At 50.5% G+C, this 69591-nt stretch overlaps 3 protein-coding genes, 1 long non-coding RNA gene and 3 pseudogenes across 4 annotated transcripts; 5 read left to right on the top strand and 2 right to left on the bottom strand.

The window, feature by feature from the left end:
• Positions 1–3192: 3192 nt before the first annotated feature.
• On the top strand, positions 3193–9946 carry LOC134055779 (olfactory receptor 14A16-like; annotated as a pseudogene).
• Positions 9947–30112: 20166 nt separating this feature from the next.
• Positions 30113–32520, top strand: LOC134055831 (zinc finger protein 239-like). The gene is made up of 3 exons (XM_062512302.1): positions 30113–30347; positions 31032–31110; positions 31297–32520. Exons 2-3 carry the CDS (start codon positions 31059–31061, stop codon positions 32127–32129), a joined length of 885 nt encoding a protein of 294 aa, XP_062368286.1. The 5' UTR covers positions 30113–30347; positions 31032–31058; the 3' UTR covers positions 32130–32520.
• Positions 32521–34767: 2247 nt separating this feature from the next.
• On the bottom strand, positions 34768–38314 carry LOC134055778 (class II histocompatibility antigen, B-L beta chain-like). The gene is made up of 7 exons (XM_062512242.1): positions 38310–38314; positions 38036–38136; positions 37240–37509; positions 36471–36752; positions 35779–35885; positions 35634–35676; positions 34768–34904 (listed from the first exon to the last, which is right to left on the bottom strand). Exons 1-7 carry the CDS (start codon positions 38312–38314, stop codon positions 34768–34770), a joined length of 945 nt encoding a protein of 314 aa, XP_062368226.1.
• A 2337-nt stretch (positions 38315–40651) lies between these two features.
• On the top strand, positions 40652–43797 carry LOC134055777 (class II histocompatibility antigen, B-L beta chain-like). The gene is made up of 6 exons (XM_062512241.1): positions 40652–40751; positions 41054–41323; positions 41811–42092; positions 42679–42785; positions 42888–42930; positions 43661–43797. Exons 1-6 carry the CDS (start codon positions 40667–40669, stop codon positions 43795–43797), a joined length of 924 nt encoding a protein of 307 aa, XP_062368225.1. The 5' UTR covers positions 40652–40666.
• LOC134055776 (zinc finger protein 665-like) lies at positions 43778–53654 on the bottom strand (annotated as a pseudogene).
• Positions 48684–51424, top strand: LOC134055842 (uncharacterized). The gene is made up of 2 exons (XR_009934113.1): positions 48684–50037; positions 50451–51424. It is a non-coding gene; the product is annotated as an uncharacterized LOC134055842 (long non-coding RNA).
• A 3510-nt stretch (positions 53655–57164) lies between the features above and the next one.
• LOC134055775 (olfactory receptor 14C36-like) lies at positions 57165–58350 on the top strand (annotated as a pseudogene).
• Positions 58351–69591: the final 11241 nt, after the last annotated feature.

Here is a 69591-nt window from a genome sequence, read left to right as displayed (position 1 = left end):
AAGACTGAGATAAAGAGATTTGCCTCCCCTCGTTGGTATGGAGGAGTGACATGAATCTCTACTTAATAACCGGTTTTGCTTTAATACAATTGCTTCAGTATTGCACTAAGAATAATGCACTGCATTATAATAGTTGTTATAGCTCCTATAATGTGTAGTAAATAATTCTGATTAAGATCTTTTGTGAAACCACTATATAATAATATATCTGGTTTGCCATACTTAATCTTGCAGCACGAAGTTATATAAAGGTTCAACTATACATATGTAATTCTTTACACATAAGCCATTGACAAAGTCTAGTGCTGAGATGGTTTTTAGCCACTCCTAAGCTCCTCTCCGTGAGAAGGGGTTTAGAAAGCTGGGGGAGGGGGCTTGTGGGTTTACGTGGGGTGTTGGGGGAACTTTCTTCACCTAGTTACGAGTGAGCTTCTCTAATGAACTCTGAATGAAGCTCCCACTCTGCCCACCACACTTCTCTCCAGGCTCCCCGTTTCAGCCTCCCGGGGCCCCCCTCTCTCCAGGCTTTCCACCCTCTCCAGGCTGCCGCGAGTCCCCAGCTCCTGTATCAGCCCTCTTGACCCCAGCTCTGGGGGTCCCGGAGTTTCCCCCCCACCTCGCTCTCCCATGTACCCGCCAAGAACCCCAAAGCCCATCCCATGAGGAGAGGAACCCGCATCCTCCCGCCCACCGCCGGGGCTCGGTGGGCATCTGCCGCAGAGAACCCCCCCTCTCCCCCAGAAAAACACCTCCCAGAGACCCCCCAGCGCCCTCCATAGGGCATTTGCGGCTCATCTTTGGAGTCCTTCAAGATCTAAGCATCCCCCACAAAGAAAACCCAAAACAACAAGGACCCCCCCAAAATATGTGGGGCGAGCTGCCCTTCTCTGGTCACCTGCAGAATGGCGGGCGGGGGGGACGATGTTACTCCCGCGGGCTAAGGGACTGAGGATACAAGAACAGACGGACCCGACTGCTTCTTCCTCTTTCTCCCTTTCCTGCTCCTCCTCCTGCTTTATCCCTCCTCTCCCTCTCGCTTCTCCTCGTGCTGCACCCGTCCTCGTCTTCCCTCTCGTCCTCTTCCTCTATCCCTTCTCCTCCTCTGTTTATCTTCCCCTCCTGCTCTTCCTGCATCTCTTCTTTCCTTGTCCTTTATTGCTCCGCCTCCTCCTTAATCCCAACCCCGTTCCCTTCTGCTTTCAGCTCTTCTCCTGCTCCTTCCTCATCCCTCCTCTGCCTCCATCCCTTCTACTCCTCCACCCAGGACCAGTGCCCACCTTTTGTCCAACCTTCCCTCCAAACTCATTACCAGGTCTCTGCTCAACAGGAATCACCCAGGCCATGGGTCTCCAGGTCTCTACCCATGTGTATTACCAGAAATGTGTTTCACCAGGTCTCTATCTGTCATACTTTAACACCAGCCAGCCTACAAGCGCCTCACAGCTGATCACTCACTCTCCCACCAGCAAGATTGAGGACATGATTGAAGGGAAAGGCCTTGGCCGTGGCTGAGCTCAGCAAGAACAAACCCATGTCTGTGTTCTCAGCCCTTTGCTCAGCACAGCCCCAAACACAGCTCCAGAGCCACAGCTTTGCAGACGATGAGCTCCAACCCCACCAGAACCAGCACAGACACAGGACTTCTCCCCCACGTGGATCCTACAATGGGAGAAAAGTCTGTGCTCTGGCCAAAGCTCTTCCCACAGGTGATCAGTCTCTTGCTATGATGAATCCTTAGGTGGGAGATGATACTAGAGCTGTCACTGAAGTTCCTCCAATGCTCAGGGCATGTGTAAAGTCACTCGTGGGTGGGTGATGGATCAGGCTATGCGAGGACTTGAAGAGCAGAGTTGCCCATCTCAAACACTGTAAAGGCCACAGAAGGACTTTGCCATGAGATAAGCACAGAAGGGAGTAGCAGGAAGGTGCTGACTCCAGGCCTGGCAGAGGCGAGGTCTGGGTGGCACTTGCTGGGAAATGCATGCCCACAAAACCTCCCATTGTGACAAAGTGTGTTAAGAAGCAACTGCTCACGTGCACATCACCGGTCAAACAAAGCTCACGCCAAGTTATGGACACATTGGCAGCTGCCACCACCAATGACCACTGGATCCTCCCTTCCCCCTCCCCTCCTGCCCTCCCCCTCCTTCTCCCCTGATATTCTGATATTCCTCCGTGGAAACCTGGCACTAGGACTGTAGCTAAGATGAAGGTAGGACAATTGTCCAGCTGTTATCTCAGGCCTAGGAGAGGTTAACAAAGATGGGGGAGGAGAATGGATCACTGAGAATGGACACAAAGAATGCAGAATTTATGGGCCACGGGGAAAGCCCAATGCAGCAGCTTCATGGAATCAGCTCTGACTGGGTCAAAGGGAATTCCAGTCAAAGGGAATTCAGGCAGAGGCAGATAGTGACCACTGATTCCCATCCACCAGCCCCAGAAACAACCAACCCAAAAGTAAAGACGGAGCATGCTGACTAACAAATCTACTCCTCTCAATTAATTCCTGCCATCAGTCTGCATGCTCATGAATATTCCTCCCCCTGCTTTCATCCAGGTGCCTCCAGGGAACCAGAAGAATGTGGGGGCCATCAGACAGCTATCTTCCTACCATGGTTTCCTAGGAACTGGGAACACCAGGTCTGTTGTCAAAGTGGGTCACCAAAAATGTTGGGCGATAGCTTTTAACCCTGGGTCTAAGAACTGAATTTGTTACCAACCAAATCAGAGTGGGATAATAAGAAATAAAATAAATCTTGAAAGAAGAACCATTGAAACATAGCTATACTGAAAGTGATTTACAGAGATTGGAAGCACACTAGTACTTTAGAAAGCCATCCAGTTGCCATTCTCCACTGGGCAGCTTTGAGCTCCTTGTTCCTCAGGCTGTGGATGAGGGGTTTCAGTGCTGGAGGCACCACTGACTACAGAGCAGCCACCACCAGATCCAAAGATGGGGAGATGATGGAGTAGGGCTTCAGGTAGGCAAATGTTACATATAAATGGTGAGAACGTGGCCAGGTGAGGGAGGCTCACAGAAAATGCTTTGTGCCACCCATGCTGAGAGGGTCCTCAGCATGGCCCTGAAGATCTGCACAGAGGAGAGAAGAATGAAAACAACAAAACGAACCCCTGAATGCAAGAAGCCTGACTACTCTGAGGAAGGAGTAAGATGAGGAAAGCTTGAGAATGTCAGCAATTTCACAGAAAAAATGGCCCACTTCCCTGTGGGACACCAGGGCCATCTCCTATCCAGGATGTGCTGCCCAGCTCTTTTTCCTTGTCTTCTTCATTTCAGCAGAGGTTTGTCTCCTCATTGTCATGTCCTACGACAGCTCTGCGTCCATCTGCAAACCCCTGCACTACGGTACCCTCCTGGGCAGCAGAGCTTGTGCCCACGTGGCAGCAGCTGCCTGGGCCAGTGCCTTTCTCCATGCTCTGCTGCACACGGCCAATACACTTTCCCTGCCCCTGTGCCAGGGCAATGCCCTGGGCCAGTTCTTCTGTGAAATCCCACAGATCCTCAAGCTCTCCTGCTCACGCTCCACATATCTCAGGGAACTTGTGCTTGTGATATTATATTCTTTGTTAGATTTTGGCTGTATTGTTTTCATTCTCACCTCTTTCATTCTCATGTGCAGATCATCAGGGCTGCCCTAAGGATCTCCTCTGAGAGGGATGGCAAAAAGCCTTTTCCATGTGCCTCCCTCACCGGTTCAGTCGGTCAAGGCTAATGAGCATTTCTCAAAGTGCAGTGGGGACAGGGTGCACCACCACAATCCACCACATTACTAAAGTCAACTTCTCTTGCTCCCCAGAGAAGCCATGCGGTCACCTCTTGCCTCTGTGCCCATAAACAGAGATTTATGTTTCAGACATAAACTGAAGTAAATATTTGATCAGATTACTTTTTTTTTTTAAGACTTTGTTAAACATGATGGAACAATATGATAGGAAGACTGTGTGACAGTGTTACCTTTCTAGATAGTATCCACACCCTGTGACACGGAACGATATTCAACAATAATCACAATGCCACAGAGATCAGCAAAAATACAATGCAGTACATTAGCTCTGGAATTCCAGCTCCTGGAGTTCTGGAGTCAGGGATACAAGGAATCCGAGGCTTGTTACACCCCAACTGAAAAAGAGATCCTGGCAGCTTATGAGGCGATTCAAGCTGCCTCAAAAGTGACTGTCACAGAGGCACAGCTGCTTCTGGCACCTCAGCTGCCAGTGCCGGGCTTGATGTTTAAAGGTCAAGTGCCTACAACACATCATGCCACGAATGCCACCTGCAGTAAGTGGACCACTCTGATCACACAGCAAGCTTCAACAGGAAATCCAAATCACCCTGGGACCTTGGAAGTCATCACAAAGTGGCCCAAAGGTGAAGGTGCTTTGGATTATCATCGGATGAGAAAGAAGAGCAGGTCACATGTGCTGAGGAGGCCCCATCATATAACCAGATCCTAGAGAGTGAGTGGCAACACGGTTCCTTCCCAGACAGATTGTGCTGGATTGTAGGGAGCAGCAGGAAGTGGGAAGAAGCCATATGGAGCCCTATATGGTGAGTCATGGAAGCTGTGAAGGGACATATGCTGCAAGACATAGGTCTGTAACCATACTGGGGGTAGCTGGGACCACACCGGGCATGGCGGGGACCATGGTGGGGTAACTGGGAGCATGCTGGAGGCAACTGAGAGCAATTAGGGGTGAGCAGGTCAACACTAGGAGTGACTGGGACCGTCCTATACCATAGGACTATACTGGATTCATAAGTGATGCTTGAGGTGCCAGGGTGGTCCACAATACATGGAATTTGCTGCAAGCTCCAGGACAATGCTGCGAGAGGGGGCAGCACCTGGGGCAACTCTTCTCTGTCTTGTATGTTCATGAGCCCTCATTCCACATTCCTGAATTGCAGGTACTGAAGTGGATTGAAGCGGCCTCAGGAGAAGCAGAAGTCAGCAGACAACCTCCAGGTGTCTGAGGGTGTTGGTGGTCCCCAGTGGGGCCATCGTGGGAGAGACCACAGAGGGGATAAGCAGATAAGGCTGCCATCCACTGGGGCTGGTGAAGCAAGAAGTCAGAGGCCACTGATTACATTATTCAGACATTACATGTCTGAAAATAAGGCATGGAGGTTCCTGTGAGAACACAGGTTATGTTTCAAGAAGCAGGATGTTCACATTCTGAAGCCCATCTCCAAGGAATGGGGACCCTTTTCCCCATGGGATGCTCAAGGCTCTTTCTGGGAGCTGGGAGGTATAAGGGCAAGGTGTGCTGACTGCACGACAGCAGTAAGACTCCTGCCAGGCTCTTTGAAGGGTGGGTGAGGACATAACAAAGTGCTGGGGCTATAAGGAGCCGATGTGTCCTCTCAGGCACTACAGCAGCCAGAGTTGATAGAAGGATTTCAATTCTGTTGCAAGGTCCAAGCCTTCAAAGAGTGACCATCTCCACCACTGCCCTACACTGTCCTGTGCCTGTGCCTCTATCTCTGCAGATTTTAACCACCAGCCTGCTCCCTCACCTTGCTGTGACCCCATGCTGTCTCAGGCATTACTGCTGACTTTTTGTCCACACTATTCCTTCAAACACAAAGGTCTGTTTTCTGAGGTCTTTCAAATACCTGAGCTCCCTATGACTTGTGCAGCTTCTTCCGAAGCCATGCTAATGCTCCTCAAGCACCCAAGATGCCCTAATGCACAAAGTCACTTGAATCCTCTGTGTAGCTCCATGTCCAAACACTGAACTGCACGTCCTCCTCTTTCTGCTGCACTAAAATCAAAACTCAACTCAACCAGCTTTGCCCATCCTCCAGGCTCACAAATACTTCCTGAGGCACAGGCAAGCACAGAGAGAGAAAGAGGGTGGGAGACCAAACACAGCTGATGGGGCATGACTGAGCGCAGCCACCCCAGCAGCAACACCCCCCATCTCCTAAGCCGAGTCACAGGTGCCAAAATCTGTTTCATTCTTGATTTGCACAGGAGGGGCCTTCCTTCCTGCCATCTGTATGGGACTGACATTCTCCTTGTATCCTCTGCCAGAAGACATTAACTGTTTACCATTTCTGGGTTCATACATAGTTTAAGACCATGCTTGCTTTTCACTAGCATCCCCTGATCTTCTCTCGCACACCCATGGCCAATCACTGCTACAATGACAAGTGAACAAAGAGAAGATCTTAATCAGAATTACTTACTACACAAGATAAAAGCTAAAGCCAGTAGTTGACCACAGCATAAAATGGTGCACTAATGGTGCACTATATTTGCACTATATGGTACAAAGTGCACTATATTAAAGCGATTATGTTAAAGCAATTATATAGCAAAGCTAGCAAAGGAACACTAAGTAGAGGTTGATCTATCTCACCACACCCTGTTTCACGGGGCACTTCTTCCTCTTCCTCTCAGTCCCTGGGAAGTAACAGGTAAAGAGGTGTCCAAACCCATGAAAGAAACTCCCTATACTCCAAGCATATGGAAGAATTGAACAGTATTGAAATGGACTGGATTTTTATAGTGTGAAGGACTTGGCTGTCTGACATACGCCTCCAGGTCAATTTAGCAGCCTGTCTGTCAAGTCTTACTTCAAAGGGACAGATTTGTGTTTGAAGACGGTGGGCCAGAGGGGCCTTTTAGCATATCCAACACCAAAAAATAACACTGACACATCCCGGTAACTCATCACAGATAGTTTGCACTGTTTGCATCTCCTGACCAGATTCCCAGCCAAGCAGACAAGCTTTATCAGGGCAAACCCTTCTGTCACCCTGCCTTCAGTGCTCATGGTGAGCCTTCTTGTCTGTAACAGGGCTTTGATGACAACAAGATATGAATCAGTTGCTTCTTTCTCTAGTCACAGCAAAGCAACAATGTGTTCAGAGAGATACCAAGTGAAGCACTGGTAAGAGCCTGATGAATAACCCCCATGGGTAGTGCTTCCTTGATAAGAAGTCTGTCCTGAGCAGGGGAGTCAGCCCTTCTGCTCTCTGGATTGGAAACCAGCAGTGTCCATGCCAGCTGGGAGCAAAAAAGGCCGCCTCCTGCCTCTGCAAGGCCACTCTTCATCTGAACTACTTTTGATGTTCAGCAGCAGATGTGGGGTCATGTCTTGACCTGTAAATGCTGATGCAACTGGCATTGCCCAGGCTGACTGGCACAGCAGCTGTTTAATCCTCCCTGGTTCCTCTAATAAGTGGAAAGCTCAGTGCAGATCACTATCTCTCACACCAACAGGTTGCTGCCCTGTATATTTGAGGGTATAGGGTCCAATTTCTGAATTTTTTTGGAGATAAGGTTTCAACAGCCTTATCAGGACCTTGGGAGGTGATGGAGGGAATCGGGAGGGCCTAAGTTAGTTTTTATTGTGCCAATATGCATCAGCCCAGTTAGGGCTGTGGATACATTATACCTCCACATGCTACTACTTCCCTTTCCCTATTTTGTTTCCATGTAATGCTCACAGAGCAGCTACTGGCTTTGTAACAGCTATTCTGTTTTACAAAATACATCAATTGGAAACTGGGTAAGTAAACTTCCCCTTCGTTGGTTGGAGGTTGTGTTTCACATCTTGTGGTTGTATTTCCTTCTGCCAAATTCACATTATTAGGTGGAGCTCCTAGATTTGCACAAGTAATGGTTGTTTCATCAGCAATTGTCATTGAAATGCATTCAGGCTCGAGTGTGGCTATAGTGACCACTACAGATAAGAAAAGTGAACCAAGAAAAGTCTCCAACCCATGAGTCACACTTAGTGATGTGTGTGCCCAGTCTGGTTCATTCTAGTGTTGATTCCTTCTGGGAGAAGAATAAGCAGTCCTTCCATGGAAAACTTAATCTTCAGTTGAGAAGTGCTGGCATCATTCCCAGCATCATTTTCTGTAAAAGTAAAATATAACAGGTCTCACTGGGGTTTGCCTGGACAGGGTACCCCATTAAAAAGAAGGAAAAATCCACTGTGCACTAATTCTATGTTTTGTACCATGTCTATCGGTAGCTTCCCATACTGCTGCTGGTGCTTACTCCACCTTTTCACAGGAATCTCTTCCACTTAGAATGTCATTTCGATACTGGTAGAGTTCCACCAATATGGGGGGGACTGACACCACCTGCAAAAATTCAGCATGCGCAGCATGAGCAATCGTGGGTGAATGTTTGTACCCCCGAAGGAAACTGTTAAAGCTCTATTGCCCTCCCTAATAGGGAAGTGACAGCTGAGCCTTTTCCTGTTCTGTTTAAAGGAATCACTTAAGACGTATCTTTTCCACCTCAGGTTGCCATCCACGAGTGTGCAGCTGCTTGTTGTGTAGATGCTACATTTGCACGACTGGGTACTGCAGCTGTCAGTGGGTCTGTGTTGGCATTTAAACACCAGTAATCAACTGTAAAACACCACTGCACTGTCAGCTTCTTTACTGAAAACACCAGTGAATTATAAGCCAAATTAGTCCTTTTAATGATGCCTCTTCTTAAGGAATCTGCCACCGCACCATCAGTCCCTAGAAGTGCTATTGCTGGCAGAGGACACTGCTTTACATCAGAAATTTTAGAAGAAGGCAGTGTTACTGATATGTCTAATAGATTGATAAACTTTTCAGAGCCTGAATTGTCCCACATTTTTTCAGATCCTACTTGTATCCTAAGCAAACCAGTGCCTCCCACTGAGAAACTCCATAAAGTTCCATCTGGGAGTTTCCAGGAGCACCCATAAAGTAAACCACGTTAAAAGTTTGCTAGGTGGCCCCCACAAACCCTTCAACCTTAGGTAACTGTAAGAGAGGATGGGATTTGCCTCTGTGCCAGAGGGAAGGGGAGGGAGACCCCCACAGTCCGTCCCCGCAGGACAGCGTCAGCAGCAGGGTTGTCCTGCAGCCAGGGGCGATGCTGGGCTGGGAGATGGAGCAGGAGAGAGGGGGAAAGGGGCAGCGACTTCCTCCTCACCTGCCTGGGTGCCTCTCTCTGGTGTCTCCATTTTGGTTTCCCTCTGTCCGACCTGCTGGGGGTCTCAGGTATACTGGGGATCCCCCATCTCCAGGCTTCCCCACTTTCAAGGCTGCTGGAGGTCCTGGGAATCCCTGGGTTCAGCCCTCTCCAGGATCTCTCCTCCCAGATTACCCCTCACTGAGCTTTGCCTCTCTCTGGGCTGTCAGGGGTCCCTCAGTTCCAGTACTGCCTCTCTCTGTTTTCCCCTCTCCAGGGGTCCTGGCCTTCCCCCAACCCTGCCTTTCCTGAGGAGCCCCCAGAAATGGTATTCCTGGCCCCCTTGCCCTGGTACTGGCTGATCACCCACCACATGGCTCCAGGGATTCCACATCCCCTGCCAACCACCAGGGCTCGGCTGGAAGCAGCCACCAGGAGACCCCAAAGAAACAGCATCTCTGGAATCTCCCCAATATCTTCCCCAGGGGTATTTGCAGATCACCTTTGGAGTACTATAAAATCCAGGTATAGCCTCATAAAAAACAAATACACCCTGCCCCGGATGTTTGAGGCAAGCTCCCCCTTCCTAGTCACCTGAGGGATGTGAGGGGGGATGATGCAGTGGTGGATGTTGAGGTACAGTGCTACGGATAAAGCCCTTCTGGCAGTCTGTGCAGCAGAAGGGCCTCTCCTCTTTGCATCTGCTGATGCTTGATAAGATCCAAGATGGTCCAGAACCTCTTCCCACACTTGGGACACTCATAGGGCCTCTCCTCTGTGTATGTCCACTGATGCTCAATGAGATGCAAGCAGCTCCAAAATGTTTTCCAACACTCAGGACGCTTATAGGGCCTCTCCCTAGCATGGACACGATGGTGGATGATGAGTTGCGGTTTAAGCCCTTCTCACAGTCAAGTCACCTGCAGAGCCATTCCTCCATGTGTAGGTGCCAGTGGGTGATGAAGGGGGTGTTGATGCTGAAGCTCATTCCACATTCCAAGCACTTGTAGAGCTTCTCCTTCGTGCTGGACCATGAGGCAAGAGCTCCACCTGGATCTCTGTCCGCCTTCCCAGCACAGGGTGGGTCTTTCCTCCTCGGAGCATCCATCATGGGCTGGGTTTGCAGCACCTCCTCGTGGGATATCTCTGCGGTTTTTCCTCCCTGTTAAATTCCTGCACCGTGGAGCCACTCGAAAAGGCCTCTTCAACAAGGTTCTGACACAGGGATTTGTCTTCCCTGGTCTCCAACTGCATCTCGTTGCCTGGGGGAGAAAGAGCAAGAAGAGGAAGGAATGAGACAAATTAAGAAGAGGACAGAACAAGAGAAAAAAGAACAACGAAAGGAAGTAAGAAAAAAGAAGGAATAAAGAGAGGAAACAAGGATAGGAAGTAGAAGGAGAGGAAGGAGGAGATGAAGGTAAAGGGAGAAGGAAAAAAACAAGGAATGTGAAGGAGATGAAAGAACACAAAGAAAAAAAGAGAAAGGATAGAAGAAAGGAGAGGAAGGAAGAAGGAGATGGAGCAAAAGGAGATTGAAGAAGGAAAAGGCAAGGAAGGAAGAAGGGGAAGAAGGACAGGAAAGGGATTTTCTTCCATAGGGAGGGGGAAGGAGATCCCCCCAAATCCATCCCTGGAAGGACAGCGTAGGTAGCAGGGTTGTCCTACAGGACTGGGAGATGGAGCAGAGGAGCGGGGGGAGAGGGGGGGGAAGGTGCAGTAACTTCCTCCTCATCTGCCTGGGGGTCCCAGAGCCTCTTCCTAACTGCCTCCTTCTCCATCCAGCCAAGGCTTAGTGGTAACAAATCTTGTTCTGGGGTTCCTCCTGCCCAAGTCCATCTCTAGAAGTGAAACCCAAGTAGTATGTAACAAAAGGTTAACCACAAGTAATATTGTAACAAGATGTGCAGGTAAAGCAATCAAGACAACAAAGAAAGCGAGATAACAAGTACAAGCAAGCAAGATAGCAATTTTTAAGGGACCTCACCAACAGTGAAATTAGCTAAAAACAAGTTAGACTGAAAAACAAGAAGCACCGAGCATGCATTGAAGACAGGGCTAAAAAGTTCAAAGGTGAGGAAGACTACAGAAGCCTTCATCAAAAGACCACCAGAAGAGTGATGACCACCACAGAAGGAACTGATGCATGTACGAAAGCAACAAACTGTTGTAAAGCCATGACACACTTTTATGTGACTATGAGTGTGCTAACGGCACGTTCTAAGTGTGACTTGCATAGAAGGTCTTTCAAAATGTAACTGAAGGCTGAAGAAGATTGAGTGAGTTTTGTGGCAGGGCAGCCAACTCACTCCCAGCACTAAATAAACAAATACCTGCTTTGCAGCCAAGTCAACTATAGAGCTTTGTTTTCTTGCCTGGTTTTGGGCATCAGAAGTCACCACACATCTTGTGTCCATGAAAACAACCAAAATACCAAAATTCCACTGAAAAAACCTCACAACACCACAACACAGCCCCCAAAACCCCAAACCATCAAGATTCGGACACAAAAACCTCCAAAATATGGAGATTCAACCTGTCAGGAAAATCCACAAATGCCAGGGGTTTATGTCAAAATGGAGACAGAGGAGTCTTATAACTATATGGGAATGAAGGAAGAGAGTCCACCAGGGCACATTCCCCTGGGCTTTGTCTCTCAGAGCTTTGGAGGGTGCAGCCTCCTTTTATCCTAAACTCCCGACCCTCTTCCTTTCCCCATTGCTCAGGTACTGGGAAGGTACAGCCTTCCCGACCCGCCCAACCCATATCCCCTGCGGGACCTGCCCCTGTTCAGCACCGCTAACTACAGTGCAGGGAGAGGGTGCCTGCAGCCAGAAAGGACTGGGACTGAGTTACTGCTCTGTTTGTGGCTAATTTCATAGCTATTGTTTTTTTGTTTGTCTTGTTAGATATATTAGTAAAGAACTGTTATTCCTATCCCTGTATCTTTGCCTGAGAGCTCCCTTAATTCCAAAATTATAATAATTTGTAGGGAGGAGGGATCACACTCTTCATTTCAGAGGGAGGCTTCTGCCTTTCTTAGCAAATACCTGTCTTTCAAACCAGGAGAGTATGTCAATGAACAGGGTGGCCAGAAGCATCCCAGCTGTTTCAGCAACTACAGGATCAGTTGTTAAAGTATTTCAGAACAAATAATTCCAAAATAAGGGATGGTGGAAGCAATGGACTCAGCTAGGGGAACTCATTTTACAGGAAAAATTTTTCAAGGAGTTATGACTGCTTTAGGGATACAATGGAATGTCCATACCCCCTGGCAGCCCCAGAGTTCAGGCTGGGTTGAGAGGATGAATCAAGAAATAAAGAAACACCTTCTGAGGCTGGTGGTAGAAACTAAGATGCCGTGGGTATGGCTCCTGCCCTTGGCTTTGGCAAAAATAACGGCCAGACCCAGGGGGATTCAATTATCTCCCTTTGAATCGATATTTGGAATTTCTTACCCTTGTAATTCTCAGCCTAGTGGCAGGGTAGAGATAAGTGATGTATATTTGAAACAGTATGTGGTTCAGATACTGTCTCTTGTGAAATCTCTCCCACAGGAAGCTGGGCTGGCACAGAGCCTGCCTTGGCACTTTGCTGCTCACGGCATCCAAGCGGGACATCGGCTCCTGCCTAAGGACTGCAAAGAAGCACCACTGGTGGCCAAGTGGCCCGGCCCATTCCAGGTGTCCCTGAGCACAGAAACAGCTGAACATGGGTGGACCCATCACACTCAGGTCAAGGTCTCTAAGGCCCCAGAGATTTGGACATCTCAGCAGGAGTAGAAGGATGGGAAGCCATGACTGACACTCCAGAGGAGTGCACTGGAGCAGCAGCCAGTGCGTCGACATGGATGGAAGCCTCATGTGCCTACCCACAGACTGTCTGCTGAAATGCTTTGTGCAGGCATCCCTCCTCTTGGATCTCTAGTCGTTGGGGGCCAACCCTTGCTGTCACTGTTTTATGTTAAGCTGGTTCTGTGCCTTCACTTGCCACAGGTGGTGCTGAAGAAAATGTGAAAGTGAAAATTAGGTTAGGAGATTAGATGACACCATTAGAATGTTTCTCTTAATAATCTTACCTTTATATTGTCAGTTAGGTTGGGACCAAAAATGGGAAAATAATTTTTTAACCTTAGGAGAAAAAGAACCTTAACCGGCTTTAACCTTAGCAATTGTTGGGTCTGTGGAGGGCCAGGGAGATCTGAAAACGGGCCATGGGTGGTCAGCCCAGTTGAACTTAAACAGTGGGTTAGCACCCTGAGTGAGGTCCATAATGGAACAGGATTTTGGGATGAAGAAGGAAGTCCATGGCAGCTTCATTCTTCTGAAAGAGGCACTTATTGTCTAAATAGAACAGGAAGCATATACATGGGGAAAAAGAGTTTGTGACTGGACTTTATCTTTGGGTTTAGATTGTTGGACATGCCCCCACCCCCCCCCCCCCAACTGCCTTCTTTATGATTGTTCCAGATATCAAGGCAGATAGATTCAAATGCATGTTAGGCTCACGAATGGTAGCTGGGTAAGGTGTTCCTTCCGTAATTACCAGAAGGATTTTGAAGGCTGTAAAGCAGTGGGGAAGGATAAGTTTTTGTGACCCCTTATTTTTAAGCTGCCCCCGAGATAATTCCACAAGTGGGACACATGTTGTCCGTGATTCTCATTGGAAGCAACAACACTGGAATGGAACTCAAACCGTTTTAAATAGGTTCTGGTCCAAATCTAACAAAACAGATCTGGGATGTAACTGCAGCTGGAAACCTCATGTGGGAGCTTGGAAATGCAAATACTATGACTCTTACGGTGGGGCAACTATTGTTGGGGGACCACTAGGCCCAGGAAGCAAGCTGTATTTTGACCCCTTAACTGATCATGAAAAGTAGGAAGGTCCCTTTGCGAATGGGACCTGGGCTTGAAAGGGGCTTTACTGGATTTGTGGACAAAATCCTTACTGCAGGTTACCCCCAAACTGGTCAGGGATATGTTCTTTCTGCTACCACAGGTTCAGGGAAAGCAGTTAGGAATGAAGGTATATGATGATCTAATTAGAGAAAAGCAGTCAACTGATGTATCCCTGGCTGGAGGGAGCACCCAAAAGTGGGGTGAAGACAAATGGCCACCTGAACGGATCACACAACACTATGGACCAGCCACTTGGAATCCTAATGAATTAATATCAGGTGTCAGAGAATCCATTTATAATTTAAATCGGATAATTAGCTCACAAGCTGTCTTTGAAATAATAAGTAACCAGACAGCGACAGCTCTTGACCTTGCTGACCAACCCACCCAGATGAGAAATGCAACATTTCAACACCGGATGGTGTCAGACTACTTATTATCAGAAGAAGGGGGAGTGTGTGGAAAATTTAACTACCCAAACTGCTCTTTGCAAATAGATGACAATGGAAAGCTGGTGAAACAAATAACAAAAGGAATAAGAAAGTTAGCTCATGTACCGGTCCAAACATGGAAAGGATGGGAATGGGACATGTTTTCATGGTTACCTGGTGGACTGTGGGTTAAACAAATGCTTTTTTTCCTCTTATGTGCTGTAGCAACTTTAATCTTTTTACCATGCATGATCCCTTGCTTAGTACAACTTATTCAACATGTGATCAAAGGGATGCAGGTAATAGCCATGCCTGCTGAGCAGAGATGGCTACAGAAGGACAGAAATTGATGTCTCTCTTTTGCAAATAATTGCAAAACCAAAAAGACCCAGGAACAGGAAATAAAGTCAATGATAACTAAAGTTTGTAAAGACAATTATTAAATAAATAAAAGAGGAGGGATTGAGAGGAATGAAGGATTTGCCTTTACAAACAAGCCGTGGGTCTGCTGAGAGAGAAAAGAAACAATAGGATGGATTCCACTGACTGATGAATGGAAAAAGATATTTGCCTTTACAAACAAACTGGACATTTGCTGACAAATGAAACTGGATATTGAAAGATGAAAGAAGCAATGGGGGAAAAATATGAATTCTTGAATAATTAACAATTAAAAGGGAGGGTTATACATTAGAGGGGAGTCCCAGGTATCAGGCGTTCATGGAAGTCTGTGCCTCTCAAGTACCTCAGGCGATGGCAAAAGAGAGAGGGAAATATGGCCGGGAAAAGAGGATAAAAAGGAGGCTGTGTCCTCCAAAAATTGGAGAGATCCCAGGGGAATGCCCCGTGGCCTCTCCCTTTATCCAAATAAAGTAAAAGGACTCCTCTGTCTCCTTTTAAGACATAAGCCTCTGTGTTTGTGGATTAATTTTCCTGACACTGCCTTATCTTCAAAATCTGCAGTCTAATACAAAGCCAGCTGTAAGTCTTTGTATTCCCGGCTTCCAGGAGAGGGCAAGCAGGATGTATTGTTCCTACACCCCCACCCCTCTCCGGTCTTAAGGAGCCAGGGTGGAGGATTTGGGTTTTGTAAGTGGGTTCCTCTGCAGTGAGGAGTGCCGAGGCTGGGTGTGAGTGCGGGATTGGCTACCCCTGTGGGATAGGTGTGAGACAGCCGGGGCTCGGTGCTGGGCAGTGCCCAACGCCACCGCCCCCGTGGGCAGGGGCTTCAGCGGGCCCTGGCCCACGAGGCTGTGGAACGTTCCATCCGCCAGCCCGTCCCTGTGGCACCGCCGGCTGTGCCTGCCCGTCGGCACCCGGTGCTTTACAGAGCTTGGGGTGCTGCGAGAGCGGCCCGGGTCCCGGCCGGGTGTGTTGGGGGACTGCCTGGACACTGCGGCTGGACGGGGAGCGGCTTTGGAGTGCAGCGCAAGCTACAGCGACCGGCTTTGGTCTGTGCTGCAAGAAACGATGTGTCACCAAAGCCTGGCCTGATACATGAAAGGATTTTGTTCGGGTCACTGGAGAAATGAGTGATTTCGAGCCGTGGGAGAATGAGTACGCACAGGCAGTAGTGGGGGAGGGGGGGCTAGAAAGACCTAAAAGAAGGGATGAGGAAAAGGTAAAGGTACAGGCAAGAATAATGGCAGTTTTTATAACCCTCGATGGGAAAAAGTGCAGGGAGACCCAGGACCAAAGGGAAGGTAGCGGCCACCAGGACAGAGATTGGGAAGGAATGAAACATTAGAAATGGGTTCTTCAGGGTGTCAGGATCTGCTATCATAATTTGAATTTTATGCCAAAGGGGGGAACAGTTGTTCAATGTTCTTTTCATTAGTGGGAAACATTGTGTGTTAATTTGCTGGCAAATAATACTAACACGGGGACGCCCATGAGAGTTTGCTGAATGCGTGGGATGAGTTTGAAAAGCATGAGTTTCTGATTATTCCTAGTTGTGGTTTGCTGGGAGGGGATTTGATGGCTGGAGTTGAGAATGCGAGTTGGTGTTTTGGGGAGTAATGGGGAGGATAACACTTTGTGCATGCTGGAGTGAACTTAGAGGCATGGGCAGTCCCAGGGGAATATGGAAAACTGGATATGGAACTTCTCCACATTACTCTGCGGTGACTTGGACAACTGGTGTCTATAAAGCAATAGCATGTTGGAAGGAAGGAAGGAAGGAAGGAGGGAAGGAAGGAAGGAGGGAAGGAAGGAAGGGAGGGAGTTGCAGCCTGTTGCTAAGCTAAGGGCAGATCCTTTGGAGCCATGTACGTCCCCCTATGACACTCCTATCTTGCTGGTTATGGTGCAGGACCTGAGAATAGTAGGTGAAACTATCAAACCCAGGCACTCCACGTTCCCAGATCCTTGTACCATTTGGAGATGGGTTCCCTCCTCACACTGGTGAGTACTATTCACTACTTGATTTAATGGAATTCTTTCTGGGGATGGCCTCTTACAGAGCACAGTAAACAATATCTCGCCTTTCAGTGAGAACAGGGAAAAGTGGGGAATGAGGGGGGAAGCTACCATGCACATTGTCACAGAACCACAGGGTTGGAAGAGACCTTCAAGACCATCCAGTCCAACCCAGCCCTAACATCTCAACTAAACCATGGCACTGAGTGCCACATCCAGTCTTTTTTTAAACACATCCAGGGATGGTGACTCCACCACCTCCCCAGGCAGACCATTCCAATACTTTATCACACTGTACAAAAACTTCTTCCTCACATCCAACCTATATTTCCCTTGGCGCAGCTTAAGACTATCTCCTCTCATTCTGCCAGCTGCTGCTGGGAGAAAGAAAACAACCCCCACCTGACTACAGCCACCTTTCAGGGAGTTGTAGAGAGTGATAAGGAATTGTATGCCCTTAATAAAAGCCTGCAAAGTGTATCAAGGAAAGATAGTAAATATTTGCAGATTCAGAGTATGCATGTGAGGTGGTAGATGGTTAGGAAAGCTGGAAGGAAAGCTGGAAGGAGAGGTTTGTTAACAACAGCTAATCAACCGGTCAGTGGAGATGTTCAAAAAGCAGCACTTTTGCCAGAGGTCTCTGGAAACCTCCCTTTGCTCCCTGTGGCTCAGCTGTTGCCAGGGGGAGGGAGGGGTGGTGGTGGTGCTCTTTTCCACCAGAAGAAGAGTTGGAGACAATTAAAGGTGGTGGGGCAGAGTAAAGAGGGGAGAATTGATTTACAAAGGCCAGTGAACACGGAATGCCAGGAGTGAATGCCAGGAGCTTCGACTCTGCAAATATTCCGAGGGGGGAGTCGTTGGGGTTCCCTAGGATTAGCAGAGTTCTTCAAGATGTACTGAATTGGGTCTTTTTGTTTTTGCAAAACGAGCTGTTGAGGGGTGCCTGGCTAAAGTTAATAGCCAGACTTCAGAGGCGATTGCAAGGCACAGGAGCGACCTTGGCCTGTGCGACCTTTCCAGAGATGCCCTGATCAAGAGGGCTTACATATTCTCTGGTAGTGGTATGCTGGCTGGCAGGGTGGCCAGAAGAGTTTCTAGTCACTTCAGCAACTATTTGATCGGTTCACAAATGATTTCTGAATATGGGATTGTGAAGGCAGTGGACTTGGACGGGGGAAACTCATTTTACAGGGGGATCCTTCAAGGGACTATAGCTGCTTTGAGAAATTCAGTGGGACCTCCATACCCCCTGGCAGCCCGAGGATTCAGGTCATGTAGAAAGGATGAATGGAGTGTGATAAGTAAATATTACTGTTTTGGCTTTTGCAAATATTAAACTGGATGCTATGTGTTGTGCATTATAATATAAGGTTAATATATAATATATATTACATTAATATATTATAAGGTTAACTTTTGAAGAAGTAGCTTTGTTCCAAAGATATAGTTGTAAAATAATAACTAAGGCTTTTATTTTTCTGGCTGACTGGCAATAATTAAAATAACTCAGACATATTTGTGAAATAACTGATGTTGTTTCAGAGTACTTGTGGTTAACTTGCAATAACTGAAATAATGAAGCCGTTTGCTTGCTTGCATAACATTTGAGGAACGGGTGTAAGGGAGGAGACACCTGCTACTGACACTTGACTATTAACAACTGTCACCTGCTGAAACCACAGAACAGAGGACTGTTGGGGCGATGACACACCACCCTTAAAACCACAACCAAGCTTACTGCTCATGCTACAAAAAGGCGGATCAGAGCAGGGGCCATGCTAAAAAGTTCCTGGAACATGCAAACTAGTTCGGGGAAATGTTTGAATATGTACAATTGTTTATAAATATCTATTTGACCGATGCAATAGAAAGAGCAGATAAGAAGGGCTCTGCTATGGTTAGCAGAAGTGCCTCTGGCTACTGCATCCAGAGCTGTTACTTTTGCTTTATTGATATTGAAAACCCTTCAATGTTCCCCATTTGAGCGTTTGAGATTTAACTTTAGAGTCCTTCCAGCTGCAAGCATCCACCCGCCCCTCCGATAGGAAAGATGTGTGCTAATGTCTTTACAAACAATTCCATCGGGGACGGTATGGGTGTTAATGTCTTCGAAATGGGTCCTAATGTCTACCAACTTCAAGCCGCAGGTTTGTTGCAGAACCAGACGGTCTGACTCCTGACACAGACAAATGGGTCCACACAAGGCTGAGTTTCTGAACTTTGGGGAGAAATGCCAGTTCAAGGGGTGGCGATAAGTAGTAGCTGGTTCGGGAAGGCTGTACTGCACCTTCCTGGTACCTCAGCCCTTGGGGAAAGGAAGAGGGCAACTTGCGGCCGGAGTTTGGGTTAAAAGGAGGCTGCGTCCTCCAAAACCTCCAAAGAGAAAACCCCGCGGGCAACATGCTCCAGTGAACTTACTCCCTTTATTCGAATAAAGCTGCAGGACTCACCTGTCTCCTTTGTGGAGACTGGCTTTTCATAGCGTGATTTTCCGTACAGCCCCCCAGAAAAAAGCCCAAAAACCCCAGAGACCCCCTCAGATGTTTGGTCAAAATACCCTCCTCCTCCGAGAACGCCCCCCGGCGACCCAGCCCCCCTCGCCCTTAGTGTGGGGATCCCAGCCGCTCTTTCCCCCGCTCTTCCCTCATCTCCCGGAGTGTCCCCCGCCTACGCCGCTCACCCGACAGCTCCTCGCCCGCAGACGGAAGGATCGGGGACGAGGAGAAGGAGGAGGAACGGAAGGAAGAGGAGGGAGAGAGGAGGAGCAGGAAGAGAAACAGGAGGAAGATCCCAGTTCCACTGCGCCACCGAAGAGAGCCCAGGCCGGAAGAGCGGGTGCAGAGGGGAGGGAAGATACGTTAATGATTTCAGAATAATTATTATCATATGTGTGTTTCTTCTGGGAAAACTATGAATATGTATGTATGATACAGTATCTAAACAGGAGCTTTTTGTGTACTCAGCATGCACGGTATTTCAGATGAGGCATCCCCTCGTGCATCCCGCTGAATAAAGAATGCCTGCTTCTTAATACTACATGGGTATGTACATTGGTTAAAGAGTTTATTTTATTTTCAACTTTTTTTGGTAACAGAGGGCCTTGGTGTTCCTGGGCTCAGGAAGACCAGTACAGGACTGACCGACTGACTCCATTGTCAGCCCAGTACAGGAGGTGGGGGGGACAACGGTTTTGGGGACACCCCCCCCGGGAGAACGGGGTACGCGGGAACCCTGGGACTGCCAGAGGGAGGACAGGGGAGGGGGGCAATACGAGAGCAGGGGGACACCTGGCAGCCTGGGGATGGGGGGATGGCACCAGAGGCGGGGGACCCCCAGGACCCCTAAGCAGAGAGTCAGGGGAGAAGGAGCCCTTGGCACCCTCAAAACCCCTGGCATCTCTAAGCAGAAGCCCAGAGTGCAGGGACTCCTCATACTCAAAAGATCCTCAACAGCTTGGAGAGGGATGAACTGCAGAACCCTGAAGTGGAGAGACCAGAGAGGAGGAACTCCAAGAGAGGTTTTTTGGTCTGAATCATATCCTTTTGGAGCTTTTCGGGAGTGAACCTTGGTTTTCTGAGGGGTTCTTTGAGCTCAATCCTCACAGTTTGGAGGGTTTCTTGACTGAATCTTGATGATTTTGGGGGCAGTGTCTGAGCGTTTTGGGGGTTTCTTTTGGACTGAATCTGTGGCCCAGAGGCAAATCCACTTCCTCTCCTTCTTCCTTTATCTCTTTCCTTCTTTTCTACACCAGGCAATGAGCTGCACATGGAGATCACTGCAGACAAATTCCCCTGGCAGAACCCCGCGTAAGAGGCCTTTTTGAGCAGCTCCACAGCACAGAGGCGGTAGGAAGGAAAAGCCCACAGAGATACCACTGAAGAGGGGCTCCAAACCCACTCCATGGTGCTACGAAGAGGCAAGACCCACCCTGTGCCGGGAAGGAGGCTGGAACTTCATCCAGAGCTCTGACCTGGTGGTCCACAAGTGGCTTCATTCAGGGGAGAAGCCCTGCAAGTACTTGGAATGAGGGAAGAGCTTCGCCAGATCTACCACCTGGTCCACCACCAGAACACTGACACCAAGGAGATGTCCCACAAGTGCCCTGAGTGTGGGAAGCGTTTCTACAGCTTTGCCTTGACAAAACACCAGTGGACCCTCTGGTAAGGAAAGCACCACAAGTGCACAACTGCAGGAAGAGCTTTGTCCAATGCTCAGCTTCGTGGCCCATCGGATAATCCGTACTGGATTATCTACTGTGATGCACGTTTTGTAGAGACCTGGTGACCAGTGTTCCAGGTGATACATGTTGGATAGAGACCTTGTGATTCATGTTGATTGAAGACCTGTTGAGGAGCATTTTGAGTTATCGATGGTGTGAAGACACCTGGCTGGTGGTCTCTACATCTTCCTGGTTCCCTACAAGCAACTGGATGAACGCAAGGGGAGGAACATCCACCAGGATTTAGGCTGATGCTGGAAATTTATTGGGAAGAGCAGATTGTTGACTTTCGACCCCAAAAGAATCTTAGCTGCTCAATCCAGTCATTCTCGCTGGTGGCACCAAGCAACACTGGATGGTCTTGTCCAACCTAAATAATTCCATTATTCTAATTCTCCATGTCCCACCTGAGAATCATACATCAGGTTTCATACATCAGGCATCAGACACAGCCCAAATGGTGATGGACTGGGGCAAAGATGTAGATTTTGGAGACAATGGGTTGGAAACCTCTCCAAAAAAGGCTCTTCCACCCACCAACCCAAACCAATGGATACTCACATGATGCCAACGTTGATTCCTGTTCACCCCTTAAAAACACCCTGGGTTGGGGTAAAAACACATACATTGAACAAAGATGTGTAAAACACCCATGTTTTCACTAGGATCTGGGGGAGGGGGGTGGAATTTGGGGTTCAGGAGAATATTCAGGAGGATTTAGAGGTTCTTGGGAAAACTGAGGGAGTTTTCTTCATTCCTTTGCAACCCAAAAGCTGAGAGAGGTAAATTTGTTGCCTCAAAATTACTCAATCTCCCTGAAAATGGCTTAATTCTGCCTCAGAATGGCTCAGTCCTCTTCTGATTTGATTAATGAGAAATACCTCTACTCAAATTCAGGTGCAAACACCACCATATGGTGAAATCAATAATACAGATTATATTTAAAAATAAAACGAGAGGTACAGAGATGGAAAGAAAGAGAAAGGAGAGGGGAGAGAGACAGAGAGAGGTAGGGAGCAAGAGATCCAGTAGGAGATCATCAAGATCTGTGGATCCAGTGGTGTCCTGCTGGCCCTTCTTCAGGCTGGCCTTCTCGAGGGGTGGGTATTCCAAGCTCACTGAAGACTTTTCATTGGGGTCTTTTTCACATCCAGATTAATGTTCATTGGTTAACATCTCTCTAATGGTAATTTCTTTGGAATTGTGTGATTTCTGGGGTTAGTGGCTGTGAGTTGGTGGTCACTGTCTGCCTCTGCCTGCATTCCCTTTGACCCAGTCAGAGCTGATTTCATGAAGTTGCTGGATTGGGCTTTCCCCGTGGCCCATAAATTCTGCATTCTTTGTGTCCATTCTCAGTGATCCATTCTCCTCCCCCATCTTTGTTAACCTCTCCTAGGCCTGAGATAACAGCTGGACAATTGTCCTACCTTCATCTTAGCTACAGTCCTAGTGCCAGGTTTCCACGGAGGAATATCAGAATATCAGGGGAGAAGGAGGGGGAGGGCAGGAGGGGAGGGGGAAGGGAGGATCCAGTGGTCATTGGTGGTGGCAGCTGCCAATGTGTCCATAACTTGGCGTGAGCTTTGTTTGACCGGTGATGTGCACGTGAGCAGTTGCTTCTTAACACACTTTGTCACAATGGGAGTTTTTGTGGGCATGCATTTCCCAGCAAGTGCCACCCAGACCTCGCCTCTGCCAGGCCTGGAGTCAGCACCTTCCTGTTACTCCCTTCTGTGCTTATCTCATGGCAAAGTCCTTCTGTGGCCTCAACAGTGTTTGAGATGGGCAACTCTGCTCTTCAGGTCCTTGCGCTGGTGACCCATGTTGGGCAGAGACCATGATGATCCATGCATGGGTGATCTACATGTGGCGGAGACCCGGTGAGCCATTGTGCTGCTTCTGCCTGGGGTAGAGTTGTCTTTCTTTACATGGCTTGGTGTGGGGCTGTGCTTGAATTTGTGCTGAACACAGCATATAAATCACACGTTTAATTTTTTTTTGCTTTGGGGGGGGGGGGAAGTGGCTGGGTGGGTGGGATCCTGTTCCCTAAGGCTTTCAGAATAACTCCCAAATAGTAGGTTGTTTTGGGGTATCCCCCAGTCCTGAGTGGATTCTTGAGAATACTCAGTTCCAGAAGTGAACATATGGCTCTGACACTTGGAGTGGAGCCCCTTGGAGAGCTCTTTTTTGGGGGGGTGGGATTTTGCTGCTTTCCGCAAATTTTGGAGATAATAAACAGGTCTTGGGGGTGTAACAAATGTGATTTGTGCTAACTAAATTGTAACTATATTGGCAAAATTGTATTCGTATTAATAGAAAAGAATTGTTACAAAGCAAAGAAAGGAAATAGTGAGGAAAAAGGAGATGGACTCCCTCAGATGGTAGGCAGCAGTAGTAGAAGGATGTAGGTTTGATAAGCTACATCTAGAAATAAAATTTTGACTTTGGACTGGGCCAAACTGGGATGACTCCAAGCATGGAACTTGAAAGTATAGAACACCTGTAAGCTTAGTGCGCCTTCTCTACCTGCAAGGTTACGGAGCGGACACCGATGAAGACAAAGAGCATTCATCGGGAATAAGAGCTCCAAAAGGATGAGAGACCCCTAACTACTAGTAGAGCATGCGCAGCACAATATAGTGACGTGGATTTTAGGAATAGAAACTAGGAGGACTTTTCCAGAAAGTTCTGTATTAATATGCATTAGCATACAGTATAGAAGTGGGATTTTTGTCCTGATTGTTTGATACGTGAGGAAGGGCAGGCCCCTCCTCGTATCCCCGGTCGGTTTTGCTTGCGCTTTATACGAACCTTAATTGTACTGAATTACTCACTGCCAAATTTTGTATATTTTCAAATATGCACATTCAATATATTTTATTGTATTCATTTATATACAATTGCTACTATGAAAAAAATGCTGCTAAATTTATTTTTGTTGTTTGGTAAATTGGACGGATAGAATAGCATTTATAGCAGGGGCTTCCCCTAAGAGGGGAGTTTGTGGAAGGGGGAGGTGGAGGCGCCCAGGCCGGGCCCGCCCGCGCTGTCCCCGCGGGGCCCGGCCCTGCCCGGGCACGGCTGATGCCGCCCGTCCGCGCTCCCATCTGCTCCGGACCGGCGCTCCCAGCTCCGCGCGGGGCGGGGCCGCTTTGGGGACCCCCTCCAGGGCACAGCGCGGCCGCTTTGGGGCTGGCGGCGCCGCCCGGCTCTGGGGATGGCGCAGCTGGGACCGTACTGGTGGCACTGGTGGTCCTGGTGGTGCCGGGACTCGCCCTGGCTGCAGGCACGGAGAGCGGCGGGAGGGAAGGGGTAACTGTGGAAAAGCGGGAGAAGCGTTGGAATAACGAGGGGTGAGATGGCTGAGGTCCCCATTCTGAGGTAGATTTGGGGTCGGCCACCCCTAAACCGGTGGCGGGGGGTAGCTGGAATTTGGAGGGACGACGGGCAAGGGTGGGAGAGGGGCGATAAGGGGAGGTGGGACAGCGGGAAGAAGTTTATATGGAGATGGCTCTCCGCCTGTCCTCCATCCCCTGAGCCTCAGAGCTGTTCCTTGCGGCTCGGGGGGAGGGAGGCGGATCCACACTGGGGGGGTTCCCAAGCTCCCGGTGCATCCCTGTGGAGGCAGTGGGGGGAGGGGGGGTTACCTCATTCCGTAGCCAGTGCTGTCTTGGGGTTAGGGTTGGGTTAGGGCGGCCGTGGTGCAGAGGGGGAGAAACGGTGGACACGGAGAAGGAAGAGGAGGAGCAGGAAGTAAGAGGAGGGATTGAAAAAGAGGAGCAGGAGGAAGCTCGGGAGTCCACCGCTCACTGTACCGCTCCCGGGAGCATCGTGTCCTTCCCCCCAGCGTTCCGCAGGTAAGCTCGCCCTCACTGTCTCGGGGCATCCCCTGGATATGGGGTTTTTTTGGAGGTGTCCCGGTGGCGGCTGCCGGCAGAGCCCCGGCGGTGGGCGGGGAATGCGGGGTTCCGGAACCTTGCGGCGATCGCACGGTACCGGCAGTGTGAGCGACGCCGCGTTTTGGGAGAGCCGAGGGGGAGAACGCCGAGAACAAACTGGGGAACGGAGGAGGCAGAACCCCCGGCAGTCTGGAGCGGAGAGGGGAGAACAGAGGGGTAAGGGAGGAGTCGGAATTCCTGGCAGCCTGGAGAGGGGGAGCCTGGAAACGGGTGTGTGGAAAAATCACCCTGTGAACAGCCGGTGTTCACAAAGGAGAAAGAGGAGCCTTATTCGTACAAAGGGAGAGAGTCCACTAGGGCATACCCCCGTGGGGACTCTCCTAACTTTTTGGAGGATGCAGCCGCCTTTCATCCTAAACTTTTGGCCGCGTATTGCCCTCTTTGTTTCCCCGTTGCCTGAGGTACAGCCTTCCCCAACCACCTACTGCATATTCCCTTAAAGTTCAGAAGTTCAAACTGTCTGGGTTCTGCAACAAACTCATACAGCTTGGTGTTCATGAAGACCCCCCCCACACCTTCCTTCAGAACCTGGTTGGTTCTTTCAGACCCAGTCTTCTGTGAAGACATTAAGACCAATTTTTCCTATCGGAGGACCCCTGGGACCCCAGATATGCCTAAGTAGAGAGTAAGGGGAGTAAAGGACCCCTGGGATGTCTCTCAAACATCTCCAAACAGCACTCAAAGAAGGGGGGAAGCCCAGATCCCATGGGACCCCCCAGCAGCCCAGAAAAGGGACACCTCTGGAACCCCAGAAAGGGAGAACTCCTGGGAGGGTTTTTGGTGCCGAGTCTTCATGTTTCTGAGGCTTTTAGATATACAAGATGACCAGTGATTTCTAGAGATGGACTTGGGTAGGAGGAACCCCCAACCAACCCAACATGCTCACACCTTGATTTTTTCACCCAAAACAGAACTTGTCATTCCCAGGCCTTTGCTGGATGGAGGAGAAGGCTGTGGAGGAGATAGTCCAGGATACCCAGGCAGATGAGGAGGAAGTCACTGTACCTTTCCCTCTCTCTTCTGCTCCACCTTCCAGTCCAGCATTGCCTCTGGCTGCAGGACAACCCCACTGCCGATGTCGTCCTGCCGGGGGTGGATTTGGAGGGATCTCCTTGCTCTTTCTCTTGGCATGGAGGCAAATCTCCTTCCTCGCCTTCTTCCTTTTTCTGCCTCCTTGTCCTTTTCCTTCCCTCTTCCTTCTGCTTGTTCTTTCCTCCCCCAGGCACCGAGCTGTGGGTGGAAACCAGGGAGGACAAATCCCCCCAGCAGAACCTCGTGGAAGAGGCTGTTTTGAGTGGCTCCAGGGCATATGAATTCAACAGGGAGGAAAAGCCCTGGAGATCCTGCAGGAGAAGGCCCTGCAAACCCAGCCCATGGTACTCTGAGGAGGAAAGACACACCCTGTTTTAGGAAGGCAGCCAAGGTCTGCACTGGTGATTGACCAGCAGCTTCACAATGGGGAGGTGCCCTACAAGTGCTTGGAATGTGGGAAGAGCTTCAGTAACAGCTCCGACCTCCTCATCCACCAGTGGGTGCACACAGGGAAATGGCCCTTTGAGTGTGAGGAATGTGGGAAGAGCTTCAGCCAGAGCTCCAACCTGAACTGCCACCAGAAGATCCACACTGGGGAATGGCCTTACCAGTGCTTGGAATGCAGAAAGAGCTTCAGCCTCCGCTCCAATCTGATCCACCTCCAGAAGGGCCACGCTAGGGAACAGCCCTCCGTGTGCTTGGAATGCACAGGAAGAGCTTCAGGTGAAGTGCCTGCCTGGTGCTCCACCAAAACACCCACACTGGGGAGCAGCCTTACATGTGTAGGGAGTGTGGAAAGAAGTTTAGTGACTTCTCTAACCTGATCTTCCATCAGAACATCCACACCAGGAGGAGGCTCCAAGAGTGTCCCAAGTGTGGGAGGAGCTTCTCCTGCAGCTCTGCCTCGACCCAACCCCAACAGTCCCACTGGTAAGGGAAGCCCTGCAAGTGCCCTGCCTGCAGGAAGAGCTTTGTCCGCTGCTCCACCTTCTTCACCCATTAGAGGACCTGCATTGTATTATCTACGGTGACCGTGTTAGGAAGAGACCTGGTGATCCACGTTGGTCAAGGACGTGGTGATCCAGCACTGGTAGAGACCAAGGTTTCTGAGAAAATTTTGTGGGAAGCCCTCCAAAGTAGGCTCTTTCACCCACCCAACCCATCCCCTTGGATACTCAATCAATGCTGACACATAAATTCTTTCATTTTAGCCTTCATTTTCTTGTGATCCATCCTTTAAAAATACCCAAAATTGGTTAAAAATAAAGAACCTCATCATAGATGTGTGAAACCCCACCATTTTACAGGGACCGGGGGCGGGGGGTGGGGTGGGGTGGGGTGTGGGGGGGGGGCAACGGGGATTTGTAGTCTGGGGGATATTCAGGAGGTTTTGGGGCTTTTGAGGGAATTTGGAGGAGTGTCTTCCATTGCTTTCCACCCCAAGACATGAGGGGTTCTATCCATCACCTCAAAACCACACAACGCCACTGAAAGTGTCTCCATCCCAGCCCAAAATGGCTCAACCCCACCTCCAAATGACTCAATACCACCTCAAAACTATGCAATCCCACAGCACTCCAAACCCTGGAGAGGAAGGAAGGGGATAGGGAGGGGTGGGATGTGAATCAGGAAGGGTGGGATATGGACTGGGAAAGATGGGATAGGGATTGGGAGAGCTGAGATGGGGTTTGGGAGAGGTGGGATGTGATTTGGGAGGGGTGGGATGGGGATCAGGAGAGGTGGGATGGGGTCTGAAATGAGACAGCTGAAGGCTGGGGAGGATGAGGTCACGGGGGACCCCGTTCCTGAAGAGGTTGCGAGGTATAACCCAGTTCTGCAGGGGTTTGGCTGATGACTCATCAGTGTCCAGGCAGACCCGCAGCACTCAACATTCCCCATGTGGACCCCACCTGCACCCCCTCTCACCTCCAGTGCCCCCCAGAAGGGGAATTTTGGGGAGGGGGAAGATGGAGGGCACCCAGCCTGCCCCCCCTCCCCTCCCCCCCCGCCATGCTCTCCTGGCAGTGGCAGCTGCAGTGGGGACCGAGTGTGGGCAGGAGCAGCCAAGAGCCCAGCCCTGACCCAGCCCGACCTGCCCCAGCTCCATCCGTGCTCCTCCTGTGGGGTGCAATAGGTTCGGGAGACACAGGAGTCCGGAGTGGGTGCTGGTCCTGTGGGGAAGAGGAGAAGGGATGGATAAGGAGGAGAAGGAGGGACAGAGGAGGAGATTACTGGTTGGCTAAAGCACACTAAGGAAAAGCAAACAAAAATCCAAAATCCATCCAAACTGAAATAAACCCAAAACTAATTATGTGGTAGCTGAGGAGGCTCTGGGGGAGGGAGGGGTGAGGGGAAAAAAACAGAAAAGGGTAAGGAGAAAAAGGAATACGGAAGACCCGACTTATTGAGTCACAAGAGTCAGAGTAGACCCCTGTGCAGAACTGAGCCCGGATTTGATCAACAGTTTATGCTTAAAGGCCCATAGCACTTCACTTAACAGCACTTAACTGAGACTTAATCAGTAACTTCACATAAAACTTATTACACCACAACAGGAACATAGCCACATGCCTGACTGACTTACAAATCTAAAGTACTTCTGACTCCAGGAGAGCAGCATTCGCAGACATTTGCTATGGCATATTCACCGTCACACACATATGGACAGGAGTCTGTACGAGGTCCCGTGGGAAATTCCCCTGGAATCCAGTGGAATTCTCCCTTCCGATGCTTTTGCATCTTCTCACCAGGCGCAGGGTAGAGCCTTGAGGAGTGGCGGGGCTCAGCCCAGGACATATCATCATTCAGGGATGCCTCGAGTGCAGCAAATGGGAGAGTTCCCAGCACAGGGGACTTGCAGAGGCCCCAGCACAGGGACGTCGCTGTTGCAGCTGCTGTGGCCCAGAAGAGTTCCAAGGGTCTCACTCAGGGCTGCTGTTTATAGGGCCCAAGGGATGGGCTTTAGTCACAGGCAGCTTCCACCCTGGCCCCAGCTCAGGTTGGTGACTTTCTGGGAAAGGTTGAGCACAGAAATATAATCCCATCTGGGATGTTATTCAGGAAAAAAATACAAAAAACAAACAAACAAACAAACAAACAAACAAACAAACCCACAAAAAAAACCCACCTAACCAAACCAAACCAAACCAAAAAAACCAAACCAACCCACCAAAACAAAACAAAAACAACACCAAAAAACAAACAAACAAAGTTTCCAAGGGTGTTGGAGGTGGTTGGACAGACCCAGTTCCTGGAAAAGACAATGTTTGTGATAAACTCAAGAGGAGTTGAGCCCCGGAGCTGCTTGTCAAGGCCGAGGCCTAAACAAGTATTTCTCAGATCATGCTGTGACCTGACAGGAGTGGAGGCTGGGGAGATACTTTCCCGAGTGTGTCCACTGACGTTTCATGAGATCCGAGATGCTCTGAACCCTCTTCCCACATTCCCCACACCTGTAAGGCTGTTGCCGGTGTGCCGGTGGCTGATGAATGCAGACGGAAGAGGAGAATTGCCAGAGCCCGGAGCTGGGTGAGAGGCAGACGAGGATCACCGTAGGATGATGCAGAGCGGCTTCCCAGCCGAGTGTCTGAGCTGTTCCTGTCCACCAACTTCACCCCGCAATGCCGTTCTGGAAGTGACACTTGGCCTTTCCCGTGTGCTGGAACACCCCTCCGCGGGCAGGGACACAGGTCATGGCGTGCCCCCTGCCAGCCCCCCGCTACAGCAACTTCCATCACCCCACAGCCACTTGGAAGCTCAGGCGGCCATGCCAGACCCCCCTTTCCCACTCCCCTCTGCTCCACGGCCACGGCAGCACCGGCTGCTGGGTGGGGTGGACCCCCCATGAGCCCCCAGTGAGCCTCAGGGAACCCCTCCAGGGGGTAAGGGACATACGAAGGCACCCTCTCTTGGGAACCACTTTCCCGCTGTGCCACCTCCCTTCATCTTCCCTCTCTCACTCCTTTCCCACCGTCCCCCCAAATCCTAGCTCCCCCCATCTCGGTTTGGGGCTGACCCGCCTCCTCCACCGCTCCGTTTGGGGCTCCCCCCCCGTCTTCTCCCTTCTTCCCCCGTTCACATCGTGCCCGGTCCCGTCTCACGCCACAGCCGCTCGCCCGCAGCCGAACTGATGGAGCGGAAGTGAGGGCAACTGACGGCAGAGGAAGGATGGAGGAAGAGGAGGAGCAGGAGCCGGAAAAGGAGGAGAAGCGGGAAGAGGACGAGGAAGAGGAGCCTTCATTTTTCTTCTTGCCTTGAGTTCATCTCTCCCACGGCTTCCACTGTACCAGGGCCGGGAGGTCAGCGGCGCTACCCAGCGCAGCTTCTGTAGCTGTCTGATCTTCTACAGGGGAGAAGAAGAAAAAGAAGAAGAAAGAGGAAATTCGCGGGTCCACCGCGCCCTGTGTCCGCAGCCCTCCCGGCCCGTGGAGCTTCTGCCCCGCCGCATCCCACAGGTGACCGGGGAGGGGGAACTTGCCCCAAATATCTTGGGCGTCCCCGGGAGATATTTTATTTTTCGGGGGGATCCCGGCCGTGCCTGTCGGCAGAGCCCAGGCTATGGCGCGGAGGATGCGGGCTCCCGGATTCCACGTGGAGATCGCCCGGCGGGGGTAGGGGACACCGGTTCTGGCTACCCCTGGAGTGGGAGATCGGAGAGGGACGATACCGGTTTGGAATACCCCGGGCAGACTGGAAAGGAGGAAGCACAGAGTTAACGGGAAGGGCAGGATCCCCTCGACCCTGAAAAGGGGAACTGGGCGGGGGGACATTCCCGGGATCCAGGAGTGGGGCGAGCCTGAAGACGGGGAACCCTGGGACCCCCAGCAGCCGAAACAGAGATTCAGCAGAGAGGGGTCCCCTGGGACCTCTAAAACTTCCAGCAACGCTTAGTTGACAGAGACAGAAGTAACCCAGGACACAGAAGACCTCCAGAACCCCAAAACTGAGAGACCGGGGGGGAGGGGGGATCTTGGAAGCTCCTTTGCTAAATCTTAATGTTTTGGAGGGGGTTTTTTTCTGCATCGTGGTGTTTTGGAGGTTTTTATGGACACAGGATGCCTGGTGACTTCTAGAAATGGACTTGGGCAGGAGGAATGTCCAACCCAGCACGCTCACACGCTGTTTTTCCTCAAAACCAGGATTTGTCATTCCTAAGGCTTGGCTGAATGGAGGATGAGGCTGCAGTGAAGCGGGAGATGCCCTGGGACGCTGAGGCAGGTGAGGAGGAAGTCACTGCCCCTTTCCCCCTCTCCTCTGCTCCATCTCCCAGCCCAGCATTGTCCCCAGCTGCAGGACAGCCCCGCTGCCAACACTGTCCTGCTGGGGATGGACTGGGGGAATCTCCTTCCCCTTCCCTCTGGTACGGAGGCAAATCCCATTCTCTCTTTGTCCTTCCTCCCCCAGGCAATGAGCTGCAGACAGAGATCAAGGAGGAGAAACCTCCCTGGCAGAACATTATGGAAGAGGCCATTTTGAGCAGCTCCATGGCGCAGGAATCAAGTGGGGAGGAAAAGCCCCAGAGATCCCTCACAAGGAGGAGCTGCAAACCCAGCCCAGGATGCTCCAAGGAGGAAAGATCTCCCCTGTACTGGGAAGGCAGCCAGAGCTTCAGCCTGAGCTCAGAGCTGGTGGAGAAGCCTCATGCGGGGGAGAAGCCCCACGAGTGCTTGGAATGTGGGAGGAGCTTCAGCCGGAGCTTCCATCTCCTCCGCCACCAGATGATCCACACAGGGGAACGCCCATATGCGTGCTTGGAATGTGGGAAGAGCTTTAGCAGGAGCTCCTGTCTGATCCGCCATCAGGTAATTCACACGGGTGAACGGCCCTACAAGTGCAAGGAATGTGGGAAAAGCTTCAGTGACCGCTCCAACCTCCTCACCCACCAGCGTCTGCACGCCAGGGAACGACCCTACCAGTGTGGGGAGTGCGGGAAGAGCTTCAGCATCAGCTCCAACCTAATCCAGCACCAGAAGATCCACAGTGGAGAACGGCCCTACGAGTGTCCCGAGTGTGCAAAGAGATTTCGGACCAGCTCCCATCTCCTCCTGCATCAACGCATTCACACGGATGAGAGGCCCTTCCGCTGCCCCAGCTGTGGGAAGGGCTTCAAACGCAACTCCCACCTTGTCAGCCATGAGCGTGTCCATACCGGAGAGAGGCCCTACAAATGTCCTGAGTGTGGGAAGAGCTTCTCCCACAGCTCTGCCTTGACTTCACACCAACGGACCCATGAGTAGGGGAAGTCCTACAAGTGCCTTGACTTCAGGAAGAGTTTTGTCTCCTGCTCCAGCTTCACCACCCACTAAAGGACCCATGTTGCATTATCTACAGTGGCCCAGATCATGCAAAAACATGGTGATCCACATTCCTGGTGATCCATGTTGGGTGAATACCTGGTGACCTATGTTCCACATGATCCACACAGGGAAGACACCTGTCTGGTGGTCTTCGCCTGCTCCTGGTTCCCTGGAGGCACCTGGATGAACACAGGGGGAATGAACGTCTATCAGGATGTGGACTGACATCAGAAATTGAATACTGAGGCCTGAATGACAGGCACTGCACCAAAGTTGATCTCTAGATGAACCTTCCAACCAAACATTATATGATGCTTGAATCTGCTAATTAGTGAAATATCAATGATCATTAGTGAAATATATGATGTGATAAGAATGTATTTATCCTTCCGTGTTTAGGGGATGGCCAAGGCAATGAAATCAGGTATCTGGCCTTGTCTGAAGTACATCATCAAAGCCAACTCCCTTGGTTCCTTCTTGAGCCCTGACCAGGCTTTGGGTGGAACCCAAATGTTATGGGTTGATGCTGGCCGGATGCCACACACCCACAAAAGCCACTTCCTCACTCCCCTCCACAGCTGGACAGGGGAGAGAAAATATGTAACAAAAGGTTCATGCCTTGAGATAAGGACCAGGAGAGACATCCCTCACCAAACACCGTCACAGGCAAAACAGGCTCAGCTTAGAGATATGGAATGAACTAACAAAATCAAAGTAGGATAATAAACAAATTAAGCCCTTAAAACTACCTTCCCCCATCCCTCCTTTCCTTCCGGCTCTATCCTAGCAGCACATCCTGCCAGGGATAGACTGGGGAGATCTCCTTCCCCTTCACTCTGGAACAGAGGCAATTTTCCTTTTCCTTTCACAGAGACCAGGGAGGACAAATCCCTGCGTCAAAACCTTATGAAAGAGTTGATTCCACAGCACAGGAATCCAATGTGGAGGAAAAGCCTCAGAGATATCCCATGAGGGAAGGCTCCAATTGCAGCTCCCCAAAGCTTCATCCAGAGCTCTGACCTGGTGGTCTTTGAGTGCTTTCACATTGGGGAGATATGCTACAGTGCTGAGAATGTGGGAAGGGCTTCAGATGTGGCTGCTACCTGATCCTGCACCAGAAGATCCACACAGGGGAGCAGCCCTAGAAGTGCTTGGAATGTGGGAAGAGCTGTCAGAGCTCCTGTCTGATCCACCATCAGATAATTCACATGGGAGAGCAGGTCCTACAGATGTAGGGAATGTGTGAAGAGCTTCAGTGACCACTCTAACCTCATGAGCCATCAGCACCTGCATTTTACTCCAGGAAATGGCCCGAACAGTGTGGGGAATGCAGCAAGAACTTCAGCCAGAGCTCCCACCTGATTTGCCACCAGAATATCAATGCCGGGAACGGCCCTAGGAGTGTCCTGACTGTGGGCAAAGCTTCACCCAGAGCTCTGCCTTGACCTTACACAAATGGATTCACTGGGAAGGGAACTCCTGTTAGTGCCCCGAGCATGGGAAGAGCTTCATCTGCTGCTCCAACTCCATCACCCATTAGAGGACGAGCATTGGATGATCCCCAGTGAGCCCCGTAGGGCAGAGACCTGGTGACCCCTGTTGCCGGTGATGAATGTTGGGCAGTGTATTGGGTTTGTGTGATCAGGTTTTGGGAAGGGGGGTGCTCCAGGTGTGTCTTCTGTGAGCAGCTTCCAGAAGCTGCTCCCATGTTCCGCCCCGTCCCTGAAGGTGAGGGTAACCCAGGTTCTGCTCTATGGATCCCCTGGGACGGGGGAGTTTAGAGTGAAACAACAGTGATTGATCTGTGTTTATAAGTATATCTCTGTTGAGTTTATTTTAGAACCATTTGGTTGCTGTGGAAAGGGGGTTTGGAGCCCTTTTGGTTACCATCTCCAGTAATATTAAAAGCATTAAAGTAACACTAGAGAAATTGTGTAAGGGAAAAGAAAGAAAGGAAAAGAAAGGAAAAGAAAGGAAAAGAAAGGAAAAGAAAGGAAAAGAAAGGAAAAGAAAGGAAAAGAAAGGAAAAGAAAGGAAAAGAAAGGAAAAGAAAGGAAAAGAAAGGAAAAGAAAGGAAAAGAAAGGAAAAGAAAGGAAAAGAAAGGAAAAGAGTAGAAAGATACACAGTCACTAGCCTTGGATCCAGCAACACAAGTTTTGGTTTTGATTGCTACAGTGTCCCTGTCCTTGGTCTAAGTGGTGGTCCCAGGCTGGATCTCTTGGGGGCTGGGGAAGGCCAGGAAACACCAAGTTCTGAGGGTCAATACAGGTTCAGGTTTGGGTGAACGCCCAGGTACCTCCCCCGCCAGGAGTTTTACACTGTCTGATGTCACACTGTGGGTCCTGGGGCACCCTGGGGGGGTTCTGATGGTTTATGGCCCCTTCTAAGATGTGGCCCTGCCTCTCTCAGCAGTGCAGTTGAGCCAGGTATGGCCCATGCGAAGGGATGAAAACCAGCTGTGAAATAGTGCAATACAACATCCAGCCTTCTATGCGAGTGTCCCATGCCTTTCCCGGGGGAGTTTCCAGAGCTGAGTCAGTTGTTGTTGAAAATGGCTTGATTTCACCGCAAAACATCTCAATCCCTCCTCAAAATTCTGGGGTATCCCCTGTGCTTAAATTGCTCCCAGTTGTGGACGTTCCTGTCCACAAACTTCACCCAGTTGTTGCCATCTAGGAAGTGACAGTGGGCTTTTCCCCAAAAATGGAACACACCTGTGTGGTAAGGGAGACAGGTGATGGGGTGCCCCCCCTTGCCCCCTAAGAGCCGCCATCACCCCAGAGCAGGTTGGAGGCTCAAGGGACCACACTGGATCCCCCGTTGCCATCCCCCTCTGCCCCAGGGCCACCACAGCAGTGGCTGCTGGGTGGGGCACCCCTACTATGAGCCCCTCAAGGAGGGATGGGGGGGGGGGGGGGTTGGGGACCTCCTAGCAAGGTTCTGCCTAACCCCCCATTCCTCAGAGCCCCAGGGAACAGATCAAGAGTTCGAGTGATGGGGACACGAAGGGACTCCCAGAGAAACCCCTTTACCATTGTCCCCCCTCCAGTTATGCACCTCTCAAACACCTTTCTCATCTTCCCCGCACCGCTCCCTCTATCACCCAAGAGCTCCTCGCCCACAGCTGGTGGGGGGGGGGGGACGGGGACGGGACTCCCAGCACCCAGAGTGGGGTGACACGGGGGAACACTCGCAGGTCCCCATTCCCGATCCATCCCGGGGCTGCTACTGCCCCTTCCCATCACAGTATCCCCGTGGGGTCCCCCCAGATCTCTCCCCACTGCCCTCCAGTAAATGGGACTGGGGTGAACTGGGAAGCTTTATGGAGAACACAGAGAGCAGCTGGGCTGGGACAGAATGACAGTGGGGCGGGGGGGGGGGGGGGGAAACACACGACCCCCCCAAAATCAGTGCAGGGATGGAACAGGGGGTCCTGGCCGGGCCTGAGGCCACGGGGAGGGGCTGCAGCCGCTGCTGGCTCAGGAGCTCTGTGGGCAGAGAAGAGGGGGTGACACCCGGCTGGGGGCCCCAGGGGGAGCACACATGCTTTGAGGGATGGGGAACACGACCGCCAGGACCCCTCCTCACCTTCTTGTGCAGGTAGAAGCCAAGCCCCAGCACCAAGAAGATGAAGCCAAACACGGAGCTCCCGATTCCCAGCATCACCTTGCTGCGGGCGGTGTCTGGCAGCATCTCTGGAGGTCCGCAGGGGTCAGGACCCCCCAGAACTCACAGACACCCCAAGACCCTCCAAGCACCCTTGAACCCCTCCAGCCCACCCAAGACGTTTCCTATCCCAGTCCAGCCTCGCTAGTACCACCCAAGTCCCTTCCTCGCCCCTCTAAGACCCAAACTCCCTCCCGGGTGACACCCATCCCCCAGTGATCCCCCAAACCTTCTCCCAGTCCCTTCCCAGTGCCACCAGGACTCACCAACACCACTGCCAGTAGATGGAAGCACACTCAATTTCCCTTCCACCCCTGCTTTTACATCCCCAGCCTGCTTCCAACCCCTCCGGCTCCATCAGACTTCCTTCCAGTTACACCCATCATTCTCCGTTCCCCCTCAGTAGCCACCAGGAAACCCCCAACTGCATTCCCAGTATCCTCCATACCTCTTCTCTGCCCTCCCAGGTCATGCAAACCCTTCTCCCAGTTACCTCCTGGCTCCTTCATACTCCCCCGCCCAATCAATCCCAGCTACTACCAACTCCTCCCCCAGTCCCCCCCCCCCCCGTCCCACCCCCCATCCCCCGGTGCTGTGGGGGCTGGGCCGTATACCCCATTGCCGGCTCAAGGGGTGCTCCAGGCTGACGTGCTCCACCTGGCAGGTGTAGGTGACTCTGCGCCGCGGGGCAGTTTCCAGCAGCACCAGGAGCTGGTAGGTCCAGTCCCCATTGGGGACCACGTCAGTGGCCACCACGTGCCCCGAGAGCTCCTGCTGGCCCTGGAACCACCTGACCTGGATCTCAGCAGGGTAGAAATCCATCACAGAACAGAGCAGGCGGCCGGGGCCGGACTGGGAGCGCGAGGGCACCAGCGAGATGGACACGCTGGGAGACACTGGGAGAGAGTGGGGACACACTGGGATGAGGTGCGGGTAAAATGGGACACACGGAGGGAGGGCTCTGGTAACATTGAGAGGGATTGGGGGGAGACTGGGAGGGCACTGAAAGAGATGGGACTGGGTTGGAGACCACTGTGAGAGCACTGGAAGAGAGGATGGAGGTCTGAGAGTGGACTGAGAATTGAATGGGAATGAACTGAGAGGGACTGGGAATGAAGTACGCGGCACTGGGAGGCCGAGTCCAGCGGGGGGCACTCGGTCCTGCGGATCTGCCTGGCAACTGGTGAGTCATCTGAGAACCGCTCTCTGATTGGCTGACGGGAGGCAGCTGCACGCACTGCCGAGATGGACAGGCGGGGGGGTCCTGGGATGGACTGAGAGAGCCACGGGAGTCGCTGGGAGGGGGCAAGAGGCCCCGAGCATGGGCACAAGGAGTCATTCCCAGGGCAGGGCCCGAGGAGACACGCTCTGCCCCACGCTCACCTCTGCGCTCCACGAGGAACGGGCTGGACAGCTCGTAGTTGTGCCGGCAGTGCCGGTCCACCGCAGCCCGCCTGTACTCCATCCATTCCGGGTCCCTGTTCCAGTACCTGGCAACCTTCTCCCCATATAGTGTGTCCCCCACAAAGCGCCCCACATCGCTGTCGAAGTGCACGTACTGCTCCCGGTTGTAGATGAACCTCTTCACGAACCTCAGCCGGTTGGTGCCGTTAATGAAGTGACACTCGGACTTAACCATCTCCTGGAACACCCCTGTATGTGCAAAACACAGGTCAGGGGGTGTCCCCTCAGCAGCCCCCACCAACCCACAGCAAGCCTAGAGTGTCACTTCATAATCTTCAGGGTTTGCTCTGTCAATCCATTCCACATCTCCCCTGGTATCTATTCAGCCTCTCCACTCCTGTCCTACCTGCACTTTGCTGTATCCAGAGTTCAGTACTTGCTTTTATAGGCAGATAGACACATGTGATTATTGTATACACGATTCTCTTGGAGTGAATTACTGTGATAGTACATTCCAGGTCCTCTGCTTTGTGCCGAAAGAGTGGTTATTGTATCTAAACCCTGTGAGCCCTGGATAGGATGTGTGGGGGGCTGGGGTGGGGAGAGGCTCCTTTTTCGCTCTGTGGGTGTATTAGAATCTTGCTGCTTGGGTTTTCCGCGGCTCTCTATGTGCTCCAATGTTTTCTGTTTGGCTTTTGGCAAAAGCTTTTTTTGGCCCAGACAAACAAAGGATTTTTTCCCCTTTCCTTGGCTCGGAGAGGCTGCAGTGGCGAGCCTTGGTGTGCCTGGAGGTGAACTGAGCAGCTGCTCTTGGAGCCCGGGGGCTCCACACCAGCAGGAGCAGCTGCAGCCGCTGCAGCCTCAAGATGCTGTGATCTGGGAGAGAAAACAGCCCGAGGCTTCAGGTCTGCTGCTTCGACTGCCGGGACCATGCCCGCGGTGCCTACCTGGGGAGGAGTTCAAGGCCCGGCGAGCCCTGGGCTTTCATCTCCTTTGAGATATCCCCTGGCTGGTTTTTCCCCTGGGGGAGAAGCCAGCGCTACCTGTACCGCATGCATGTCGTGAGCGGGGATTTCTCTTTTCTCTGTGCCTTAGTTTGCAAGACAGGTGTCTGCTAAGAAAGGCAGAAGCCTCTCTTTGTAATGGAGAATGTAAACCGCTCCCTCCTAATTATTATAATTTCGAAATTAAGGAGCTCTCAGACAAAGATATGGTAATAGGAATAACAGTTCATTACTAGGAAAATTAGAATAGAAAAACAGTATTATAAGAAAACCAAACCCAAAACAGTGACAGAGTCAGACTACAACCTGACACCCCGTCACTCAGGGTGTTGGTAGCAGTCCCATTACATGGTGGCTGCAGTGCTACTGGAGTGACAGATGTGGTTCTCTTGAAGCAGTTGTCCTCTGAAGGTTCAGTGATAATGTATAAGGGTCTGGTTTTCCTCTGGAATCTAGTGGAAAAAAAGCTGCTTTAGTGTTTCAAATCCTGGCTTTTGTCTAGGTAGGAAAGGCTTGGCTCCTCCCCCTCGGTGGAGCATCTCACAATGGATGACGTAATTTTATCAGTAAGAAGTGGGACACAATGGCACATTAACAGCCAATATCTTCCTGGAGGAAGGATGGGTTGTGGAAAATACAAAGAAAACTGCCCCATCTGCTTTTTAGCAGATGGCCCATTAGCAGATGATATCTTCAGTGGAGACAAGGATCACTGCCCCACCTGGTTTCAAGAGATGTTGGTAGAATACTTACTTTTGGTCACAACCTGTATTGCATCCCAAAACACCCCGTCATTTTGGGTCATTTGCCCCACTGTGTGTGTGTAGGGTAAGGTCTGACAATTTAATATCTAGCAGTTATTTACTTTTATTTTTCTTGCCTTTTGGGCTTACTGTTTGTTAATAAACTGTTAGTGTTTTTCTGTCCACTCTCATCTACTAATATTAATTTCTTAGTGTTGGAAAGGGATTATTGGGACCCTGTAAAAGACACAACACTCACTTTGGAGTGTCATCTTTTAAATAGTCTCTCAAACAGAGAAACGCTCTAAGTGCTTGGAATGTGGAATGAACTCCAGCCAGAACTCCTACCTGATCCGGCACCAGGAGATCCAAACTAAGGAACATCCCTGCTGGTGCTTGGAATGTGGGAAGAGCCTAACATGGTAGTCTGTGTTGGTCACCCCGTCATAGGATCCACCCTGGGAAACAGCCCTACAAGTTCTGGGAATGCGGACAGAGCTTCAGCAAGAGCTCCCACCTCATCAAAGACCACAAGATCCACACTGGGGAGAGGCCCCACGAGTGTCCTGAGTACAGGAAGAGCTTCTCTAGGAGCTCTTACTTGACCTGACACCAACAAAGGCATCATTAAGGGAAGGCTTGCAAGAGCCCCAAGGGCGGGAAGAGCTTCGTGCTCTGCTCCAGCTCCATCCCCCATGGGAGGATCGGCGTTCGATGATCCCAAGTGCCATTCGGCAGAACCCTGGTGCTCCCCGTTCTGGGTGATCCCCGTTGTGTCATAAAAACAGCATAAGAATTGTTCATTAAAATAAAAGGACTACCAGGAGTTCAATAAAATAACAGGAAATAGAACCGGATTTGAGAGAGCAGAAGTCATGCACCCATAACCCAAAAGAATGTCTTGATACGATTAGTTTTAGCTGAGCTAGTTAACCGTACCCAAGTATCCATTGTTCAATGAGTAAAAAGGATCTACTGATTAGGCAAAGGTTCATAGGTCAAGATAGAGCTGCAAGGAAGAGGAGTCTTCTTCATTCCAACGACCACCGGAGGGCAAAGTATGACCACCTAGCAACAGGCAGTGCCAGCGCAGACACGATTGCAAAAGGGACACGTACACCAGAAACAAGGGGTATAAAACCCAAAGGACTGAGAGAGGAAAGCGCGCGCCGTTGGTGGAGCGCTAACTCCCGGCCGCCCAGCGCTGCTTTTGCTTGTTACCGCTTGCTTAATAAATTCCACTGGTTGATGTACAATTGGCTCTGAGTCAGTGTGTGTGACAAACATTTATAACAGTTGTGTGGAGGGAAGGTGTGGGCAAGATTTCTTTCCCTTCTCTTCTCCTTGTCCGGCTGTGATTTGGCTGGAAATAAATTCCCTTCCTGTTCTCAGGTTTTGTTTGTTGCTCCCGTACTGGAGATCAGGGAAGGATCTCTCACGATTCTTCTTCCAACTCCAGGGCCTTTTCTCAGCCAACCAGAGAGGTACAAACAACCTTGAGTTAATCAGAGCGCATGGCACTGATGACTCCTCAGGGTCCAGGCAGTCCCACAGCGCCCAGAGCTCCTCACCTGGACTCCACCCACGTCCTCCCCCCAGCACCCCACGCCAGGGGAATCTGGGGAGGGAGGAGGTGTCAGAACCTGCCCGGTGCTGGCCATGGGGTGTGTGGCCGCAGCTGGGGCCATGCTGGTGACACTGGTGGTGCTGGGAGCCTCCACGGCTGCGGGTGCGGAGCTCTCAGGTGAACAGGAGGGGTGGGAAGGGAAGTGGTGGGAACGGTGAGACGTAGAGGGAAAAGGGGAAAGCGGGACCCTCAAATTGATGCGGGGTGGTGCTGGCGACTGCAAAGTTATGGGAAAGGAGAAGGAAAATATTGAGAACTGAGGAAAAGAGGAAGTGGGGCAGAGAGAAGAATGGTCATACAAGGGTTGGCACTAGGGGTCCACAGTGGGGATACGTGGCAGCTCTCAGCGCTCTCGGCTTGCTGTGGATTGGTGGGGGCTGCTGAGGGGACACCCCCTGACCTGTGTTTTGCACATACAGGGGTGTTCCAGGAGATGGTTAAGTCCGAGTGTCACTTCATTAACGGCACCAACCGGCTGAGGTTCGTGAAGAGGTTCATCTACAACCGGGAGCAGTACGTGCACTTCGACAGCGATGTGGGGCGCTTTGTGGGGGACACACTATATGGGGAGAAGGTTGCCAGGTACTGGAACAGGGACCCGGAATGGATGGAGTACAGGCGGGCTGCGGTGGACCGGCACTGCCGGCACAACTACGAGCTGTCCAGCCCGTTCCTCGTGGAGCGCAGAGGTGAGCGTGGGGCAGAGCGTGTCTCCTCGGGCCCTGCCCTGGGAATGACTCCTTGTGCCCATGCTCGGGGCCTCTTGCCCCCTCCCAGCGACTCCCGTGGCTCTCTCAGTCCATCCCAGGACCCCCCCGCCTGTCCATCTCGGCAGTGCGTGCAGCTGCCTCCCGTCAGCCAATCAGAGAGCGGTTCTCAGATGACTCACCAGTTGCCAGGCAGATCCGCAGGACCGAGTGCCCCCCGCTGGACTCGGCCTCCCAGTGCCGCGTACTTCATTCCCAGTCCCTCTCAGTTCATTCCCATTCAATTCTCAGTCCACTCTCAGACCTCCATCCTCTCTTCCAGTGCTCTCACAGTGGTCTCCAACCCAGTCCCATCTCTTTCAGTGCCCTCCCAGTCTCCCCCCAATCCCTCTCAATGTTACCAGAGCCCTCCCTCCGTGTGTCCCATTTTACCCGCACCTCATCCCAGTGTGTCCCCACTCTCTCCCAGTGTCTCCCAGCGTGTCCATCTCGCTGGTGCCCTCGCGCTCCCAGTCCGGCCCCGGCCGCCTGCTCTGTTCTGTGATGGATTTCTACCCTGCTGAGATCCAGGTCAGGTGGTTCCAGGGCCAGCAGGAGCTCTCGGGGCACGTGGTGGCCACTGACGTGGTCCCCAATGGGGACTGGACCTACCAGCTCCTGGTGCTGCTGGAAACTGCCCCGCGGCGCAGAGTCACCTACACCTGCCAGGTGGAGCACGTCAGCCTGGAGCACCCCTTGAGCCGGCAATGGGGTATACGGCCCAGCCCCCACAGCACCGGGGGATGGGGGGTGGGACGGGGGGGGGGGGGGACTGGGGGAGGAGTTGGTAGTAGCTGGGATTGATTGGGCGGGGGAGTATGAAGGAGCCAGGAGGTAACTGGGAGAAGGGTTTGCATGACCTGGGAGGGCAGAGAAGAGGTATGGAGGATACTGGGAATGCAGTTGGGGGTTTCCTGGTGGCTACTGAGGGGGAACGGAGGATGATGGGTGTAACTGGAAGGAAGTCTGATGGAGCCGGAGGGGTTGGAAGCAGGCTGGGGATGTAAAAGCAGGGGTGGAAGGGAAATTGAGTGTGCTTCCATCTACTGGCAGTGGTGTTGGTGAGTCCTGGTGGCACTGGGAAGGGACTGGGAGAAGGTTTGGGGGATCACTGGGGGATGGGTGTCACCCGGGAGGGAGTTTGGGTCTTAGAGGGGCGAGGAAGGGACTTGGGTGGTACTAGCGAGGCTGGACTGGGATAGGAAACGTCTTGGGTGGGCTGGAGGGGTTCAAGGGTGCTTGGAGGGTCTTGGGGTGTCTGTGAGTTCTGGGGGGTCCTGACCCCTGCGGACCTCCAGAGATGCTGCCAGACACCGCCCGCAGCAAGGTGATGCTGGGAATCGGGAGCTCCGTGTTTGGCTTCATCTTCTTGGTGCTGGGGCTTGGCTTCTACCTGCACAAGAAGGTGAGGAGGGGTCCTGGCGGTCGTGTTCCCCATCCCTCAAAGCATGTGTGCTCCCCCTGGGGCCCCCAGCCGGGTGTCACCCCCTCTTCTCTGCCCACAGAGCTCCTGAGCCAGCAGCGGCTGCAGCCCCTCCCCGTGGCCTCAGGCCCGGCCAGGACCCCCTGTTCCATCCCTGCACTGATTTTGGGGGGGTCGTGTGTTTCCCCCCCCCCCCCCCCCCGCCCCACTGTCATTCTGTCCCAGCCCAGCTGCTCTCTGTGTTCTCCATAAAGCTTCCCAGTTCACCCCAGTCCCATTTACTGGAGGGCAGTGGGGAGAGATCTGGGGGGACCCCACGGGGATACTGTGATGGGAAGGGGCAGTAGCAGCCCCGGGATGGATCGGGAATGGGGACCTGCGAGTGTTCCCCCGTGTCACCCCACTCTGGGTGCTGGGAGTCCCGTCCCCGTCCCCCCCCCCCCACCAGCTGTGGGCGAGGAGCTCTTGGGTGATAGAGGGAGCGGTGCGGGGAAGATGAGAAAGGTGTTTGAGAGGTGCATAACTGGAGGGGGGACAATGGTAAAGGGGTTTCTCTGGGAGTCCCTTCGTGTCCCCATCACTCGAACTCTTGATCTGTTCCCTGGGGCTCTGAGGAATGGGGGGTTAGGCAGAACCTTGCTAGGAGGTCCCCAACCCCCCCCCCCCCCATCCCTCCTTGAGGGGCTCATAGTAGGGGTGCCCCACCCAGCAGCCACTGCTGTGGTGGCCCTGGGGCAGAGGGGGATGGCAACGGGGGATCCAGTGTGGTCCCTTGAGCCTCCAACCTGCTCTGGGGTGATGGCGGCTCTTAGGGGGCAAGGGGGGGCACCCCATCACCTGTCTCCCTTACCACACAGGTGTGTTCCATTTTTGGGGAAAAGCCCACTGTCACTTCCTAGATGGCAACAACTGGGTGAAGTTTGTGGACAGGAACGTCCACAACTGGGAGCAATTTAAGCACAGGGGATACCCCAGAATTTTGAGGAGGGATTGAGATGTTTTGCGGTGAAATCAAGCCATTTTCAACAACAACTGACTCAGCTCTGGAAACTCCCCCGGGAAAGGCATGGGACACTCGCATAGAAGGCTGGATGTTGTATTGCACTATTTCACAGCTGGTTTTCATCCCTTCGCATGGGCCATACCTGGCTCAACTGCACTGCTGAGAGAGGCAGGGCCACATCTTAGAAGGGGCCATAAACCATCAGAACCCCCCCAGGGTGCCCCAGGACCCACAGTGTGACATCAGACAGTGTAAAACTCCTGGCGGGGGAGGTACCTGGGCGTTCACCCAAACCTGAACCTGTATTGACCCTCAGAACTTGGTGTTTCCTGGCCTTCCCCAGCCCCCAAGAGATCCAGCCTGGGACCACCACTTAGACCAAGGACAGGGACACTGTAGCAATCAAAACCAAAACTTGTGTTGCTGGATCCAAGGCTAGTGACTGTGTATCTTTCTACTCTTTTCCTTTCTTTTCCTTTCTTTTCCTTTCTTTTCCTTTCTTTTCCTTTCTTTTCCTTTCTTTTCCTTTCTTTTCCTTTCTTTTCCTTTCTTTTCCTTTCTTTTCCTTTCTTTCTTTTCCCTTACACAATTTCTCTAGTGTTACTTTAATGCTTTTAATATTACTGGAGATGGTAACCAAAAGGGCTCCAAACCCCCTTTCCACAGCAACCAAATGGTTCTAAAATAAACTCAACAGAGATATACTTATAAACACAGATCAATCACTGTTGTTTCACTCTAAACTCCCCCGTCCCAGGGGATCCATAGAGCAGAACCTGGGTTACCCTCACCTTCAGGGACGGGGCGGAACATGGGAGCAGCTTCTGGAAGCTGCTCACAGAAGACACACCTGGAGCACCCCCCTTCCCAAAACCTGATCACACAAACCCAATACACTGCCCAACATTCATCACCGGCAACAGGGGTCACCAGGTCTCTGCCCTACGGGGCTCACTGGGGATCATCCAATGCTCGTCCTCTAATGGGTGATGGAGTTGGAGCAGCAGATGAAGCTCTTCCCATGCTCGGGGCACTAACAGGAGTTCCCTTCCCAGTGAATCCATTTGTGTAAGGTCAAGGCAGAGCTCTGGGTGAAGCTTTGCCCACAGTCAGGACACTCCTAGGGCCGTTCCCGGCATTGATATTCTGGTGGCAAATCAGGTGGGAGCTCTGGCTGAAGTTCTTGCTGCATTCCCCACACTGTTCGGGCCATTTCCTGGAGTAAAATGCAGGTGCTGATGGCTCATGAGGTTAGAGTGGTCACTGAAGCTCTTCACACATTCCCTACATCTGTAGGACCTGCTCTCCCATGTGAATTATCTGATGGTGGATCAGACAGGAGCTCTGACAGCTCTTCCCACATTCCAAGCACTTCTAGGGCTGCTCCCCTGTGTGGATCTTCTGGTGCAGGATCAGGTAGCAGCCACATCTGAAGCCCTTCCCACATTCTCAGCACTGTAGCATATCTCCCCAATGTGAAAGCACTCAAAGACCACCAGGTCAGAGCTCTGGATGAAGCTTTGGGGAGCTGCAATTGGAGCCTTCCCTCATGGGATATCTCTGAGGCTTTTCCTCCACATTGGATTCCTGTGCTGTGGAATCAACTCTTTCATAAGGTTTTGACGCAGGGATTTGTCCTCCCTGGTCTCTGTGAAAGGAAAAGGAAAATTGCCTCTGTTCCAGAGTGAAGGGGAAGGAGATCTCCCCAGTCTATCCCTGGCAGGATGTGCTGCTAGGATAGAGCCGGAAGGAAAGGAGGGTTGGGGGAAGGTAGTTTTAAGGGCTTAATTTGTTTATTATCCTACTTTGATTTTGTTAGTTCATTCCATATCTCTAAGCTGAGCCTGTTTTGCCTGTGACGGTGTTTGGTGAGGGATGTCTCTCCTGGTCCTTATCTCAAGGCATGAACCTTTTGTTACATATTTTCTCTCCCCTGTCCAGCTGTGGAGGGGAGTGAGGAAGTGGCTTTTGTGGGTGTGTGGCATCCGGCCAGCATCAACCCATAACATTTGGGTTCCACCCAAAGCCTGGTCAGGGCTCAAGAAGGAACCAAGGGAGTTGGCTTTGATGATGTACTTCAGACAAGGCCAGATACCTGATTTCATTGCCTTGGCCATCCCCTAAACACGGAAGGATAAATACATTCTTATCACATCATATATTTCACTAATGATCATTGATATTTCACTAATTAGCAGATTCAAGCATCATATAATGTTTGGTTGGAAGGTTCATCTAGAGATCAACTTTGGTGCAGTGCCTGTCATTCAGGCCTCAGTATTCAATTTCTGATGTCAGTCCACATCCTGATAGACGTTCATTCCCCCTGTGTTCATCCAGGTGCCTCCAGGGAACCAGGAGCAGGCGAAGACCACCAGACAGGTGTCTTCCCTGTGTGGATCATGTGGAACATAGGTCACCAGGTATTCACCCAACATGGATCACCAGGAATGTGGATCACCATGTTTTTGCATGATCTGGGCCACTGTAGATAATGCAACATGGGTCCTTTAGTGGGTGGTGAAGCTGGAGCAGGAGACAAAACTCTTCCTGAAGTCAAGGCACTTGTAGGACTTCCCCTACTCATGGGTCCGTTGGTGTGAAGTCAAGGCAGAGCTGTGGGAGAAGCTCTTCCCACACTCAGGACATTTGTAGGGCCTCTCTCCGGTATGGACACGCTCATGGCTGACAAGGTGGGAGTTGCGTTTGAAGCCCTTCCCACAGCTGGGGCAGCGGAAGGGCCTCTCATCCGTGTGAATGCGTTGATGCAGGAGGAGATGGGAGCTGGTCCGAAATCTCTTTGCACACTCGGGACACTCGTAGGGCCGTTCTCCACTGTGGATCTTCTGGTGCTGGATTAGGTTGGAGCTGATGCTGAAGCTCTTCCCGCACTCCCCACACTGGTAGGGTCGTTCCCTGGCGTGCAGACGCTGGTGGGTGAGGAGGTTGGAGCGGTCACTGAAGCTTTTCCCACATTCCTTGCACTTGTAGGGCCGTTCACCCGTGTGAATTACCTGATGGCGGATCAGACAGGAGCTCCTGCTAAAGCTCTTCCCACATTCCAAGCACGCATATGGGCGTTCCCCTGTGTGGATCATCTGGTGGCGGAGGAGATGGAAGCTCCGGCTGAAGCTCCTCCCACATTCCAAGCACTCGTGGGGCTTCTCCCCCGCATGAGGCTTCTCCACCAGCTCTGAGCTCAGGCTGAAGCTCTGGCTGCCTTCCCAGTACAGGGGAGATCTTTCCTCCTTGGAGCATCCTGGGCTGGGTTTGCAGCTCCTCCTTGTGAGGGATCTCTGGGGCTTTTCCTCCCCACTTGATTCCTGCGCCATGGAGCTGCTCAAAATGGCCTCTTCCATAATGTTCTGCCAGGGAGGTTTCTCCTCCTTGATCTCTGTCTGCAGCTCATTGCCTGGGGGAGGAAGGACAAAGAGAGAATGGGATTTGCCTCCGTACCAGAGGGAAGGGGAAGGAGATTCCCCCAGTCCATCCCCAGCAGGACAGTGTTGGCAGCGGGGCTGTCCTGCAGCTGGGGACAATGCTGGGCTGGGAGATGGAGCAGAGGAGAGGGGGAAAGGGGCAGTGACTTCCTCCTCACCTGCCTCAGCGTCCCAGGGCATCTCCCGCTTCACTGCAGCCTCATCCTCCATTCAGCCAAGCCTTAGGAATGACAAATCCTGGTTTTGAGGAAAAACAGCGTGTGAGCGTGCTGGGTTGGACATTCCTCCTGCCCAAGTCCATTTCTAGAAGTCACCAGGCATCCTGTGTCCATAAAAACCTCCAAAACACCACGATGCAGAAAAAAACCCCCTCCAAAACATTAAGATTTAGCAAAGGAGCTTCCAAGATCCCCCCTCCCCCCCGGTCTCTCAGTTTTGGGGTTCTGGAGGTCTTCTGTGTCCTGGGTTACTTCTGTCTCTGTCAACTAAGCGTTGCTGGAAGTTTTAGAGGTCCCAGGGGACCCCTCTCTGCTGAATCTCTGTTTCGGCTGCTGGGGGTCCCAGGGTTCCCCGTCTTCAGGCTCGCCCCACTCCTGGATCCCGGGAATGTCCCCCCGCCCAGTTCCCCTTTTCAGGGTCGAGGGGATCCTGCCCTTCCCGTTAACTCTGTGCTTCCTCCTTTCCAGTCTGCCCGGGGTATTCCAAACCGGTATCGTCCCTCTCCGATCTCCCACTCCAGGGGTAGCCAGAACCGGTGTCCCCTACCCCCGCCGGGCGATCTCCACGTGGAATCCGGGAGCCCGCATCCTCCGCGCCATAGCCTGGGCTCTGCCGACAGGCACGGCCGGGATCCCCCCGAAAAATAAAATATCTCCCGGGGACGCCCAAGATATTTGGGGCAAGTTCCCCCTCCCCGGTCACCTGTGGGATGCGGCGGGGCAGAAGCTCCACGGGCCGGGAGGGCTGCGGACACAGGGCGCGGTGGACCCGCGAATTTCCTCTTTCTTCTTCTTTTTCTTCTTCTCCCCTGTAGAAGATCAGACAGCTACAGAAGCTGCGCTGGGTAGCGCCGCTGACCTCCCGGCCCTGGTACAGTGGAAGCCGTGGGAGAGATGAACTCAAGGCAAGAAGAAAAATGAAGGCTCCTCTTCCTCGTCCTCTTCCCGCTTCTCCTCCTTTTCCGGCTCCTGCTCCTCCTCTTCCTCCATCCTTCCTCTGCCGTCAGTTGCCCTCACTTCCGCTCCATCAGTTCGGCTGCGGGCGAGCGGCTGTGGCGTGAGACGGGACCGGGCACGATGTGAACGGGGGAAGAAGGGAGAAGACGGGGGGGGAGCCCCAAACGGAGCGGTGGAGGAGGCGGGTCAGCCCCAAACCGAGATGGGGGGAGCTAGGATTTGGGGGGACGGTGGGAAAGGAGTGAGAGAGGGAAGATGAAGGGAGGTGGCACAGCGGGAAAGTGGTTCCCAAGAGAGGGTGCCTTCGTATGTCCCTTACCCCCTGGAGGGGTTCCCTGAGGCTCACTGGGGGCTCATGGGGGGTCCACCCCACCCAGCAGCCGGTGCTGCCGTGGCCGTGGAGCAGAGGGGAGTGGGAAAGGGGGGTCTGGCATGGCCGCCTGAGCTTCCAAGTGGCTGTGGGGTGATGGAAGTTGCTGTAGCGGGGGGCTGGCAGGGGGCACGCCATGACCTGTGTCCCTGCCCGCGGAGGGGTGTTCCAGCACACGGGAAAGGCCAAGTGTCACTTCCAGAACGGCATTGCGGGGTGAAGTTGGTGGACAGGAACAGCTCAGACACTCGGCTGGGAAGCCGCTCTGCATCATCCTACGGTGATCCTCGTCTGCCTCTCACCCAGCTCCGGGCTCTGGCAATTCTCCTCTTCCGTCTGCATTCATCAGCCACCGGCACACCGGCAACAGCCTTACAGGTGTGGGGAATGTGGGAAGAGGGTTCAGAGCATCTCGGATCTCATGAAACGTCAGTGGACACACTCGGGAAAGTATCTCCCCAGCCTCCACTCCTGTCAGGTCACAGCATGATCTGAGAAATACTTGTTTAGGCCTCGGCCTTGACAAGCAGCTCCGGGGCTCAACTCCTCTTGAGTTTATCACAAACATTGTCTTTTCCAGGAACTGGGTCTGTCCAACCACCTCCAACACCCTTGGAAACTTTGTTTGTTTGTTTTTTGGTGTTGTTTTTGTTTTGTTTTGGTGGGTTGGTTTGGTTTTTTTGGTTTGGTTTGGTTTGGTTAGGTGGGTTTTTTTTGTGGGTTTGTTTGTTTGTTTGTTTGTTTGTTTGTTTGTTTTTTGTATTTTTTTCCTGAATAACATCCCAGATGGGATTATATTTCTGTGCTCAACCTTTCCCAGAAAGTCACCAACCTGAGCTGGGGCCAGGGTGGAAGCTGCCTGTGACTAAAGCCCATCCCTTGGGCCCTATAAACAGCAGCCCTGAGTGAGACCCTTGGAACTCTTCTGGGCCACAGCAGCTGCAACAGCGACGTCCCTGTGCTGGGGCCTCTGCAAGTCCCCTGTGCTGGGAACTCTCCCATTTGCTGCACTCGAGGCATCCCTGAATGATGATATGTCCTGGGCTGAGCCCCGCCACTCCTCAAGGCTCTACCCTGCGCCTGGTGAGAAGATGCAAAAGCATCGGAAGGGAGAATTCCACTGGATTCCAGGGGAATTTCCCACGGGACCTCGTACAGACTCCTGTCCATATGTGTGTGACGGTGAATATGCCATAGCAAATGTCTGCGAATGCTGCTCTCCTGGAGTCAGAAGTACTTTAGATTTGTAAGTCAGTCAGGCATGTGGCTATGTTCCTGTTGTGGTGTAATAAGTTTTATGTGAAGTTACTGATTAAGTCTCAGTTAAGTGCTGTTAAGTGAAGTGCTATGGGCCTTTAAGCATAAACTGTTGATCAAATCCGGGCTCAGTTCTGCACAGGGGTCTACTCTGACTCTTGTGACTCAATAAGTCGGGTCTTCCGTATTCCTTTTTCTCCTTACCCTTTTCTGTTTTTTTCCCCTCACCCCTCCCTCCCCCAGAGCCTCCTCAGCTACCACATAATTAGTTTTGGGTTTATTTCAGTTTGGATGGATTTTGGATTTTTGTTTGCTTTTCCTTAGTGTGCTTTAGCCAACCAGTAATCTCCTCCTCTGTCCCTCCTTCTCCTCCTTATCCATCCCTTCTCCTCTTCCCCACAGGACCAGCACCCACTCCGGACTCCTGTGTCTCCCGAACCTATTGCACCCCACAGGAGGAGCACGGATGGAGCTGGGGCAGGTCGGGCTGGGTCAGGGCTGGGCTCTTGGCTGCTCCTGCCCACACTCGGTCCCCACTGCAGCTGCCACTGCCAGGAGAGCATGGCGGGGGGGGAGGGGAGGGGGGGCAGGCTGGGTGCCCTCCATCTTCCCCCTCCCCAAAATTCCCCTTCTGGGGGGCACTGGAGGTGAGAGGGGGTGCAGGTGGGGTCCACATGGGGAATGTTGAGTGCTGCGGGTCTGCCTGGACACTGATGAGTCATCAGCCAAACCCCTGCAGAACTGGGTTATACCTCGCAACCTCTTCAGGAACGGGGTCCCCCGTGACCTCATCCTCCCCAGCCTTCAGCTGTCTCATTTCAGACCCCATCCCACCTCTCCTGATCCCCATCCCACCCCTCCCAAATCACATCCCACCTCTCCCAAACCCCATCTCAGCTCTCCCAATCCCTATCCCATCTTTCCCAGTCCATATCCCACCCTTCCTGATTCACATCCCACCCCTCCCTATCCCCTTCCTTCCTCTCCAGGGTTTGGAGTGCTGTGGGATTGCATAGTTTTGAGGTGGTATTGAGTCATTTGGAGGTGGGGTTGAGCCATTTTGGGCTGGGATGGAGACACTTTCAGTGGCGTTGTGTGGTTTTGAGGTGATGGATAGAACCCCTCATGTCTTGGGGTGGAAAGCAATGGAAGACACTCCTCCAAATTCCCTCAAAAGCCCCAAAACCTCCTGAATATCCCCCAGACTACAAATCCCCGTTGCCCCCCCCCCACACCCCACCCCACCCCACCCCCCGCCCCCGGTCCCTGTAAAATGGTGGGGTTTCACACATCTATGATGAGGTTCTTTATTTTTAACCAATTTTGGGTATTTTTAAAGGATGGATCACAAGAAAATGAAGGCTAAAATGAAAGAATTTATGTGTCAGCATTGATTGAGTATCCAAGGGGATGGGTTGGGTGGGTGAAAGAGCCTACTTTGGAGGGCTTCCCACAAAATTTTCTCAGAAACCTTGGTCTCTACCAGTGCTGGATCACCACGTCCTTGACCAACGTGGATCACCAGGTCTCTTCCTAACACGGTCACCGTAGATAATACAATGCAGGTCCTCTAATGGGTGAAGAAGGTGGAGCAGCGGACAAAGCTCTTCCTGCAGGCAGGGCACTTGCAGGGCTTCCCTTACCAGTGGGACTGTTGGGGTTGGGTCGAGGCAGAGCTGCAGGAGAAGCTCCTCCCACACTTGGGACACTCTTGGAGCCTCCTCCTGGTGTGGATGTTCTGATGGAAGATCAGGTTAGAGAAGTCACTAAACTTCTTTCCACACTCCCTACACATGTAAGGCTGCTCCCCAGTGTGGGTGTTTTGGTGGAGCACCAGGCAGGCACTTCACCTGAAGCTCTTCCTGTGCATTCCAAGCACACGGAGGGCTGTTCCCTAGCGTGGCCCTTCTGGAGGTGGATCAGATTGGAGCGGAGGCTGAAGCTCTTTCTGCATTCCAAGCACTGGTAAGGCCATTCCCCAGTGTGGATCTTCTGGTGGCAGTTCAGGTTGGAGCTCTGGCTGAAGCTCTTCCCACATTCCTCACACTCAAAGGGCCATTTCCCTGTGTGCACCCACTGGTGGATGAGGAGGTCGGAGCTGTTACTGAAGCTCTTCCCACATTCCAAGCACTTGTAGGGCACCTCCCCATTGTGAAGCTGCTGGTCAATCACCAGTGCAGACCTTGGCTGCCTTCCTAAAACAGGGTGTGTCTTTCCTCCTCAGAGTACCATGGGCTGGGTTTGCAGGGCCTTCTCCTGCAGGATCTCCAGGGCTTTTCCTCCCTGTTGAATTCATATGCCCTGGAGCCACTCAAAACAGCCTCTTCCACGAGGTTCTGCTGGGGGGATTTGTCCTCCCTGGTTTCCACCCACAGCTCGGTGCCTGGGGGAGGAAAGAACAAGCAGAAGGAAGAGGGAAGGAAAAGGACAAGGAGGCAGAAAAAGGAAGAAGGCGAGGAAGGAGATTTGCCTCCATGCCAAGAGAAAGAGCAAGGAGATCCCTCCAAATCCACCCCCGGCAGGACGACATCGGCAGTGGGGTTGTCCTGCAGCCAGAGGCAATGCTGGACTGGAAGGTGGAGCAGAAGAGAGAGGGAAAGGTACAGTGACTTCCTCCTCATCTGCCTGGGTATCCTGGACTATCTCCTCCACAGCCTTCTCCTCCATCCAGCAAAGGCCTGGGAATGACAAGTTCTGTTTTGGGTGAAAAAATCAAGGTGTGAGCATGTTGGGTTGGTTGGGGGTTCCTCCTACCCAAGTCCATCTCTAGAAATCACTGGTCATCTTGTATATCTAAAAGCCTCAGAAACATGAAGACTCGGCACCAAAAACCCTCCCAGGAGTTCTCCCTTTCTGGGGTTCCAGAGGTGTCCCTTTTCTGGGCTGCTGGGGGGTCCCATGGGATCTGGGCTTCCCCCCTTCTTTGAGTGCTGTTTGGAGATGTTTGAGAGACATCCCAGGGGTCCTTTACTCCCCTTACTCTCTACTTAGGCATATCTGGGGTCCCAGGGGTCCTCCGATAGGAAAAATTGGTCTTAATGTCTTCACAGAAGACTGGGTCTGAAAGAACCAACCAGGTTCTGAAGGAAGGTGTGGGGGGGGTCTTCATGAACACCAAGCTGTATGAGTTTGTTGCAGAACCCAGACAGTTTGAACTTCTGAACTTTAAGGGAATATGCAGTAGGTGGTTGGGGAAGGCTGTACCTCAGGCAACGGGGAAACAAAGAGGGCAATACGCGGCCAAAAGTTTAGGATGAAAGGCGGCTGCATCCTCCAAAAAGTTAGGAGAGTCCCCACGGGGGTATGCCCTAGTGGACTCTCTCCCTTTGTACGAATAAGGCTCCTCTTTCTCCTTTGTGAACACCGGCTGTTCACAGGGTGATTTTTCCACACACCCATTTCCAGGCTCCCCCTCTCCAGGCTGCCAGGAATTCCGACTCCTCCCTTACCCCTCTGTTCTCCCCTCTCCGCTCCAGACTGCCGGGGGTTCTGCCTCCTCCGTTCCCCAGTTTGTTCTCGGCGTTCTCCCCCTCGGCTCTCCCAAAACGCGGCGTCGCTCACACTGCCGGTACCGTGCGATCGCCGCAAGGTTCCGGAACCCCGCATTCCCCGCCCACCGCCGGGGCTCTGCCGGCAGCCGCCACCGGGACACCTCCAAAAAAACCCCATATCCAGGGGATGCCCCGAGACAGTGAGGGCGAGCTTACCTGCGGAACGCTGGGGGGAAGGACACGATGCTCCCGGGAGCGGTACAGTGAGCGGTGGACTCCCGAGCTTCCTCCTGCTCCTCTTTTTCAATCCCTCCTCTTACTTCCTGCTCCTCCTCTTCCTTCTCCGTGTCCACCGTTTCTCCCCCTCTGCACCACGGCCGCCCTAACCCAACCCTAACCCCAAGACAGCACTGGCTACGGAATGAGGTAACCCCCCCTCCCCCCACTGCCTCCACAGGGATGCACCGGGAGCTTGGGAACCCCCCCAGTGTGGATCCGCCTCCCTCCCCCCGAGCCGCAAGGAACAGCTCTGAGGCTCAGGGGATGGAGGACAGGCGGAGAGCCATCTCCATATAAACTTCTTCCCGCTGTCCCACCTCCCCTTATCGCCCCTCTCCCACCCTTGCCCGTCGTCCCTCCAAATTCCAGCTACCCCCCGCCACCGGTTTAGGGGTGGCCGACCCCAAATCTACCTCAGAATGGGGACCTCAGCCATCTCACCCCTCGTTATTCCAACGCTTCTCCCGCTTTTCCACAGTTACCCCTTCCCTCCCGCCGCTCTCCGTGCCTGCAGCCAGGGCGAGTCCCGGCACCACCAGGACCACCAGTGCCACCAGTACGGTCCCAGCTGCGCCATCCCCAGAGCCGGGCGGCGCCGCCAGCCCCAAAGCGGCCGCGCTGTGCCCTGGAGGGGGTCCCCAAAGCGGCCCCGCCCCGCGCGGAGCTGGGAGCGCCGGTCCGGAGCAGATGGGAGCGCGGACGGGCGGCATCAGCCGTGCCCGGGCAGGGCCGGGCCCCGCGGGGACAGCGCGGGCGGGCCCGGCCTGGGCGCCTCCACCTCCCCCTTCCACAAACTCCCCTCTTAGGGGAAGCCCCTGCTATAAATGCTATTCTATCCGTCCAATTTACCAAACAACAAAAATAAATTTAGCAGCATTTTTTTCATAGTAGCAATTGTATATAAATGAATACAATAAAATATATTGAATGTGCATATTTGAAAATATACAAAATTTGGCAGTGAGTAATTCAGTACAATTAAGGTTCGTATAAAGCGCAAGCAAAACCGACCGGGGATACGAGGAGGGGCCTGCCCTTCCTCACGTATCAAACAATCAGGACAAAAATCCCACTTCTATACTGTATGCTAATGCATATTAATACAGAACTTTCTGGAAAAGTCCTCCTAGTTTCTATTCCTAAAATCCACGTCACTATATTGTGCTGCGCATGCTCTACTAGTAGTTAGGGGTCTCTCATCCTTTTGGAGCTCTTATTCCCGATGAATGCTCTTTGTCTTCATCGGTGTCCGCTCCGTAACCTTGCAGGTAGAGAAGGCGCACTAAGCTTACAGGTGTTCTATACTTTCAAGTTCCATGCTTGGAGTCATCCCAGTTTGGCCCAGTCCAAAGTCAAAATTTTATTTCTAGATGTAGCTTATCAAACCTACATCCTTCTACTACTGCTGCCTACCATCTGAGGGAGTCCATCTCCTTTTTCCTCACTATTTCCTTTCTTTGCTTTGTAACAATTCTTTTCTATTAATACGAATACAATTTTGCCAATATAGTTACAATTTAGTTAGCACAAATCACATTTGTTACACCCCCAAGACCTGTTTATTATCTCCAAAATTTGCGGAAAGCAGCAAAATCCCACCCCCCCAAAAAAGAGCTCTCCAAGGGGCTCCACTCCAAGTGTCAGAGCCATATGTTCACTTCTGGAACTGAGTATTCTCAAGAATCCACTCAGGACTGGGGGATACCCCAAAACAACCTACTATTTGGGAGTTATTCTGAAAGCCTTAGGGAACAGGATCCCACCCACCCAGCCACTTCCCCCCCCCCCAAAGCAAAAAAAAATTAAACGTGTGATTTATATGCTGTGTTCAGCACAAATTCAAGCACAGCCCCACACCAAGCCATGTAAAGAAAGACAACTCTACCCCAGGCAGAAGCAGCACAATGGCTCACCGGGTCTCCGCCACATGTAGATCACCCATGCATGGATCATCATGGTCTCTGCCCAACATGGGTCACCAGCGCAAGGACCTGAAGAGCAGAGTTGCCCATCTCAAACACTGTTGAGGCCACAGAAGGACTTTGCCATGAGATAAGCACAGAAGGGAGTAACAGGAAGGTGCTGACTCCAGGCCTGGCAGAGGCGAGGTCTGGGTGGCACTTGCTGGGAAATGCATGCCCACAAAAACTCCCATTGTGACAAAGTGTGTTAAGAAGCAACTGCTCACGTGCACATCACCGGTCAAACAAAGCTCACGCCAAGTTATGGACACATTGGCAGCTGCCACCACCAATGACCACTGGATCCTCCCTTCCCCCTCCCCTCCTGCCCTCCCCCTCCTTCTCCCCTGATATTCTGATATTCCTCTGTGGAAACCTGGCACTAGGACTGTAGCTAAGATGAAGGTAGGACAATTGTCCAGCTGTTATCTCAGGCCTAGGAGAGGTTAACAAAGATGGGGGAGGAGAATGGATCACTGAGAATGGACACAAAGAATGCAGAATTTATGGGCCACGGGGAAAGCCCAATGCAGCAGCTTCATGGAATCAGCTCTGACTGGGTCAAAGGGAATTCCAGTCAAAGGGAATTCAGGCAGAGGCAGATAGTGACCACTGATTCCCATCCACCAGCCCCAGAAACAACCAACCCAAAAGTAAAGACGGAGCATGCTGACTAACAAATCTACTCCTCTCAATTAATTCCTGCCATCAGTCTGCATGCTCATGAATATTCCTCCCCCTGCTTTCATCCAGGTGCCTCCAGGGAACCAGAAGAATGTGGGGGCCATCAGACAGCTATCTTCCTACCATGGTTTCCTAGGAACTGGGAACACCAGGTCTGTTGTCAAAGTGGGTCACCAAAAATGTTGGGCGATAGCTTTTAACCCTGGGTCTAAGAACTGAATTTGTTACCAACCAAATCAGAGTGGGATAATAAGAAATAAAATAAATCTTGAAAGAAGAACCATTGAAACATAGCTATACTGAAAGTGATTTACAGAGATTGGAAGCACACTAGTACTTTAGAAAGCCATCCAGTTGCCATTCTCCACTGGGCAGCTTTGAGCTCCTTGTTCCTCAGGCTGTGGATGAGGGGTTTCAGTGCTGGAGGCACCACTGACTACAGAGCAGCCACCACCAGATCCAAAGATGGGGAGATGATGGAGTAGGGCTTCAGGTAGGCAAATGTTACATATAAATGGTGAGAACGTGGCCAGGTGAGGGAGGCTCACAGAAAATGCTTTGTGCCACCCATGCTGAGAGGGTCCTCAGCATGGCCCTGAAGATCTGCACAGAGGAGAGAAGAATGAAAACAACAAAACGAACCCCTGAATGCAAGAAGCCTGACTACTCTGAGGAAGGAGTAAGATGAGGAAAGCTTGAGAATGTCAGCAATTTCACAGAAAAAATGGCCCACTTCCCTGTGGGACACCAGGGCCATCTCCTATCCAGGATGTGCTGCCCAGCTCTTTTTCCTTGTCTTCTTCATTTCAGCAGAGGTTTGTCTCCTCATTGTCATGTCCTACGACAGCTCTGCGTCCATCTGCAAACCCCTGCACTACGGTACCCTCCTGGGCAGCAGAGCTTGTGCCCACGTGGCAGCAGCTGCCTGGGCCAGTGCCTTTCTCCATGCTCTGCTGCACACGGCCAATACACTTTCCCTGCCCCTGTGCCAGGGCAATGCCCTGGGCCAGTTCTTCTGTGAAATCCCACAGATCCTCAAGCTCTCCTGCTCACGCTCCACATATCTCAGGGAACTTGTGCTTGTGATATTATATTCTTTGTTAGATTTTGGCTGTATTGTTTTCATTCTCACCTCTTTCATTCTCATGTGCAGATCATCAGGGCTGCCCTAAGGATCTCCTCTGAGAGGGATGGCAAAAAGCCTTTTCCATGTGCCTCCCTCACCGGTTCAGTCGGTCAAGGCTAATGAGCATTTCTCAAAGTGCAGTGGGGACAGGGTGCACCACCACAATCCACCACATTACTAAAGTCAACTTCTCTTGCTCCCCAGAGAAGCCATGCGGTCACCTCTTGCCTCTGTGCCCATAAACAGAGATTTATGTTTCAGACATAAACTGAAGTAAATATTTGATCAGATTACTTTTTTTTTTTAAGACTTTGTTAAACATGATGGAACAATATGATAGGAAGACTGTGTGACAGTGTTACCTTTCTGGATGGTATCCACACCCTGAGACACGGAACAATATTCAACAATAATCATAATGCCACAGAGATCAGCAAAAATACAATGCAGTACAACATTGTTATAAATGTTTGTCACACACACTGACTCAGAGCCAATTGTACATCAAGCAGTGGAATTTATTAAGCAAGCAGTAACAAGCAAAAGCAGCGCTGGGCGGCCGGGAGTTAGCACTCCACCAACGGCGCGCGCTTTCCTCTCTCAGTCCTTTGGGTTTTATACCCCTTGTTTCTGGTATACGTGTCCCTTTTGCAATCGTGTCTGCGCTGGCACTGCCTGTTGATAGGGGTCATACTTTGCCCTCCAGTGGTCGTTGGAATGAAGAAGACTCCTCTTCCTTGCAGCTCTATCTTGACCTATGAACCTCTGCCTAATCAGTAGATCCTTTTTACTCATTGAACAATGGATACTTAAGTATGGTTAATTAACTCAGCTCAAACTAATCAAGACATTCTTGTGGGCTACAGGTGCATGACTTGTGCCCTCTCAAATCCGGTTCTATTTTCTGTTATTTTATTGAACTCCTGGTAGTCCTTTTATTTTAATGAACAATTCTTATGTTGTTTTTATTACAATCCCTCCTTTTCTTCTTTCATAATTTGTTCATTAAATCTTTTTAATTCCTGATAGCTCAGTGCAAATTCTTCTCCCACCTCCTCATCATTTAAGATGTGTTCGTATTTAGCTTTAATTAACATCAGGTGAGCAGCCTCTAATCGCCCTTTGACAATTTCTATCAGCTTATTAAGGATACAGGGTCTGAAAGTTAATCCGAACACCAGAAATAACAAAGGACCTGCAACTGTAGATAGCAGAGTAGTAAGCCAAGGAGAACTGTTGAACCAAGTTTCATACCAGGACTGTTGAGCTTCTCTTTCTCGCTTTCTTTGCTCTAGCCTTTCTCTCAGTTTAGCCATTGTATCTCTAACAAGCCCGATATGATCTGCATAAATGCAACATTCTTCTTTAAGTGCCGCCACAATGCTTCTTGCTGAAGAAAGATTAAATCTAGCCCCCTTTGGTTTTGTAATACTACCTCAGATAAAGATCGAACAGAATTGATTGTTCTATTCTAGCTAAATCTTCATCTAGGAGGAGTTTTCCAGAAAGTTCTGTATTGATATGTAATGTCCACACAATTATGTTTTAAATTTTCTCCTGGTTCCCCATATAGGAATTGTGCAGGACTTTGAGCAGTTGTTGCTTTTAGCTCTAAATTTGGGGAAGTAATTAGAATAGTTTAATATTTTAATATTTGGGCATCAGTTAGCCATTTCTCAGTTTTTTGATTCAGAATTCCCCTTACATTATGAGGGGTGTGTACCACTAGTGGTGCCCCAAAGGTGACTTTTCGGGTTTCCTCAATTAAAAGTGCTGTGGCCACTAGGGTCTGTAGACATGGGGGCCAGCCCTGGCTTGACAGGATCTAGCAGTTTAGAATAATATCCCACTGGCTTTCGACTGCTTGCCCATTCCTGAGTGAGTACCCCATATGCTGTTTGATCAAAGGTATTTACAAATAACTGAAATGGTCTCTCCAAATCCAGGAGACTTAGTACAGGGGCTTGAATTAAATAATGTTTGACTTTTTCAAAACTTTTATTGTTCACCTTTGTCCATTTCCCCAGTAAATTATTTTCTGCCTCTGGCAGTAACAGCAGATTTTTAATTTGATTCTGCTCTGGGTCTCAATTTGCACATTTTTAATTATAGGGACCCAAAATGGTTTAGTTGTTGCTCCAACCACAAGTGCTGTTTCTCTACTGGGTTTACACTCTTTTGGTAGGTGTTTAATTGTGGATCTTTTGGCTCCTGTATCTACTAAAAATTCCACCTCCTCTCCATGGGGACTGATTTTTTATTTTATCAAGGGCTCTTTAGATGGTATAGTCCCCAATATGTACAGCCCCTGACACCCTTATTCATCATTTTGGAACATTTTTTCGTCCTGTATCGTCTCTTTACAATTTTTCTTTGTACAACCTTTCTTGTTACAGTAAAAGCAGGTTCGAATTAGTGAATCATTTCCTTGTTTCGGTGGGGGTTTTTATGGTTTCTCTCCCCCTTTCTTCCCTGGTGAGTAGGATACTTAATGTAGATTGTAATTCCATCCAAGTATATATACTTGGTCCGAGGAATTGATTTAGTCCCTCAGATACCCCTATAGGATCTTCCAATAATTTTCCCATCTCTTCTTTTAAGTTTCTTACCTCCCCTGTGTTCAAGGGAACATTTACAAATTCAGTTAATCCAGCTTGTTGTCCTGCTAATGGGACTTCCCTCGGGGGGTAAGGGCGAGCCTTCGTGTCATTATCTCCCTCCTCTCTGTGGATACTACCTCTCCTGGTATTTCTTTGACTCAAGCAAGTCCTTAGAGCTATTGAGTACCAGGAGGAGAGGGAGCAGAGATGTTGGGAGGGTCTCCTGTATTTTCTGTATTATACAGAGGTGGGAGATTATCCAGGGGTTCCCAGGTAACCTTTTTTATATCCTCATCCCTTTTTTCCTTTAAAGTACATACCGAAAATGTTTTATGCTGTTCTGTCCACAGAGCAGCATAGCCACATTCCTCTCTGTGAAATGGTTCTTTACAAGCAACACGTGTGTTTAATGCCCCACATATCCACCCCTCAAATGATCGGAACATGGGCCAGTATAGATTATCTCTGCAGATAATTTCTTTGGTCCACTTTACCATACAATATTGAATCAATTTTTCTTTAGTTTTTCTTTTGTATAATTCCCTTGTGTCCCAATGTCATACCCAAAACGCTGCCTGGTGGTATTTCTGGCAACCTACTGGTCTGTTTTTGTTTGTTTGCTTTTTAAGAACTTTGACCCCTTTGTGGGTCGTTTGGACTTAAAACTTTAATCTTTCTTTGTCCTATTTATACCTCAAGGGACTGTCTTGAGGTATTGGTGCTCCCCCCTGTATTCTGCCCGGATCCTGCCTCTCCTTGGGTCAGGATGGGAAGGAATTCTGCCTCTCCCTGGGCTAGGATGGGAAAAAACAAAGCTCGCTTCGTCCCTTCACCAGCAGGGCCCCTCGCAGGAAACCAGAACCGCAGTTAGAAGGACTCCACACTCGGTTCGTGGAAAATTCCACGTCTCATTCAGCAAGCACACAGTCACTTCTACCAAACCAGACAATTACTTGCAGGTTCGATGCTCCTGTCTGGGTCTTCATGCACAAGAATTACAGGTGATTTTGCCGTGGTCTTCTGGGGAGCTTTTTCCTTGCTCAGTCTATATCGTGAGGTACGTCCATGGGTCCTGAGAACCACTGAGGAACTGGGGTCGCAGGAGTGGGGCGCCTTCCTGAAATCACAGTGCCTCGCAGGGCTCCAAGGATGTCCTGGATTTTGGCACCAAATTATTATACATGAGAAACAAAGTCTCAATATTTACCAAAATTTAGATTGCTTTATTTGACATAGACAGAGCAAGCAGTGCTGGGGAACGTGAGGGGTCACCATCCACTCCACACTCCACCAAACCTTGGTTTGCAGCTCCTTTTTATAGGATGGTTTTCCTTGTAGTCTCCGGACAGTTTGTCAAGCAGCCATGTGGTCTTGGTAGATAAGGGACAGTAGACATGGGGGGGTCTGGTCTTAACAGATAGGTTGGGATTGATTACACCAAGGCATGAAATCTGGTATTGCAAAATCTTTCAGGCTACAATTGATTATACAAAGGCAGGAAATGTGATTTTGCAAAGTCTTTCAGGCCGTGGGAAACCCCCGTTTTACAGACTGGTATCAAATACAATTTACTAAAAACCACAATATTCATATCAGGGGGATTTAAACAGAATGATTTAATCATATATATTTTTCTCTATCTAATGTCCGTGCTTCATTTCAGACCTAAGTATTCTGGTTTATACAAACCCCAATGCTTTTATGATTAACACGAATCTTTTTTATCAATTATCACAGGGTGGTTTCTAAGAGAGAAAAACATATCTGCATATGCTACCTCTGTCCCCTTCCCTGCTAAGAAATAGCATGCGCTGTAAGAGCATGTTATAATCCAAAGTTCCAGTTGGTGGCCACTTCGCTTTCTTATCCAATTTAATAAAGGCCACCAGTTTTTACAGAATCTAATAAGGTCTCTTTTGTTTTCTTCGCCCCTGTGTCCAGCATTGGCTTTCCAATGCGCAATAATACAGCCTAGTGGACTGGCCTTAGGGATCTCTTTACTTTGTCCAGTCCCCATTATCTTTTCCTTCTTGTCTTGTTTCCCCCCAAACTTTTCCTCACACAATTTCACTGTTCTTTGCCAGTTTTATTCCCACACATGACCTCAATTCACAGTCACCCAATGTGACTTCACAGACTAGCTTCAGAATTTTAGGTTCAACATTGACTTGATTAGGATAGTTGTTCAATTTACACTTGGGGCATACACCCTGCTGGTTACTAGAGCAACAATACCAATATATTTCACAATCTCCACACTGTAATAAAAGCCATGCCAGATGCCAACCCCTTGATCCTCTGACAGCTCCAAATCTCCCACAAAAACAAGCTATCCTGTTCACTCCCTCTGGATTACCCAGAATCTCTACCGCAGGTTGTTCCCAGTCTAAGGCTCCCAACCTCCCTGCAGAGGTTTTGTATATCCCTCCTAGAGAGACCCGTTTGTTCCCTCTTTCTATCCAGTGATATATTGGATCAATAAATTCCCAGGGATCAAGTCCAAACCACTCCTGAAGAGAGACTCCTTTAGTTTGTCTATCCATGATTAAAACTGCAATAAATGTGATTCGTGCTAACTAAACCATAACTATATTGTCAAAATTGTACTTGTATTAACAGAAAACAGTTGTTACAAAGCAAAGAAAGCAAATAGTGAGGAAAAAGCAGATGGACTCCCTCAGATGGTAGGTGGGAGTAGTAGAAGGATGTAGGTTTGATAAGCCACATCTAGAAATAAAAATTCTGACCTTGGACTGGGCCAAACTGGCATGACTCCAGGCATGGAACTTGAACTTATACAACACCTGTAAGCTTAGTGCTCCTGCACTGCCTGCAAGGTTACAGAGCGGACACTGATGAAGACAAAGAGCCTTCATCGGAAATAAGACCCCCAAAAGGATGAGCTCTAACTATTAGTAGAGCATGCACAGCACAACATAATGATGTAGATTTTAGGAATAAAAACTAGGAGGAGTTTTCCAGAAAGTTCTGTATTGATATGTATTAGCATAGAGTATATAAGTGGGATTTTTGGTTTGATTGTTTGATATGTGAGGAAGGGCAGGGCCCTCCCCGTTTCCCTGGTCAGATTTGCTCATGGTTTATATGAACCTTAATTATACTGAATTACTCACTGGCAATTTTTGTACATTTTAAAATATGAATATTTAATATATTTGATTTTATACAGTTGCTACTATTAAAAAAAAACGTTGCTGAATTTATTCTTGTTGTTTGGTAAATTGGACAGATAGAATAACATTTATAACAGTCCTCTAGTACCTTCTAGCCCCAAAAGGGTCTCCAAGAGACCTGGAGAGTGACATTGCACAAAGGGGTACAGAGTGACAGGACAAGCAATAATGATTTCAAACAGACAAAAAATAGGTTTAGATTAGATTTTGGGAAGAAATTCTTCCCTGAGAGGATGGTGAGGCCGTGGCACAGGTTGCTGAGAGTAGCTGTGGCAGCCCCATCCCTGGAAGTGTTCAGGGCCTGGCTGGACAGGGCTTGAAGCTACCTGGTCTAGTAGAACATGTCCCTGCTCATGACAAGGGAGTTTGAACTAGATGATGTTTAAGGTTCCTTCCAACCCAAAGGAAGGAAGGATTCTAGGATCCTATTGTTCTGTGATTCTGTGATTTGATTATTCTATAAAAGTTTCTTTTTTAGGGACCAAATACTTACTTTTAGGTCCCATATGTGCATTTTTAGAGTCCAGTGACTCATGACTGCTCCGCTGCACCTGCCAGGAGCCTGCCCTGGCCTAGCAGCTCCATAGGCTCCAGCTTCCTGGTGGAGATGTTGATGGTCACCTTAGGGGGACAGCACTGCTGGCTGGATTCTTTTAGGCATCTGTGACACCTTGAGCCTGGGAGGAAGGTCACATGGAGGGTGAATCAGGGCTTTCCCACCCCCTTCTCCAGCAGAGGCACCTGCAGCCACTTGTCCATGAACATGCGCAGAGGGCTGTGGAATATGTCCAAGGATGGAGCCTCCATGGGCTCACTCAGTAGCCTCTGCTGGTGCTCGGCACCCTTTACCACCTCCCTTTCTAAAAGGGAACTAAAAGGGGTTCCTGCCAGCCTATCTCTCCAGCCTGCCCAGGTCCCTCAGGGATAGCAGCACAACCCCTGGCCTAAGCACCACTCTTCCAGTTTGCTGTCATGTGCCCATTTGTTAAGCATGTCCTCTGCCCCAGAAGACAGACCATTAGCTGAGGAAGATGTTAACCAGGATCAATCCCAGTGCTAATTCCTGGGAGACAGTGTATGTTCCTGGCACCACAATAGACTTGGTGGCACTGAGCAGCACCCTCAGGGCCCAGCCTTTTTCAGTCCCAATCACTGTTGTCTCATTCAGTTCATGTTGTTTTGAGTGACTTGAACTCCATATTTTAAAAAGAAGAGATTGTCAGTTGGGTACATGCAAGCATGCAGCTTTCAAAATCCCATTACACAAACAGTGGGTATTTCCACCAATTGCCCCAAAACCTACAGAGAAGGAAACATCTTATAAATTATACACACAAGGCTAACAAGAGGGTTCAATTCTGGCTTTGTCTTTTCTGCCTGTTTGTTCTAAATGAGTGTTTCCTCCTCCTCTTTGCTGACTGGTGGTAGTCTATGATCTCCACAAACCGTCTGCGGAGATCATAGCCCCGTTTAGGTGATCTGCTCTGCTCTCTCTGCCTTGGCAGGGATTTATTCCAAGCAGCACAGGGTTCATTAACCCTCTTGGAACTAGCATTTGAGAACCCTCCTAGTGTATCATCCTTTGGGTCTTGGTCACAGTGTGGAGGACTTCTTCTCCACCAGCTCCTCCTCCTTCTCCTCACTGACTGGTGGTAGTCTCTGATCTCCACAAACCATCTGCAAAGATCATAGCCCTGCTGTGAGGACAGGCTTTGCTCTTTCTGTCTCATCAGATGTTGTACCCAAGCAGCACTGGGTGCAGGAGCCCACTGACAGCTTCTGTTGAAGGGCTCTGAAGCTGTGCCATCCTTGAGAGCATGGTCACGATCTGGAGGACTAGTTCTCTTTCTCTTCCTTTCTGTTGAGTTGTTGGAGCCAATGCTGTTCATGAACCAGCTGCAGTGACCATTGCCCCGCTGCAGGGATCTACTCTGGATCCTCTTCCTGGCAGTTGTCCTCTGGCAGTGCGTTGACACAGTCCTACCAGGTGGACTGTGTGTCCCTGCAGAACCTGCTTGCTCACTGCTGGCCTCCCACTGACTGAGGAAGGAATGGGCATAGGATGGTGTCAGAGAGGAAGCCACCATTCTTCCCATTTTCAAATCAGAGCATCTGGAGAAAAAATAAAGTGATCTCTGTTTAAGGCATTCCTTGCAGGCTCCTCTGGGTTTCAGTCTTTTTCTTGGAGTAGTTTCTACAGCAGAGAGATTTCACCAAGGTCACCAATGGAAAATTTGATGGGGGTCTTCCCACCAAGTTTGCCCCTGTCAGAACAAGTCCTCACGTCTATTCTCCCTACAGCCTTTGCTTCACAGACTCCTAGAGAGGTTTGATTTGGATAGTTCCTTACATACCATCTAGTTCCACCTTCCCCTACCATGAGCAGGAACATCTACAGGTTGCTCCAACCTCCATCCAGCCTGAACTTGAACACTCCCAGGAATGGGGCAACCACACCTTAGAGAAGCTATTAGACAACTTCTGCCAGTGCCTCACCATCCTTACAGGCAAGAATTTCTTTCTAATAACTAATCTAAATCTCTCTTTCACTTTGAAATTTTTACCTCTTGTCTTATCACTACATTCCCTGATAAAGAATCCCTCTCCATCTTTCCTGGAGTCCCCTTTAGGTCCTCTCAACATGACCTAGTTTCAGAGAGCACATAAGGAGCAGCTTACACAGGCCAGCATCCTAAAGCCCAGCAAGAGAAGGACTGATATGACGTAGTTTAGAAGTGACAGCACTGAAGTAAGCAGGGAAGAATTGTCTCCTACAACAGAAACACCCAGGAAGATGAGAAGACAAACTGCAAAGCCGGGAAAAGGAAACATTCTAAACACATGACCCTAGTTATTACCTAGCATAGAACAGCAAATAGGCTTGCTGCCTGAGAACTGTGTGGGTGCCACAATTATCCACAGACTCATCATCCATCTTGTACCATAGTCCATTACTGGCCTGCAAAGAAAGTCATCCATCTCTGGAAAGGAACTGTAAGTTTTCTCCACAACACCAAAGAGAGAGAGTAGGTGAACAAAGAGTACACCAAAACAAATCCAAATCAGCCCTGAAGGAGACCTTGTCTCCCAAAAGCCTCGGATACCTGTAACACTGACAAGGAAGTTTGTCTTCCCAGTACGCTTGACTCTATAAAAGAATAGTTGCTCTTTACCTTTGTGTAGCAGAAGAAGTGTCCATCAAGACAGGTGTCACCGCTGTGCACCACAAGAACATATAAGGAGTAGAGGAGGGGTTCTCCAGCTGTGTCAGACATGTATGGCCAAAGATCCAAGTACTCAGGATACTCAACAATCTACAGAAAGACCAAGTGAGCTCAGAAATTATCCTCAATTACCACATGAAATAGCCCTTAGCACATAATGGCTTAGATAGCAGGAAACTGTTCTCAGCAAAAGCAGCTCTGTTGGAGGAGAGTTCAGGATGGTCTTCTCATAGGAATTCTCCTCTCCCCATAACAGAGCACAAAAACCCCAACATGAGCAGCTTCTGAAAGAGTGTACTGCTTTGGGGACTTTCCTGCTTCAAGGAGAAAGTTGCACTGCAGTTGCATACACACCTTACTGATCTTCTTGCCTGTGTGATCAGCAGCCCTTTCCAGGCACACCGTGAAGACCTTGGGCACACAATGGACTGTAACTCTCTTGGAGGCAGTTACCTTCTTCTCACACCTTGAAACAAAGCAGAGCCAAGTGCTGAAATGCACCCTATATTCGCCCAACAAGGCAAGAAATGCTTTTGTGTGTCACATATCCTTACAGTATTTTAAGGCTATTCCATGCCATAAGGTCACATTAAAAAAACCTGTGTCTCATTGGGCTTTAAACCTCCATGAGAAGATGATTCTGCTCAATCACATGCAGCTCCTTCACATGGAATCAAGTGCTAATAAGTTGTTAGAAGTCATCTTACTTGCTACATTTGAAGCAGTATTTTCCATCCAGATTCTTGGGTGTCACAAAGTCCTCCAGAGCTGTGGAGAGGGATGAGGGTGCCCGGAAAAGTGGGAAAGCGACTGAGCTGTGGGAAATGCCCATGCCTGAACACTTCCAAGGACTTAACAAGACGATCCAGGCAGCTGATGCTGAGACCCAACAGTAGGAAGGAAAGGAAAGTTTCAGGAAAGTTTCAGGAAAGTTTCAGGAAAGGAAAGTTTCAGGAAAGGAAAGTTTCAGGAAAGTTTCAGGAAAGGAAAGTTTCAGGAAAGGAAAGTTTCAGGAAAGGAAAGTTTCAGGAAAGGAAAGTTTCAGGAAAGTTTCAGGAAAGGAAAGTTTCAGGAAAGGAAAGTTTCAGGAAAGTTTCAGGAAAGTTTCAGGAAAGGAAAGTTTCAGGAAAGGAAAGTTTCAGGAAAGGAAAGTTTCAGGAAAGTTTCAGGAAAGGAAAGGAAAGTTTCAGGAAAGGCAAGGCAAGGCAAGGCAAGGCAAGGCAAGGAAAGGAAAGGGGAAAGGAAAGGAAAGGAGAAAGGAGAAAGGAAAGGAGAAAGGAAAGGAGAAAGGAAAGGAGAAAGGAAAGGAAAGGAAAAAGGAAAGGAAAGGAGAAAGGAAAGGAAAGGAGAAAGGAAAGGAAAGGAAACAGGAAAGGAAAGGAAACAGGAAAGGAAAGGAAACAGGAAAGGAAAGGAAAAAGGAAAGGAAAGGAAAAAGGAAAGGAAAGGAAAAAGGAAAGGAAAAAGGAAAGGAAAAAGGAAAGGAAAAAGGAAAGGAAAAAGGAAAGGAAAGGAAAGGAAAGGAAAGGAAAGGAAAGGAAAGGAAAGGAAAGGAAAGGAAAGGAAAGGAAAGGAAAGGAAAGGAAAGGAAAGGAAAGGAAAGGAAAGGAAAAAGGAAAGGGAAAAGGAAAGGGAAAAGGAAAGGGAAAAGGAAAGGGAAAAGGAAAGGGAAAAGGAAAGGGAAAAGGAAAGGGAAAAGGAAAGGGAAAAGGAAAGGGAAAAGGAAAGGGAATAGGAAAGGGAAAAGGAAAGGGAAAAGGAAAGGGAAAAGGAAAGGGAAAAGGAAAGGGAAAAGGAAAGGGAAAAGGAAAGGGAAAAGGAAAGGGAAAAGGAAAGGGAAAAGGAAAGGAAAGGAAAGGAAAGGAAAGGAAAGGAAAGGAAAGGAAAGGAAAGGAAAGGAAAGGAAAGGAAAGGAAAGGAAAGGATTTCCTTTTTGTCCCAGGATTTCCTGGGGCCATCAAGAGCTTCCTCTGTAGAATGCGGAGATGAGTGCCATAGACTCTGCAGAAGGAGGTACATTCTGCTTCCCACCCACCACCAAGCTCCCTTGTGCTTGCAGAATCCATTTTTAAGACAAATACTTTGTCTCTGGAAAGGTACAGGGGGTTTGGGATGTCTTGAAGCACAACTACAAAGCCCTCTTACTTTGATATCCAAAAGGACATGCAGGAAGGCCTTGTAGGAATCAGAAATTGCTTGGCACCTCAAGCATATGACTGGAAAGAAAATCAAAATGCTGAGGGAAGGAGGAAGTTAAATGATGAATAATGATGGTTAAATTATATTTTATGCTCCTGGTACCAGTTACACCAGTTACAGGACCAACCATTTATCACAGACAGACAGAAGGAAGGGTGAAAACAATGCTAAGGAAAACAATAGGTATGGAAACATTACCTCTGGATTTCAGAAAGCCCCCAAATATTTGATGGATTATGGTAGTTGTTTGAGAAGAGATGTCCACACTGGAAATGAATGGCGAGGCAGAGTTATCCTCCAAAAGTTTAGCTTGGAAAGCCCTGGGCATAGATTTTCCTTGATGGGAGTACATCCAGGGTTCCAGTGGGCTTGGGAACATGGGACAGGTTATTTACTTATTCTTACCTGCTGCTTCCACTCAGACAAGCTCTCTGCATGACCTCAAGAGCACAGCGTAAGAACTCATAGGCATCTCCAGCCATGTTAGGCTCAAATTCTTCTCCTATGACTAGGAAAGAAGTTAGTAGTTCTCACCTACAAGAAAGGGAGAGAACCTATCAAAGCACCTGAAATTACTTACATTTTAGGTCCCTGATGACAGCCCTAGGCCAGATGACATTGGCTGAAGAGCACAGGGCTTTCCTAACGTGCACTTCCATGATGCACATCATGCAGAAGCCTTGCCGATGACCTGAAGAGAGGGAGGGAGGGAGGAAAGCTCCTCAGATTAGCACATCATCCCTAGCACTAGGAAACCTAATGGAGATCTTGAAGCTCTAAGAACA

Source organism: Cinclus cinclus, chromosome 35 (assembly GCF_963662255.1).
Source record: "Cinclus cinclus chromosome 35, bCinCin1.1, whole genome shotgun sequence".
Taxonomy (NCBI): domain Eukaryota; kingdom Metazoa; phylum Chordata; class Aves; order Passeriformes; family Cinclidae; genus Cinclus; species Cinclus cinclus.
The sequence above is the reverse complement of the archived record's forward strand: the minus strand, read 5'-3'. Positions and strand labels throughout refer to the sequence as shown.

Excerpts from the sequence above, each read along its gene's own strand:
- LOC134055831 (XM_062512302.1), top strand. The coding sequence starts at position 31,059 with ATGGAGGATGAGGCTGCAGTGAAGCGGGAGATGCCCTGGGACGCTGAG. Across the intron at positions 31,111-31,296 it reads GCCCTGGGACGCTGAGGCAG|GCAATGAGCTGCAGACAGAG; the intron begins GTGAGGAGGAAG and ends TTCCTCCCCCAG.
- LOC134055778 (XM_062512242.1), bottom strand. Across the intron at positions 36,753-37,239 it reads GTTCCTCGTGGAGCGCAGAG|TGTCTCCCAGCGTGTCCATC; the intron begins GTGAGCGTGGGG and ends ACTCTCTCCCAG. Across the intron at positions 34,905-35,633 it reads GCCCCTCCCCGTGGCCTCAG|GTGTGTTCCATTTTTGGGGA; the intron begins GCCCGGCCAGGA and ends CTTACCACACAG.
- LOC134055777 (XM_062512241.1), top strand. The coding sequence starts at position 40,667 with ATGGGGTGTGTGGCCGCAGCTGGGGCCATGCTGGTGACACTGGTGGTG. Across the intron at positions 41,324-41,810 it reads GTTCCTCGTGGAGCGCAGAG|TGTCTCCCAGCGTGTCCATC; the intron begins GTGAGCGTGGGG and ends ACTCTCTCCCAG. Across the intron at positions 42,093-42,678 it reads CCCCTTGAGCCGGCAATGGG|AGATGCTGCCAGACACCGCC; the intron begins GTATACGGCCCA and ends GCGGACCTCCAG.